Here is a 72,089-nt window from a genome sequence, read left to right on the forward strand (position 1 = left end):
CACATCACTACATTCTAAGTGTGCTCTGTCGGAGTCGGAGAGCGCATTCGAAACCCGGAAACAAAAACACTACTTCCGGCACTTCTTCTTTTTTTGGTGTTTATTGGCGGTTGGCAAACCAACTTAATGGTGAATTACCGCCACCAACTGGACTGGAGTGTGGAGCGAGAAATTAGGCAGAAAAAAAACAAAGCAAAACAAAACACTATGTTCAGATTCTTTTAAAGGTTCAGTAGGTAACATTATGAAAACTAACTTTGTGTCATATTTGCTCAAACTGCCACTTTAAACATGAGAGAGATAATCTGTTCCTCCTACTGCTCCTATTGGCATTTGTAAGAATCCGACGCTCCTGAAACACACAACCAATCAGAGCCGAGCAGTCTCAGGCTGCTATCAATAGGCTAATTCGACATGAGCTAGGCCTGCGCAGAATCGACCGCCACCTAGCCAAGCATATTGCATGACGGTTAGATTGTTGTCCGACTTGCTCTGAAAACCCGACTGCGCGAGGCTTTGAAGTCCTGTGGGAGTGAGGCGACCGCAGTTTTCAGGGCCAGGCGCCGCAGTTGCTCTCAACCGACTGCACAACTCCATGCATGATGTGAAACGACTCGCTCTGGTTTGAGTGAAGCGCCTATTGGCTGAAAAAAGCCTTGACACCCCCCACAAGGAAGTGATGAGACTACAGTCCTATTCATCATTATTCATTAAACTTAATTAAGTGTCAGACAGACACCAAACGGGTTTATCAAAGTACTGTCATTCACATTGTCATGCTTTACTCATTCCTCATGAACACTCTCTTAATAAACATAAATGCAATGACGTTTATATTGAAATAACTAAAAAAAGCCCTGAATAAAATAATGAGAACTTCATATTAAATCCAATTAAAATAATAATGACAGTAATAATAATAATAACAAGAACAACACTTCAATTCCCTTCAACTTTACAGTGAGGTGTTGGTATTATCGATGCTTGACGAGGCGAGCAGCAAACTTGTCAACAAAGAAGTGTCCGACTTTATGACTCCTCCCCCGACTGCAATCGGCTGTCGTCGAGGCGAGCCGGCAGTCATCTCGAACAAGCCTTATCAAATGCTGCGCAGCGCCACTCCTCTGCGCATGCTCACACGATCAAGCTCAATTTCTTCAGTGTGCGCAGCGTCTGCCATCCCTCTATTGCCAACTAGGCTTATACTACAAAGACTGTTAAACCGAATAAGGCAGGACAAACGCTGATCTATCACTGGTGACAGCTCAGCTGATCTGCTGATTCAGGTCCAGTTTGCAATTAGTTAAGGTAGGACTAAAGGCGTGAGAGCTGATCTCTAGTCAGTGGACGTTTGACCATGACCAAGAGGTCCCAAAATCGAAAGTGCTGTGTTAGACAGGACAGGTAAAAATAAATGCAATTATTGTTAATATTACACTACTATAATTGAATATTTTTTAAGTGAGCCTTTATGTAGGATGTAATGGGTTACATGTCTTCGGACTCCTGCATTTCGCCCATGTCCCTTATAGGACTATATAAACAACAAGTTAAAATAATAAAAACAAATGATAAGGAGGAAATCTCCATAAGCTTCACTGGCATGAAAGAGTAGCCAGAAAACTTGTTATGAATAACTTGTGCACGTTTGAGTCTTGAGAATATATCACTTTTATGTTCTCTGTATGATCTTAAATCTACTCCTCTTGTACTCCTCTTGAGGTGTCAGAGTCTAACATGTATGCTTTAAGTTTTACTGCCATGTTGGCCTCTGATGCTCTTGAGTTGAGTGTCTTGAGAATAACTGCAGTTGAGTCTTTAACGATCCTATTCTTGATTTATATCCTGTTTTCCCTCAGTTACACTGACTTTATGTCAGCCTTTAACATTATAGCCAGCAAGCTTTATGTACTATAGCCTTTGCTCTCTTGGTCTTTTTCTTTTGATTCATTATCTGTGTGCGTATAAGTTTGAACATTGTAAACTCACTGTGTAGCTTATGGCTCACAACTTATATTATGAGTTTATTAATTAATGGATTATTATCTGATTTCTTAATTAGAAAAAACAGAATGATGTTTGATTACATATTATTTTGGAGTATTACTCAATTATGTTGACTTTTTATTAACTCAATTTATTGGTGAATTGTGAATTGCAAGGAATTATTGTAGGTCAGAGAGTTGTTGAAACTGGTCTTGTCTGTGAAAAGATTTATGAATGGGTCCTCGGCCGCAGCTGGCCCACGTGGGGTAGGGCTCTGGTTGGCCAATAGTCATGGGTCGGCTGGACATGAGTGCCTTACCTCACGTGGATGGGCCACGTGCACCTCACCTCACGTGGACGGGCCTCGTGAACTTGCAGGTGCAGGAGCTGGCCCGCCAGAGACCCCCAAATTTAGCTGATAGATAGAGAAAATGTAATTTAATCAATCAATCAATCAATCAATCAATCAATCAAATTTTATTTGTATAGCGCCAAATCATAACCAGAGTTATCTCGAGACACTTTACAGAAAGAGCAGGTCTAGACCGACTCTTTATTATGTTATTTAAAGAGAGGCCCAACATGAATCCGCCATGAGTAGCACTTAGCAATATTCGGCACATTGGCAAGGAAACACTTCCTTTCAACAGACAGAAACCTCGAGCAGAACCAGACTCATGTTGAACAGCCATCTGCCTCGACTGGATGGGCCGAAAATGGGATAGAAGGAGATGCAGGATAGAGACAGGCAGAGAGAGCAACAACAACATATGTTCTTGTTACAACCACATATGTCCTTGTTACATGAACAACAACAGACACATACTTATGGTTACAATGCCAATAATAGTGGTAGACTAGGGTGAAGATTAGCTAAATAAATAAATAAATTAGCGCGAGAAGCAGAGTAATGATAAAGGCTGTAGTAATCGTAATTGTAACAGTTGAAGTCCACAGGTCTACTATTAGCATTAGCAGCAACAGTAATGATACTATGGGGAAGGCTGATGTTAGTAGTTGTTGCAGTCGAGCAGGTCCACAGCAGCAGGTGGTCTGCAGCAACGATCCCCAGGAACCTTCAAGACAAGGGAGCACAAGAACTCCCGGGAAGATATATGGTTAGTAATGTTAATGGGACCAGAAGATACAGAGTTAATGAGCTGCATTAATATGACGGAGAGAGAGAGAGAGAGAGAGAGGGAGAGAGAGAGACAGACAGAGAGGGAGAGAGAGAGAGAGACAGAGAAACACAGAGAGAGAGAGAGAGAGAGAGAGAGAGAGAGCGAGAAGCTTGGTGTGTCAGATCCCCCCGGCAGTCTAAACCTATAGCAGCATAACTATGGGCTAGTCCAAGCCTGAGCCAGCTGGGGGCTTTTTTCCTTCGGCCCCCACCCCTTCCCGCATCTCTCCCTTTTGTATTTTAGCCTTAAGTCAGGGACGAGGCCTTAGTGTGGGAGATAGGACGTGTAGGGGTTTCACGGTAGTGACCGGACCAAGGAACAGAGAACCTAGCCGTATTTTTCCCTGAGGGTTCAATCAATCAATCAATCAAATTTTATTTGTATAGCGCCACATCATAACCAGAGTTATCTCGAGACACTTTACAGAAAGAGCAGGTCTAGACCGACTCTTTGTTATGTTATTTAAAGAGAGGCCCAACATGAATCCACCATGAGTAGCACTTAGCAATATTCGGCACATTGGCAGAAAAACTTCCTTTTAACAGGCAGAAACCTCGAGCAGAACCAGACTCATGTTGAACAGCCATCTGCCTCGACTGGATGGGCCGAAAATGGGATAGAAGGAGATGCAGGATAGAGACAGGCAAAGAGAGCAACAACAACATATGTTCTTGTTACAACAACAACATATGTTCTTGTTACAACAACAACAACAGACACATACTTATGGTTACAAGGCCAATAATAGTGGTAGACTAGGGTGAAGATTAACAAAATAAATAAATAAATAAGGGCCCGTTAGCATAGTCCCACTGGAGTAATCCGTGAGCACTACGGCGACATAATGAACTGTTGTCGCCGACGGGACAGCCTCCGTTTTTTGTGACGCTTCTGAGGGCGTCCCGCTTTTAGAAGGAGAAGAAAAAATAGGAACATTTTTTTCTTTAAAAACCCCCCTTCCCCTTCCCCATTTAGATATTAGAGCATGCTTCAGCTCTTGAGCACCCTCCATGGCACCGGCTGCATTCCGCTGTATCCACACTGAGAGCACATTTGGCAGTGAGCAGACTGCAGTGTTTTATAGACATTAGCAAAAGAATTGAAGACAAGAAGAATAATTGCATTTTACTCAGAGCCGGCCCGAGGCATAAGCGAACTAAGCGGCTGCTTGGGGCCCCCAGGCCACCAGGGGGCCCCAAATCGAGAAAAAAAAATTATATATATTTTTTTTTTTTTTTTTACATATTAAATAAATTAAACAAGTGACATAAATGAATGAATGAATTAATAATTAAAGACAAGATGATTCTGTTTTCATGATCAATATACCTGCCTACAACCGCTGTGTCTGCCAGCGTTTGAGTCATGAGCATGAACTAGACACCTTGCGTGCGTAGACAATTTGCGCACATAGACACTGCGTCAACTTCAAGCGTCTTATTAGAGTCAGATGGAAGAGACGGTAAGCCATGTCACAAAAGAGGACGTATCCCTCTGGTGCCGAAAAGAGAAAGAAGAAAAGGACAGATGAGGAGAAAAAACAGCAAGAAAAAGGTATGTTTGCATGATTATTTACAGTATGTTTTTTCAGTATGTTTTGTGCTCACTTGAAGTAGCGGCTGTAGCTATGATAGCAGTTAGTTAGCTAGCTGGCTAATTAACGTCATGATCTTATATAAGCCATCACGAGAGCGACATCCCCGCCATCAACAGTGAAATGTCTCCCATTAATATACATTTATCTAGGTGGATTTAAGATGTCAAGGATATTGGGAGTGTTTAGGATGTTCAACCAAGCATGTACCTCCCTATGTGCTAGCTCTAGCTGGGCTTATGTTGTAAACTAAAGTTAGCTGACTGAGGTGGACATTAGCACTAGCTACATGAAAACGTAGCTGAAGGCAAATTTACCACATCTCCTCAGAGGGATTGTTTCTGATTTCACACCTGAAAGCGTTGATAGTTTATTACTGTTTTATAATGTGACATAGTGGTAAGTCTGATCGCGACTATGTGCAGAGTCTTCATCCATGAGATATCGGTTTCAGTTGGCGGAAACACCCGAAGGTGAACTTAACCTGACTAGGTGGGATGCCAGCTAGCATTGCTGTGCGTGTCGAAGGTTAGTAAACCTCACTCGGACAGAGTCCAGCGCGCTATGCAGCAGGCTAAAAGCCCAGGCTGACAACCCACTGACCAGAGCGACTCTTAAGGCGTCGGTAACGTTCAACACGCACAGCTATGGTAGCTGGCATCTGTTACATAGGCAAAGATGGAGCACTAAGATATTTGGTTGAAAGTACAGTTATAATGTAACATGTTAATGAGAGATGGCGTGTTGGTCTTTACGAGAAAATATCATGTTGGGTGGGGAGACTTCTGTGATGAAAATAGACTTCAATTTTATTAATATGGCGAGTGATGTAGCGGTGCTACCGTCATAATTAGGCTGCAGTAGATCACCATGTTAAGTGTTCACCATACTGCAATTATGCCTCATTTGCCTATAAATATGAATTGTTAGGTGTGGAATTGCTTGTTGATGAGTGTAAGTAATGATGGCAAAATAAACTCATTCTGCTCCATCAACTATGCACTTATGCAATGTTATTTTTCAGGAACACTGTTGAAGTACTTTGGAGCGCAACCAACTCTACCTGCCTCTGATGTTTCATCAAGTGTCAGTGCCTCCACAGCTGATGATACAGCAGGTGAGGTTTTTCTTGATGGCAAATGGTTACGTAGCCTGTTAATATGACATGACACATTTAACATAGCTTTTTATTTTTTTTTGTTTTATCATTGCAGGTTCATCCACTGCAGAGTTGCAGGCACCTGAAAGCGAGGGGCAGTTAACAGCACGTGAAAGTGAGGAGCAGCTACCAGCGCTTACATTCACTGATACATCGGTTTCAACCTCAACTGGCGTGACAGGTCAGTTAATCTAACAGTTTTTTTTTGTGTGTTGGCTTACTTTACTGTAAAATATCCTGTGTTATGTTATAATTCTATTTTTTTTAATCTAATGTCCCTACAGGTCCTTCTACATCTGCACCCACTGCTGTAGATTTCCCATCCACTCCCTCAACAAGCTCCAGCTATCAAGATAGATCAACAGCTCCTCCAGTTGACCCAGTTGAATGGTCAGCGGTCCTGTCTGACTCAGAAAGGACTGATCTGGTAAGAAGAGGGCCAGTGCCAATAAGTGACACCTTCACCTTCCCCAAAAAATCAGATGGACGAAGCTTTCACTACCACTATACATACAGACAATTAGTTAATGGGGAAAAAATCAAGCGAAGCTGGCTAATTTATTCAAAGAAAAATGATGCGGTTTACTGCTTCTGTTGCAAATTATTCTCGAGAAAGTCCACAAAACTGTCAACAGAGGGACAGCGTGATTGGGTAAATGTAGGTGCTTTGCTGAAACAGCATGAGAATAGTCCAGATCATTGCAATCATATGGTGAAGTGGAAAGACTTTGCCCTCCGTCTTTTTAAGGAGAAGACTATTGATGCAACAGAAATGGCCCTTTTGGAGGCAGAAAAAAATCGTTGGAGAGATGTTCTCATCCGTTTGATTAGTATCATTCAGTCTTTGGCAGAGAGGAATCTTGCACTCAGGGGGTCTGTTGATACTTTGCATCAGGACAACAATGGGAACTTCCTTAAAGAGGTGGAACTGATGGCAAAATTTGACCTGGTGTTAAAAGACCACATCAGACGAATTGATAGTGGAATGCAGCACAACACTTACTTGGGTAAGACTATCCAGAATGAGCTGATAGAGTGTATCAGTGACAAAATAATGGAGGCAATGGTGTCAGAAATCAAGGAGTGCAAATATTATTCAATAATATTAGACTGTACACCTGATGTAAGTCACCGTGAACAGATGTCTGTTGTGGTGCGCATAGTCACTCTGGGCAAAACACCGGAAATAAAAGAGCACTTTTTAGGATTTCTGATAGCTCCTGAATCCACTGGCCTGGGTTTTTCCAATCTAATCCTTAACAGGCTTGAAGAATTGAACATCCCTTTTCAGGACTGTCGGGGTCAGTCTTATGATAATGGGGTTAATATGAAGGGCAAAAACAAAGGTGTGCAGGCTAGGCTATTGGTTAAAAATCCACAAGCTTTTTATGTGCCTTGCAGTGCTCATACCCTAAATCTGACAGTCTCAGATGCGGCTAAAGCATCAACGGATGCCTCCTGTTTTTTTGGAAACGTGGAGAAGGTGTACAATTTGTTCGCTGGGTCCACTCAAAGGTGGGCCATCTTACAGAAGTACGTTGACCTCACCCTCAAGTCCTGGAGTGAGACGCGCTGGGAAAGCCGCATTAAAAGCATTGAAGCTTTGCGCTACCAAGCAGAGAAGGTGAGGGAAGCCCTGCTAGAAGTTAGAAATAATGCGACTGACTCTGTAGTGGCAGTTGAAGCCAACTCCCTTGCTGAAGAAATAGGTTTATTTAGATTTCAGATTTGCTGTGTTGTCTGGTTTGACATCCTGTCTAAAATTAACATCACTAGCAAGCTTCTACAGTCAACCAACATTCAGCTTGATGTAGCTGTTAACCTTGTCCATAAGAACAAAAGCGAACTCATCAGTTACAGAAAAACAGGCTTGTGTGATGCACAGACATCTGCAAAAGAAATTTGTGAGCAGATGAACACTGAAGCAGTGCTGAAAGAGAAGCGATTGCGTTCTACAAAAAGGCACTTTGCCCATGAGGCTGCAGATGAGCCTATAGCGGATGCTATGAAGAGGCTAGAAGTGTCCTTTTTTAATGCTGTAGTGGACTGCAGCATTCAGTCTTTGGAGGATAGATTTAAGTCTCTAAGTGAGGTTAAAGAAAACTTTGGAGTGCTGCTCAATTTTAGGGAGCTAGATCAAAAGGTTCGGAGGGACCAGTGTAAGGTTCTTGGGGAAAAACTCTCTTGTGGAGAGGAGGCTGATGTTGATGGTAGCGCACTGGCTGTAGAGATTGAGAGTCTTCCTGAACTTCCCCAAACTAGGATGACCGCCCTTGAGCTTCTCACATACCTCTCACACAATGAGATGTGTGAGCTTTACCCAAATCTTTGGGTAGCTCTCAGGATAGCCTGCACTCTGCCTGTGACAGTTGCCTCAGCAGAGAGGAGCTTTTCCAAGCTCAAATTGATCAAAACATACCTGAGATCCTCAACTGCCCAGGAAAGACTAAGTGGACTTGCTGTTATTAGCATTAATAACAAAGTTGGCCAAGCAATACCATACAATGATGTCATCAGTGACTTTGCCTCCAGAAAAGCTAGGAAGGACTACACTGTATTGAGACTGTGAAAATATTATTATTTCTCAACTGTTTTCAACAATAATTGTCATTGTTGAACCCTTGATGTTATTATGTTTCTGATTTCTCAGTTTTGTCATTATTGTAGCAAATAATTTATTTGATATGTTTTGTGACAGTTTGTTTTTAGTTAATAAAAGAGTAAAGTCAAAGTTAAAAGTTTTAAAAGCAAAAGTGGAATACTGAGGCACTTTTATTATTTAAGTATCTATTCTTTTTGGAACATTTTATTTTTGATTATATTAATGTTTGTCTGTTTTGGTTTTATTTTGTACTTGAAGATTGCTAATTTAATTCATTTTAATTTGAAAAACAAGTCATTAAACTGGTTTACTTGTTTACAACAAATGCAATCTCTGCTGTTGTATTTTGTCATTTTTGAATTCGAGTTCAGTAAACCACACTTAGTACTTCACTTTGAATATGAAAGTTTAAAATAAATTTGTGATTTTAGTACCCTCTAAGGTTAAAAGGTGACTGGTTTGGTGTAAATAACAACTATATTAATACAGGGGTTTACCAAGCCCAGGGGGCCAGAGGTCTAGAGGGGCCAGGAGCCCCAAAACATGGGGGCGGTGGGGGGGTCCTTATGCATCTGTGCCCAGGGGGCATAGTGTGACATTTGTGTCAATAATTGTCAAGCGCAGGTGACTCCGCGGTGGTGGGAGGGGGGCCCCCAAATCAAATTCTGCTTAGGGCCCCCAAAAGGCTTGGGCCGGCCCTGATTTTACTGCACAAAGAGCGGTCGCCGTCATTAAGAACTGTGAAAGCACCGGGAAACACCAGCAATGTGACGACACACAGTAAGCATTAAAAAGCTTTCCCAATACACAGACTTTTATGGGCTCAATGAATGAACCATCAATGAATTACTTTTATAAAGCCTACATTATGCTTTTACAGCCGAGCAATCTCTATAGATGCAACACAAATAGTTTAGTAATTTTTACTATACTAAATACTACATTTTTATTATTGTACACCTCATGCTTTTACGCTAGGAAGTGCTTAATTTGTGATACTTGATTTGAGTAAAATAGTTTCTTCTTCCTTTCATTAATTGTTGTGTTTGATATTGTTTTGTTTAATTTTGTTGAGTATTGGTCTGCTTATTGTTTATGGCAGCATTGTATTTTGCTTGTTACCTTGATTTGTAAATTAGTGGCTGCCAACTTCAAGTTTAGTATATTCTATGTTTCCCTTTGTCCCTTTTCAGTTGCTGAGAGCCAAAGGTGGTGGTCATTGTGTCCCTGGTGGTGGTGATTTTCCTGGGATCCCTCTCATCCCTCGATGACCCACTTTCATCACTGGTTAGCCTCAGCACTGACATGGTCCCTGTGTGATAAAATTGTTTCTCTTTGTTTTTTTTAAATAATTCAATTTTTCTAAATATGTAAAAAATATATAATAAAATATATGTGGCGTGTATCAGTATGGACAGGGATCACATTATCAGGATCTGATAAAAGCCTTCAGTGACTGGAGTCACAGAAACTGCCTCCCACTGAACACCTCAAAGAGAAAGGAGATGATAATCGATTTCCAAGCCCCCTCTTCAGCCAGTGAACACTTGTAGGGTGGACACTGAGGTGGTGCAAACCTATAAATATCTAGGCGTACACCTGGATAACAAGTTGGACTGGTCCCTTAACACAGACACACTCTAAAAAAAGGGGCAGAGCAGCCTCTTTTTCTTAAGGAGGCTCAGATCTCTAGACATCTGCAATAACATGCTGCAGATGTTTTATCAGTCTGTGGTGGCAAGTGTTCTGTTTTATGCTGCAGTCTGCTGGGGAGGCAGTATAAGACACAAGAATGCAAGGCGACTGGACAAACTGGTGAAGAAAGCTGGCTCTGTGATTAGAGTCAGGTTGGACTCACTCAGTCCACTGTAACTGAGTTGCATTGTTAGTTAGACTTGCTGTTTTACTCAGGGATCTGCAGTGTTTTAATCACAAATCCACTGCTTGTCCCACTGTTTGTAGTTTTGGAGCTTTTGACTTCAGCTGCTACTTGTGAGGGGGAACTTAGCCTCTTCCTCATATAACTATCTTAGCTTAAATATTTTACGTTTGATTCGCAAAATTGTAAGTACTTACGTTGGGACCTCCTGCTGTCAGCGCTGTTAAACTGTAGCTGTCATGAACCGGAGACCAAAAGGAAGGACTCAAACAGCAAATTCCAAACTAGTGGACAGAATTCAGAAGGGTTTAATGCCAGGCAAAGTTTGGTACACAAAATCAGCAGTCAGAATCAAGCAGAGGTATCAAAAAACGGCAAAAAGGCAAGGTAATAGGCAAAACAGGGTCAGAAGATGTCAAAAAACGAGAGCTAGGAACAAAATGCTGGAACGCGACACAAGGGTACAAACGAACTGGCAACGAGACAGGGGAAGACAGGGGGTAAAATACATGAGGTAATGAGGGTGATGAGACACAGCTGGGGATAACACAATCAGGAGCAGGTGAGCACACGACGGGGGAGGGGCAGGACACAGACCTGAAACAGAGACAGGGGTGAGTGATTTCGAAATAAAACAGGAAATACCAGACAAGACACAGGAGAAAAAAAGAAAAGAAAACTTAACAGGTAGACATGACAGTAACAGTGTTTTTCAATGCTCTTTGGTGGGACTGCAGATAAGTAAGTCATTAATAACAGTTTGCTGAGGAGAGAGTTTGACAGGGGCTGCAACTTGTGAGTCTGTCTAATAAATACACCTTGCATAAATGCTTTCTAGACCAAACATACTGTCGTACAAACATTTCTCATATCATTCATCTCTTCTGTATGACACATACACGATGTAGTGTAATGAATGTGGTTACATAAAAGTGGATGTTGGCGAGGTGTGGTTTTAGTTTGTTGTAGGTACTGTTTAATAACTGCCATTCATACACATACTCTGCTTCATAGGGGCTGTACTGGACTATCTGAAACTCTGCTGGTAATCTGGAGACTTTCAAACTGTCTGGGAGTGATGTTATGAAAATACCAAGTCTGCACATGAGGTCTCATCCCTATTGGATTAAGTCAGTGATTCTCAAACTGTGCATGACACCTGGTGCGCCACCTCTCCTGTGTGTGTTTTTTTGGTTTGGAAAATGTAGCAGGCAGAACTATGTTTTAAACTTCGGACAACCCGGACTCATTTTCGGGTGGCACAGTACACAAACGCGTTGCCCTCGCATATGTCAATGATTTCTGTGAGAAGCACATTGTTGGTAAAAATTTTGAAGCTTTATAATCAAATGTTTTAGAGTTGAAGTTATATAATCAAAAGTTTTATAATGATATGTTTTAGTTGAAACTTTATAATCAAATGTTTTAGAGTTGAAGTTATATACCCATAAGATTTATAAATGAAATGTTTTAATGCCTTAAAGGTAAAGTTTTTATAGTTATAATGCCTTAAAGTTAACTTTTCTATAGTCTAAAGCCTTAAAGTTAAAGTTTTACAGTCAAATGTCTTAAAGTTAAAGTTTTACAGTCAAATGTTTTATAGTTAAGGTTTTACAGTCAAATGTTTTATAGTTAAGGTTTTATAATCTAATGTTTTATAATAAGTTTTTATAATCTAAAGTGTTAAAAAATATTATTTTTTAATTTTATTTTTTTAAAACCATTTGTCCTGAACTATACAACACGTAAACGACGTCATTATCTGTGTAGACCTGGCGGTTGTTATCAAGCTGCTCTGCTCCTCAAGCTTGCGTGTAGCTAGCTAGTGCGAAATGGACAGGTTTTTGACAACAAATAGACCGAAGTAGCAGACCAACAGCCCTGCCATGGAGGACTCTGCTGCAAAAAAACCTAAGAACTCAGCATAACTCACTCTCATGAGGCAGCATACATTAAGTATGGCTTTACACCAATACAGAAAAATGGCCATGATTGCCCGAAAAGCGTCCTCTGTCTGGAGACCCTCTCAAACGAGTGTTTAAAACCTTTGAAACTTCAGCGTCACTTGGTGCAAAAACATCCGGCAGAGGCCGATAAAACGGCAGACTTCTTCAGACGTAAAGAAGAGCATTTGGTCAGGCAATCTGCTGCATTCACACAGCAAGCTACTGTGCCCGAGCGGGCCCTGAAGGCATCATTTTTAGCCTCATACCACATTGCTCGTGCTAAAAAACCTCACACAATTGGAGAAGATTTGATTCTACCAGCTACCAAAGACATTGTCCGAGAAGTGCTTGGTGAGGATGCTGCCGAAAAAATCGACGCTGTCCCACTCTCTGTTGTCTGTGAGTTTGGGGGTCCCCGGCCAGAAGCTAATGTTGTTTGGGGGGCCTTGGCATGGAAAAGTTTGGGAACCCCTGTTTTAGGCAACCTCATCAAACGGGCGCAGCCCGTAAATTCTACTTGGACACGACACTTAAACGAGTGTTGTCCCATGAGGTGCTTATTGACACAGCTGCTGACATCACCGTCATGTCCCACAAGCTGTTCAACCAAATGACGGCAAAACTAGAACAGTCTGGGCAAACCCTTCACCTCCATAGTCATACACTTGACGTCCGCCTTCTCCACGGCCCCCACTGAGTCGACCTCAATCACCCTCATATACTGGACGATTGGACGAATATAACTAGTCTTTTCAGTCTTTGTGTCTGCGTTTGACGCGATTCCCTTGCTAATTGGTCAAGACTTGCTAAGCCGCTTTGAACCTGTAATGGCCTTCAAGCGACTCAAGATATGGGCGCAGGTGCAACAACCACTACTTGCCAAGGTGCCAGGTCAGAAGGCAGCCCACTGCTATTACTTTAATCTGGGTAACTTATCACCGCAACCATTGTAAATCGAACAGACTCCTCAGCCGGAGTACCTCCTCCAAGACAACGAAACACTGCGCTGCCACCTTGAACCGCCAATTGATAAGGGACAATTTGTTCCCTTTGCAAAGGGGGGGAACCTCTTTAAGGGGCGCGCCAACTCAGATTTCGAATCTTGCCTTGCAAGCTTACAAGCCTGCAAGCAGCTGGAACCAGACTGAAACTATTCAGGGCCACAAGCACAAGGTACAAACTGTTGACAATTCTGTTCCGTTCCCTACGGGCACCAATCCGCCAACAGCCATCACAACGGTGGGCGTTAAAGCACTGCAGCAACAACAAAGCCTGCAGTCGCGTGACCCAACGCTGGTCAGAATCATCCCTCAGCTGACTACCACTCCCGCCCACCCGATCAAAGTAACAAACTTCACTGCCGTGCGTAATAATACGCACCAAAGGGCACTCAAACGGCAAACGAAATATGTCATGGAGCTCCTTAAGCATGACTCAGACGATCGCAATTCACCTCAACTCATTGGTCCTCAGAGCCATGGGGGGGTATCATCGATGTATGCCCATGACACACCTCGTGCGAACCATCTCAGCGTTAAGATAACATCTGGCAGGTTGCAACAGAAGGTTCACCAGAACCAAAGTAACAAGCGCAAAAACCCGACTTGCAGGGCCCTCAGTAGGTCTACATCAGTAAGAAACACTCACACTCAGATCGCCACCAGGCCAGTGAATAACATGCTCTACGAAGTCCATTCCTCTGTAGATAGCCTAGAACCTACTGTAGTGTTGTAGCTTATTAAGGTATATTTACATTTTTTTCCCTTATTTTTATTTTTAATGATCAGCCTCTTCTAGTCCCAAATAGGTCTTTATTTGGAGAAGATAGCATAGCTAATCTCTTTAGATCCCTCAATCCTCAGGTTCAGGTATAGAATAAGGGGGGGAGATACATCAACTCTGTGTACAGGTAAATGCGTTGATATGACCACCTACGTACCTCACCTGGCAACACCACGCCTTCCTTTGCCCAGACGATCCAGAAGGTTGCGTCAGTGCGAAGGGAGGGACTGTAGCGTGGCATCAGGATGGGCCTGATCCAGGCCTGACCTGGTCATTTTACCCCAGCAGGAGGAGAGATAGACCGCTAGAGCTGGATGCCAGGCTGATTCCATCTAGGGCAGCTATATCATTAGAGAAGAATCTGGTGTTTAAATATTTACATAATATTTATAATATAATATTATAATTTATATATTTAAAATATTTTCAATCAAAGAAAAAACTGTTTAAATGCAAAAAAAATCAAAAATCAAAAAAATCATTTGAACTTTTTTTCGATTTGAAGTGATTTTCTTTCTCTTTTTTTTGAATGAAGTGAAAAAAGTTTTGAAATCGTTTTTAAAAAAAAAATCATTTTGACACAAACATACCGCAGTGGGCGGGTGCTTCCCCATTGGTCAGACATGTTTGAGTGACAAGTGTCTACACCAACGACGTCTTTCTGATAAGCAAGTCATGGTCGCCAGCAAGCCAGGAAGCAGTGGTGGAATTGTTGGTAAGTAGATAAAACCGTATTAAAATGATTGGTGTCATGTTATTAGCCTACTCTGTTTGATATTTCGATTAAACATACAGCTTGCTAACTTAGCTCACGTTGACTAATTTGTGTGATGGTGTTAGATATCTAACGCCTTCATATTGTCAGGCAGGCTAGCAGGGTGCGCTAACGGCTAATTGAATTGTTTATTTCACTTAAGTAACGTTACAGAGGCTTGCTATGTGCTAGTGCTATATTATGTTATAATACGTAACGTCATTAGTGGTCAAACAACAGTCCACAGGCCAACTGTTGCCCGCAGCGCTGCCTGTTTAGCAGCAACAGGTCATGCAGAGCCTGAGTCTATCTTCTCACACAGCCCACAGGATTACAGCTATTTGACTGTCCCGCTCTCTCTCTCGCTCACGGGTAGTGGTCTGCCCACCATCACACATACAGGCAGTCAAATGCTCACAGACACAGAGGCAGATGCTGTTATTTTGAGAGCGGGACATACATATGCCATCCCGTACGGAAAATAATGTTGCATACCACCGGTAACATATAATATATTCCGTTGCTCGGTGCGCAAACTAGCTGTGTCAGGCATTATTTATAAGTAGCCTAATGTCCCGCACAACTCCACATGGAAAACTGGCAGTTCAATGAAGTGATGCTTATTGTCTGACATAGTGTACAAGTAGTTACTAGCTTAAAGTATTGTGCCAATAATGATCCTTCTGGTAAATTTGGCATTCAGTTGAGACACAAAAGCTCTTAGTTTAATGAAAATCCTTGGAAAAGAAGACAAGATTGTTTGTTTAATTAGTATTCATTTATTTAGATTTCTAATATCATATAGTATTGTCCTGTCAACCAATTACAAGTCTTGCCTTATTCAGTGTTGATTTATTGACATGTTTACGTAAGAGTTTTTATTAGAAGGTGTGTGAGTGAAAGTTGTCTGAAGTTGTATTTTTCTATTTTATTGCAATGCTGATTGATAATGTAGGACTCTGGTCCTGGCTTGGCCTAAGTTTTGGTGTCTCTAGGTGCTGTGCTCTGTAGGCATGACACATTCATTTCTTTATGTGATACTTTATTTTTTGCATCAAATTATATGAAGTATTGATAAGCAGTATTGATATCGATACAGGTATTGCTGCACTCTCAATTATAACTGCTCAATAGTGTCGTATAGTTACTTTTACTATACAAGCCATCAATTTTGATGGCTTGTTAGTGTAACCGTGAAGCATAATGGCATTAATGCTAGATATATATATATATATATATATAGCGTACACTTAGCCAGATATTTTTTATTTATTTATTTTTTTTTTAAATTAGCTAACTAGCTAAAGCCTTAAGTAGCTGAAATGAAGTTGTCTCGTGTCTCTGTCTGCAGCAACACACACACACACACACACACACACACACACACACAGACAACGATAGCTACCTACATTAACTGCAACATCTTTCCAGGCAGCAGATGGACTAATTGTTTTTCCTGTTGATCAAATTATGTTTTTTTAGGCCAAGAACTCCACTAAAACTTTTTGGAACAGGATTGCTTAATAAAGGTAAGAATGGATGGGTGGATTTTATTTATGGTTGCTGAAGAGGACCTCAGATTCAAACATTATTGCTCTTTTTATGTGTCTGGTGTATTGTAGGTCATAACCATTTTCACCACAGCCATCTTTTCTCCCTCCCATTTAGAAAGACCGATACTACACATCACCTCTTGTGCATGTCTTCATGGCAAGGCGATTATCACATACTCAGGTTACACTCCACTTGCTATTGACTGGATTCACACTTTTTAATCTTTTTTTTTTTTAAAATAAATTATTAGTCTTTTTAGACTCTACCTGCTTCATCTAAAGTGATTGATGGTGTTATTGTTGATAACAGTGGTTAACTTAGGATCTAATCTCTCATCCCAGTATGACCAGCAGGCAGCCACTGCCGCTGCGCAGACTTTTCTGTCAGTGGTCAATCGCACCATAGAAGAACCCAGGCAGAGGAGTCAGGACATGCCTACTCTTCCAACTGTACAAAACGAGATGTCCAGGTAGTGTAGCCAGCCAGCAGTAGTGCATTTATTTTTCATGTCAGCCATGCAGGTTGTAGGGGATTTGTGAGATGTTATTCCACATACACAGCCATCCCATGCAAATTTCATTTTTTACTGACCCCTTTTTGTAAAATATTACAAATCTATTTTACAAACAGGGGTCTCACATTTTTTTTACTTTTTTGCAGATCATTCCCTGGATTTTTCAAAAGAAAATCTGCAGACAAACACAGAGACAAGAAACATAAACCATGGAAAGGATTTGACATGGCTTTTTTCTTATTGAGTGACAAAGCAGAAACAACCCCGACCACACAAGATGAACTGGAGCTACTACAGGCAGGGCTGGGAAAGAGGACTCTCTCGATCACTAAAGACTTAAGCCATGAAGAGGTGAGGAGCAGCATCTTTCTTTATCTCCCCCTACCTCCTCTATCATTGCCTTCTCCACGATCGATTTTTACAGATATACCTTCCTGAAATGTTCTGTCTTTATTACTGTAGTTGTCCACTTTACTGGAGAGCACCTACCCGAAAATGGCAAGTCTTGAAATCTGTCAATGTGCAATAATCTCTCAACCACAGTGCAATAACCTAATTTAGTTTAATCGAACTAAATACCAGGTCAATTACCCACTGTTTACTGGTATATTTTCTAAGAGTGTATATTTTATATATTTTGTTATCTAATTTTGTACTTTTTTATATATATATCTATATAGATAGATATATATATTTTGATCTTTATTTTTTACCCTCTGCGTGCTGATTCTTTCCTATTGTATTGTACTGTATAAGCTGCTGGAGACTGAATTTCCCAGAGGGAGTCATCCCAAAGGGATCAATAAAGTTGAGTCTAAGTCTAAGTCTAAGTCTGGTATGTTAAACAAGACATTAGATTAACATAAGGTTATTTGAATAGAATCTTTAAATAGTGTGGAGCCCTGCACTACACAAGGCTTTTCCGAGTTCAAAAGGAGTTTCCAGAGTTTCCCAAAATAAGCTGTTCGAAAATACTGACTTGACAGTTTTTTGTTTTTTTTTAAGCGGGCACATCCATGTGTACAGTGATCATAATGTGATAACCAAACTTGCCGCAAGGAGATATGGGAAATTTAGTGAATAATGTTAGAGCTTAACTCAAGAAGAGATGTCATAGAGGCTCGTATCTAAAAATAAAAACATCTAATATAGTTTTCTGAAACATGACATTGTAGATTATTATAATGCAGAACACCTGATTGTGCACGTTTTAACTTTTTGTCCTCGATTTCATTATCATTACAGTCGATAATACTTTTCCTCATGTCATTATTTTTCACTTACAAGTATGCCATGAATGGGTCAACTTACACTGGCTGAATGCCATGCTCAGCACACTGATGTTAATATACTTGGTTGGCACTACTTTTAATTCCCATAAAACTTGAATTTGCAGGTGGACATGGAAGGAGGAGAATGACCGCTGTCGCCTTAGAGTCAGAGGGTTACACTGGCTCTGTTCTCAGAAGTGCCTCCACAGGAGGGAAGTTTATGTTATATATTGCTCCTCTCCAAGAGGAGATTGATCTGACACCACTGCCAGTGGATGCTCCAGAGTTCAGTCTCATGCCAAAGGCTACATGCACACAGTGCAAAATGGTCATGCCATTGCAAATGCTAGCCCTTCATGTGCAAGGTGACTGTGAAGGGACGTCTCGGACAACTCTTTGTGATTCAGAGGTGAGACGCCTTTCTTGTCTCATTTTTCCACTTAATGCAAGTGAAAGGTGAATGTTGCCACCAGGCCTCCAGACTAACTTTTTTCAAAACTGTCCCTGAACATTCCTGAAAAACGGTCTCAACCATCCCGAAGTGAATGTAAACTGTCCCAAAATCGAAATGGTGGTTTTTTTTAGTGGTTTTTTTTTTTTCTCTAATTGTTATCATCTATGTCTGTTACTGGCATAAGATAAACAGAAACATCATGATGAGAAAATAAAGTGTAGTCATAATAAATTAAAAAAGCCCCTGGAAACATGAATTTGAATATTAGAAATACATATATTATATCAAAGCTGAGTGTCTGATTAAGCATCCACAAAAGTCTGAGTGAAAATAACCATAACTATAAGAAAACCTGGTTTAAAAAATTTCATTTTGCTGTTTAGATTAAACAACTCTTGGTCTGTTTAAATGTTAAATGACTGACAACTGTCAATCAGAGTGTTATCTAGTTATCTGACACATTGTTTGGCTGCATTTTCAGCAAGAAGATGAGGAGCTTGATTCTTCTGTTCCTGCGACTTCAGATGTAGTGCCACCATCGAACAAGGTATGGTTCTATGTAGGACAGAATAATATTTATTGCAATAATAATATAATGTTTTATATTTTTATGACTCCTGATTTTGAGTGAAACCATAAATGATCAAATGAACATTTACCATTTACCATTTATGCTGAGAGGGTTGCTATAAAAATTTGAACTAATCCTGTCCATACATCTTCCCATTTAGCAAAGTAAGACAAAATGCCCGATATGCAACAAATACTTCCCAATCCAGGACATTGAGTTCCACGCCAGTATCTGTGGAACAAGGTAAGTCAAGTCAAGTCACATTTATTTATATAGCACATTTCGTGCGACAGGTGCAGACTCAATGTGCTTAAGAGTAAAAAAAAAAATAAATAAATAAAACAGACAAGTGGTGTATGTACTTTGCATATAATAACATCACATTTTTTAGTTTGCTGTGATTAGATGGAATTCATTGTAACTTCCATTCTTAGTTGTAGTCCTGTATGGAGCCCAGATGCTGGACCTGAAAGTCCCCATGATCTGCAAGAACCAACACAAGATCCAATAGATGACATCTCATGGTAAAAAAAAGAAAAGGGATCTTGAAACTTGGATTTTGCTGCCAAAATATCTTTAGATTTTTAAGATGTAATAATTTATTTTAACAGTGAAGAAGATGTTCTGCATTGGGTTGACTCAAAAGTTGAGACGGGGAAGACCTTTAACATTTGTGTCTCGAGGGATAACATGCTGGAGAGAGGTCTAAAGCTTTGGCAGCGCCAGAAGACTGGAGGCCCAGCGAACAAACTGAAAATTACCTTCATAGGAGAAGCTGGCATCGACACCGGGGCATTAAGGAAGGAGTTCCTGTCTGGTAAGTAGTAAGCCAGTCACAAGTGTGTAATACTTCCAATCAACAATAAAACCCTGTGACTGAGGCTGTTCTCTGGTTTGTTTATGTCCACAGAGATGGTTGCTGGGACAGAGACGCGCCTCTTTGAAGGGGGGAAGAAGGGGAAGATCCCAAAATACTCCATCACTGACCTGGACAAAAACTATTTTAAGTTTGTTACTCTTATTCATATTCTCATATTAACCAACAGTATTACTTATTTACTTGCATTTACACAATGGTGTATACTATAATGGTGTGTACAACTACTCACTGCTAGAGGAATAGACTACATTAAAAAGATATTGCTCATGGTACACCTCTACATATCTTGTCTTAAGACACTTTGACTCTGTGACTTTGGGTACATAGTAAGTAACCATTCCAAATATTGGCTCCTGGCCATTCCAGCCAGGAACTTATCTCCTGATTCTGTAACGTGAGGCACCTTGGTGTACAAGTGCACCCCCTGGACATGATGCTGGTATGTCACAGGGACTTGGGTACATAGGAATGAATTTATATTTTCACCACGGCATTGTATTTGTCTTATCCGGCTTAGTACAATGTTACGATGTCATTTAGCAGACGCTTTTATCCAAAGCGACGTACATTGAGAGTTCCTACAACACAAGCAAGGACTTGTGTAGTACTTCCTACTCTTGGTAACTGGATATCTCAGGACAAACAGCTTGGCAGAATTTGATTATATGTGGCCAGAAGGTCCAGTTGGACTCTGAACTAATTAGATTTTGGAGTTCAAAGGTTAAGGTCACTGTGATCTCACAAGGTGGTTTTAGTCTGAAGAATGTGATCTTTGGGATGGATGATAAATTAGTCACAATTAACCTAAATATTCACTTTCATATTTAAATTGTATTCCTTCAGCCTTCACCACATGGGGTAAACAGAGGATATTGGCCTAGATGGCAAACTGACTCTTGTTGCGGGAGGAATATACTCACATGGAAGTATTTTCAACAAGCAACTTTCTCTAGCATAGTTTTTAGATAATTGAGGGAAAAAATATATCCATGGTAATGGTGTGAATGAACAGGGAGGTCAATACATAATTTTGTCATAGCATCACATTTTTATTTCCCCCTCTTATATCCAGAGTTGCTGGTGAAATATTTGCAGTGAGCCTTGGCCAAGGTGGACCGCCTCCAAGCTTTCTTCAAGAGTGGTGTTACCAGTATCTGGTGACCGGGACGCTGAAGGACATCACAAAAGAAAATGTGCATGATGCAGAGTTGTCCACATTAATCGAAAAGGTGTGTTGAAATCTCAAGCGCATATCCTTTCCATTATGAAAGTCTTGTGTGAAAAATATTTTTTCTGGAAGTTATGTTTGGAAAATATGCTTTCAGATTGAAAATGCAACTGACGTGACACAGTACACAGAGGAAATTCTCAACTGTGGATATACAGGCCCCATCACCTTGGAGCACAAAGACAGCATAGTAAGGTATGCATTGTTTTTTCTATAGCTCACCAAACGTTTCATGGATTTTTACCAAGGTGCAGTGAGCCAGCCATGGTCTACAGATGACAAGTTAAAGTCATTGGGCCTCATTCACAACCAGTGCGTACGCACAAATCTGTGCTTAAACCTTGCGTACAATCGTTTGACGCACAAATCTGGGATTCAGCAATATTTTCAAAAAGTCTGCAGTAAGATAGGCACTAAAGTTAATGTCCAATGTCTATCTTCTTTTTGTTAGAGCTGTTTTGCTACATGCCACCACGAAGCGTACACCAATGCTTTAACAACTGCGAGAAGGCCTTGAACTCTACCAACTACTGTCAGTCATGCAAAGGAAACCCAAGGAATGTCGGAATCTTTTCGTGATTGGGGATGATGACAAGGTAAAATAAACAAGACGGGTGCTCATAAAACACAGTCTTGCTAACGAGCCTAAGGCAAGGCAACTGTATTGAAATAGCACATTTTAAGCACAAAGTGATTAAAAGTGCTTTACACAGTAAAATAAAAATCTGCATATAGCATCCACATTTATAAAATAGTAACATGAATGCCTAAGTCCAAAACCAGTCCAAATCCTGTCTCACACCCCACACTTGGAGATGGCTTTCTGTGTTACCTTCAGTTGAGAGACAGCCATTTTAGTCCCCCTCTTAGACAATTTATGGGGTGGGATTTTGTTTTGATTGGTGGTTCCGACCTATAATAACTCTACTGTTCAGTTTAAAGTGGTTCATTATTTCCTCGCCCCACTATTTTACTCGTGATCTAACGGCAAGTGACTTTCCGTTTGTCTGAAATGCGTGAAATTTTAGGATTAGACTCCCACTTAAATATCACGTCTCATACTGTTTGGTGTGCTAAATATAATTGGTTTTGGCTATGCTCTTGTCTGTCTTGACTTCTAAGATGCAATCCAAACTAACCAGCCCAATGTACTTTATTGTTTCAAGGTTGATTCACATTACATCATCTCCAGCCTGGCTCCAGTGATGAGCGAGACAGGTTCAGTAAAACAAAGGACAGAGACGCAGATACTGAACTTCTTTCAAGATTTCCTTCTCGAGCTGGAGGGTATGTATTGGCATTACATTTTTACATGTTGGTAGCAGAGCTACTCCATGTCTACAGCAGCTGGTTTAAGGTCATATGCAAGTAAATCACAGACATTGTGGGGAGTCTGGGTACGCTACATGAGCGACCTACAGGGGGTGCCACTGTCATGTCAATCTGTGCAATTTATGCTTGTTCTACTAGTGCAGCTTACTCCCCCCGCTTTTGGTAATTTTCCTAAACTCACGTTTTGCTTTCAAATCAACTGAGCTGCACCAATGTCAATGTCATCCATCAAACTGAATATGAAACTTTTTCACCATTTTCTTGCATTTGACTATGCTTAACTAAAGATGGGGACACCAGTCAGCCTGATGAAGAAGACAATGGAGCACCACTCTCGGTTCCTCGAGTGATGCAGTGGCTCACGGGGCAGGCTCACAGACACCTGCTGGTCTCAGAAAGGGAGAATTTCAAAATCAAAGTCCTGTTCGATCACACTTGTCTTGAACGCATGCCAAAGCACACAGTGTGCTACCCTGTTGTGAGTGCATGCAGCACCACTATAACATTCCCCACAGCACATCTGAAAGATAGTGATGCATTTAAGTCCAACCTTGAAATTGCAATCCGATATGGTTCCAGGTTTGATAGAGTTTAACTTTTTGTTTTACTAAACCTGATGTGTTTAGTCAGTTAATTTTAGTTCGACCCTGATCCTCTCAGACTACTAGTAATCACCACTCCTGCAAAATGTCTCCTGTTGTCTGCTGGGTGTTCTGTTATTTTCTTGCAACCATGTCTTTTTTTCCTTAATTTTTGCTACCATGGTCTTGCATATAGAAAAGTTCTGAGATATACTGTACAATTAATGGTATACCAGCATTGACACCCCCTCCATCTCTGGGAAACAAGCAGAAACTGATAACATGACAGCAGAATTTCAATTGGCAACACACTCAAAAGCTCTGAATGTTTGGACAGTTGCTATTGCTCTCATGTGTCTGATACACTGTGCTCAAAATTATACAAAGCAAAATTTAAAGAGGGATGTATTTCTTTGCATTTCTGCTTGTTTCCCAGAGAAGGGTGGGTATAAGTCTGACATTTGACATTAGGTGTTGACCACTGAAGAGACCAGAAAGTGCCATAGAGGTGTTAAAAATCTTGTTAAAGTTATAGTCTTTTGTTACTATAATAATTGTTGTTGTTAATAATAAGAATAATTATTATTATTATTTGAGCCTATAATGATAATGTAATTCATTGTCATATGATAATGTTCATTTTAAATATTCTTGTTATATTGAATATACTGTATTTTTCACTGATCGTTTTTACACACAACAAGCAGGCAGCAAACTTAATTGATTAGGCTATTCAAATCTTCCTATGTGGTGGCAGGACGATTCAGGATCTACTGTAAGGTCATTAATGTTCTGTATTTTGTTCCAGCAATAAAATAATTTGAATTAAAGTGGTTCTCGTCAGGATGCGAGGGTCTGATGCTCCTTTTGTTTATGCATTTTTCATGTTTAGAGATGTGTGTACATACAGATATGATTACCCAGCAAACATTTTGATGTCTTTCTCACTTCTGATTAACGTTGTACATTACGAACCGAATCGGGTTGAATCGGAAGCTGACGAATCGGAAACTAACTTCAGCGTCGTTTGGTGGTCATTTAGGTTCATCCTGTCGTCTATTTGAGGCAATAGAGGGGCTGAAATGAAAGTTTTTCTTAGGTCATTTTTCAAACAGACGATTAAACGCCGGCAAATCGATGTGGAAGTGACAGAAGGAAAATGCAAAGATTGAGACTTGAACTCACATGTCCCAGTTGTGTGCTACCACTGCACCACTGAATTGAAGAGCCCCTTACGTGTCAGGTTGATCTGTATCATCATGTGTACACAGCTGATCAGAGAGGGATTTTGTTTCGACCTACATATTGTTATGATTCTACTTACCGAAAACAGATAATTAAAAATCTTTATATAAAATAAATGTTCAGTAAAACCAGCTGTTTGTGCTGTCACCTTACGTTTATTCCCCTGCTGTATAATTACATATTTATATGGGAATTTTATATGAAACAATTTTACATTTTATATGAAACATATTCTGTTACATCATTGCAAGTTTTCCTCAAAATCACCATTTCCTGAAGATTATGTTTTAATGCTCTAATTATCATTTAATCATAATTTATGAATGTTTTTCTCATATGGACAGCTAGCAGCAGCAGGATCAGCAGCTTTGAGAGCTCCACAACACACATTCCATACATTATCTTTCTGATTTATGGCAAATAAAATATGGTTTGGTGAAAAACATCACAATGTGGAAATGAAAGACCAACACTAGTTATCATTTTAGGGTTTAAAGATCCTTGGACGTATTCATTGTTGATCAAAAATGACCACTTCCAAATACTGTACTATTATGAACAACAAAAATGAAACTGCTAGCAATAACATAAACAATTTTTAAAAACATGTTTTTCAACTGCTTCACATATCAAAAATTCACTTATAAATCAATATAACAGACATGCAATAACATTTCATATTTAAAATGTATTTTCAAACTTATTATACAGGGTATATGCAGGAATGCAAAAGTTTATTTCAATACCTTTATAAGGCTTTTTATAGACCTCAAAATACTTTAAGACCTCATTTGGTCGGTGGAGGAAGTGGTGTAGGACTTCATTAACAGGAACAGGAAGCCGGGGAGGCAGAAGAGGACATTGATGAACTTGTGGACAGTGAGCGAGCCCCAGGAGGTGATCTGTAAGGTGGTGTAGTGATCCATCATGCAGCCCCAGGCGTGTTAGGGCTGCAGTGGGTTATACTGTTGCTCTTTATGCTGTTGAAAGGGGGAGGGGTCTAGCAGAACAAATAGTTTTTTATGTTATAGTAATCAGGTTTTAGATTATTATATATAGGTTAAATTTTGGACATTGACAGAAAATACTTAAATGCCTGTAGTGTAACGTTTCATGGTGTATGTGAGTAACCATGTGTTAGTTACCTTCATTCAAAGCTGAGTGGTGTCTGTCCATTTACGCATGGGCTGTGGGTTTCAACATACAAAGGTTGGGTTGGTTTTTGGAACGCATTTAGAAAAATATGTTTAAAATTTATTTCTAGGAATTTGTAAAAAGTAAAGACATTTTCTTAGTGCCCCTTTTTTAATCATAACATTGACATGATTAGCTGTGTATTTGTATTGTTTCAAAACATGTTTGCTATAATCATTAAGCACTTAATAGTGTGGAGCGTCACTCACTCATTACAAATTGAAGAGCACGCAGGTATATATCCTGACCAAAGGATAAGGAGTCAGAGTTAGGATTCACTTCATGTTGCAGCAGAGCAAGATTCTCTGCAGACAGGGGGGATGGAATGTCAGGAACAACAACCCCATGGTCAGTGTCTTCAGATACCTCCTCCTGATGGTCTGTGTGCTGCAGCTGCATGGCCCAACAAACAAATTAATGATAATAGACAAAGTGCTTAAGGGAAAAACTGTCATGCCAATCAAGTATTACATGCCCACCTCTGCATAGTTTGGCTCAGGCACAGGTGCTTGGAACATTCCAATGTTCCACATCTGTTGAGGTGTAAGGTTTGCCTCTGTGCTGATCGGGTGGTTGTTCCAACTGTCTGTGAAATGCTGTAGATCTGACCGCAGACGAGGTACGAACACATATTGCACACAGAAGAGGTGGATCGCATTAGACAGATCAATGAAGCCCTCTTCTTCCAAGCTGTGTAGTGCGTTGTAGTACTTTGACGTTACAGAACTCCAAACATCTCTCCATAAGCGTTCCACCCTGAAAAAAGGCAGACAGACAATGGTTAGAAAAAGAAACACTGGTGCTATCTGTTCATAAGTAAATGGCATTTATGGCTTTTAAGTGGTGCAGCCACTTTTATGCCGGTGTGTGTGTGTCCGCCAGTTCACGCCAGGAAATTTCAATCAGGAATGGAGAGTATAGGAGAGAGCGAGCTGAAATCTGTGCCAAGGTTTGTGACCACTGTTCAATGTAAAAGATGACTGCCAACTATAACCAGCATACCATGGAGCTTGTTGAAAGCAGCCATCTTGACAGAAGAGGGTAAACCAACATCCGGTCAGACTGACACATGATTGACCAACAAATGGACACAAATTGATAATGTAATTAATGCTTCCTGTTAGTCACATTGATAAAATACAAGTTTACCTTCAGTTCTCTCAAAGTAGCTGCTATAAAAAATGGTCTATTGTTGCAAAGCAGCAGAGCACTGCTTACTCCTCCACTCTGAGAAGGATTATCAAAAAAGCAGATGTCAAGTGTAGATGCGACAAGTTCATTTAATTACCTCTGGTTATGGACACTTTTGCCTGCAATAAAGCTTCCACGGCCTGTTCCTCGGACAGTAAACATGCACCTGGCTATGTCGACATTTTCCACCCCTTGATCAGCTCTCACTCTGAAAGAAAAGCAAATGCTTTCCCCCCCCATATATGACATAACTTCATAATGTACAGCAGCACGTCGTTCTTTTATTTCTCCTGCAATTTGAATATATACCTTGAGGGCCATCCATTTCTCTGAACACCCTCCATGAAGAAGCCAAAAGCAGTTGCTGCTTTGTTGTTAGCTGCTGCGTCCAGATACAAAATCTATGAAAGAGGTAGACGCATACCATGTATGTTTTGGAGTTGTTCATAAGGGGAAATATGTTGTGAATGAATAGAAAATGAAATATCTACCTTCCTGGAAAATCCATCTATTCCTCCAAAGATGACGATGTTATACCTTTAAAAAATGCATTTGAAAAAATATATAATTCATTGTGTATTACATGTATGTAGAACTCCCACATCATACAACACAGTAAATTGGTCAACAAGCAACGTCATACAAACATAAAATAAGTTCTGCCAGACAAGACATTAATTTACCTTATCAGTTTATGATTTGTATCAACATGGACGAGAGACAGGGGAGCAGGGACAGAGTAGCTTCGTCGAGCAATGCAACGAAGCTGGATCATCCTGGCAATGATACCTGCACCATCTACACGCTGCAAAGACAGCCTCACTCTTTTCCATTGAAGACGAAGGCCCATTGCTTGGAGACTTCCTTTGACCATTCTGTAGCCTGCATGCGGCATCCTTGCCTTAATGGCCCTGACCTTCTGGTCTAATTCTTCATCAGAAATTACAGAATAGCATGCCCTCTCTGACATGTTGTGGTCCTTCATTCTTCTGTAAAGGGTTGACCGTGAAATGCCATGCATTTCTGCTAAATGAACTAGAGGTAAAGAGGTATCCAGCAGCGTCTGTAGTGTGTCACGACTCATTTGTAGTTCTGGCCGTCCTACATTCCCACTCCAACAAGTGGTGGCTACATCATTAAATAGTGGAGGAACAGGATTCTGTGACAGATGTGAACTGAGCACTAAAGTCAACTGTTGCAGACCATCAGCCAGCTCTGCGGGAATATCCATGTATTGTGTGCCAGCTTGAATAAACTGCAACTCTTGAGTGCACACAAACAGGAGGTACTCAAAATCAATGGGTACTCTATTGATGACAGAAACCAACCTATCCCTTAACCTCAGTAAGAGCTGTTGTGCCATCGGATGCCTGCAAATTAAAATTTAGCAGAATAAGAGGAGCAATTTTGAAACTCATGTATAAGTGTACTTGTATGAGATAGTCAGTGCATTACCTGCAATAGATAATGGGGAGCACAACCCCAAAATGGAGAATCAGCAGCAGAGGTGATGTGTAGTATCGGTCTTTCTAAATGGGAGGGAGAAAAGATGGCTGTGGTGAAAATGGTTATGACCTACAATACACCAGACACATAAAAAGAGCAATAATGTTTGAATCTGAGGTCCTCTTCAGCAACCATAAATAAAATCCACCCATCCATTCTTACCTTTATTAAGCAATCCTGTTCCAAAAAGTTTTAGTGGAGTTCTTGGCCTAAAAAAACATAATTTGATCAACAGGAAAAACAATTAGTCCATCTGCTGCCTGGAAAGATGTTGCAGTTAATGTAGGTAGCTATCGTTGTCTGTGTGTGTGTGTGTGTGTGTGTGTGTGTGTGTTGCTGCAGACAGAGACACGAGACAACTTCATTTCAGCTACTTAAGGCTTTAGCTAGTTAGCTAATTTAAAAAAAACAAAACAAAATAAAAAATATCTGGCTAAGTGTACACTATATATATATATATATATCTAGCATTAATGCCATTATGCTTAACGGTTACACTAACAAGCCATCAAAATTGATGGCTTGTATAGTAAAAGTAACTATACGACACTATTGAGCGTAATTGAGAGTGCAGCAATACCTGTATCGATATCAATACTGCTTATCAATACTTCATATAATTTGATGCAAAAAATAAAGTATCACATAAAGAAATGAATGTGTCATGCCTACAGAGCACAGCACCTAGAGACACCAAAACTTAGGCCAAGCCAGGACCAGAGTCCTACATTATCAATCAGCATTGCAATAAAATAGAAAAATACAACTTCAGACAACTTTCACTCACACACCTTCTAATAAAAACTCTTACGTAAACATGTCAATAAATCAACACTGAATAAGGCAAGACTTGTAATTGGTTGACAGGACAATACTATATGATATTAGAAATCTAAATAAATGAATACTAATTAAACAAACCATCTTGTCTTCTTTTCCAAGGATTTTCATTAAACTAAGAGCTTTTGTGTCTCAACTGAATGCCAAATTTACCAGAAGGATCATTATTGGCACAATACTTTAAGCTAGTAACTACTTGTACACTATGTCAGACAATAAGCATCACTTCATTGAACTGCCAGTTTTCCATGTGGAGTTGTGCGGGACATTAGGCTACTTATAAATAATGCCTGACACAGCTAGTTTGCGCACCGAGCAACGGAATATATTATATGTTACCGGTGGTATGCAACATTATTTTCCGTAAGGGACGGCATATGTATGTCCCGCTCTCAAAATAACAGCATCTGCCTCTGTGTCTGTGAGCATTTGACTGCCTGTATGTGTGATGGTGGGCAGACCACTACCCGTGAGCGAGAGAGAGAGCGGGACAGTCAAATAGCTGTAATCCTGTGGGCTGTGTGAGAAGATAGACTCAGGCTCTGCATGACCTGTTGCTGCTAAACAGGCAGCGCTGCGGGCAACAGTTGGCCTGTGGACTGTTGTTTGACCACTAATGACGTTACGTATTATAACATAATATAGCACTAGCACATAGCAAGCCTCTGTAACGTTACTTAAGTGAAATAAACAATTCAATTAGCCGTTAGCGCACCCTGCTAGCCTGCCTGACAATATGAAGGCGTTAGATATCTAACACCATCACACAAATTAGTCAACGTGAGCTAAGTTAGCAAGCTGTATGTTTAATCGAAATATCAAACAGAGTAGGCTAATAACATGACACCAATCATTTTAATACGGTTTTATCTACTTACCAACAATTCCACCACTGCTTCCTGGCTTGCTGGCGACCATGACTTGCTTATCAGAAAGACGTCGTTGGTGTAGACACTTGTCACTCAAACATGTCTGACCAATGGGGAAGCACCCGCCCACTGCGGTATGTTTGTGTCAAAATGATTTAAAAAAAAAAAAAAACGATTTCAAAACTTTTTTCACTTCATTCAAAAAAAAGAGAAAGAAAATCACTTCAAATCGAAAAAAAGTTCAATAAAAAAAACAACACTTCAAATGATTTTTTTGATTTTTGATTTTTTTTGCATTTAAACAGTTTTTTCTTTGATTGAAAATATTTTTTTTTTGATTGAAGCAACTTTTTTGGGATTGAATAATTAAGACACAAATGTCCTACCCATAACATGGTCCAAACACAAAAAAGATTACTTCAATCAAAGAAAACATTTTCAATCCAAAAAAAGTGTTCAAGTGCAATTTTTTGAGTCTCAAATATTTTTTTGCATTCAAAAACATTTTTTCTATGATTGAAAAGGTTTATTTTTTGATTGAAGTGATTTTTTTAATTGAAAATATTTTTTGTTTGTTTGAAGCAACTTCTTTTTTGATTGAATTATAAAGACACAAATGTCCTACCCATTATATGGCCCAAACACAAAACAACAATACTTCAATCAAAAAAGTTGCTTCAAACAAAAAAACCTTCACTTCTATCAAAGAAAACATTTTCAAGCAAAGAAAAACAGTGTTCAAATGCATTTTTTTGAGTCTCAACTATATTTTTGCATTCAAACACTTTTTTTCTTTGATTGAAACGGGTTTTTTTGATTGAAGTGAAGGTTTTTTTCTTTGAAAATATATTTTTTGATTGAAGCAACCTTTTTTTTGATTGAATAATAAAGACACAAATCTACCTTCATATCCTTCGGGCACAATGTCGCCAAAAAATAAAGGAACATTTCTTACCAGACAAAGAGTTTGAATGGAATTGAGCCCTATGTTATTGCCACTGCTGTCCAAGTTAACCCTTGTAGGACGATTTTTTTTCTTCTTTAAACCAAATACTGATGACTTCTGCGGGTCTGATTGCAAGTCATTGCAGTGCATTTCAAAAAGTTCTTTTCCACGCAAGATTTCCTTTGGGTCATCCTCACTGTAAACATTCTGGGCATCATCTTTTTCAATCAAACACAAAAATAACGTGCACTGAAAGACTCAACAAAGCCCATAATTCCATGCATCGCCAAGTTGTCCCCAGTTATCTGACATATAGTGCCGTGGACTTTTTCAGTAGAGAAGGGCAAATCGAGGCCATGATTCTCCAGTGTTTTGATGTCATCAATCAGAGGCTGTAAAATAGGATCAAAGCCGTATTTTTTCACATCTTCTGTATGAAACAGTGCAACCAAATGAATGTTCATCACAGCAGAGTTCAACTTTGGTGGCAGATTTCTGAGGACAAAATAGAGAGCACCGATTTTGTGAACACCATGTTTTGAACCCAGAGGGTTGGCGGTCTCAAAGTCATCATAATAGATCTGAATTTGTAAAGAGGTCTGTTGTTTTGAGAACAATGGATGCATCTTAAAATAACTCCCTTCACAAAAGTCTTCATATCTGTCAGTTTTTGACACACAGGGTTCTCCGAGCAGTTTGCAAATATCAGAATTACAACACATAAATGGCATTGTTTCCAAAATTGGTATGTAAACAAAAGTGTCTTTCACTGGCACTTGATCATAAGTACCCGTTTTTTTATTTTGTCTTGTGTCAAATCGAACTCCTAACATTTTTTCCACTGGGTCCACAACTCCCCATTTGTCATTGAAATATCCGATTCTTTTAGCCTCAGTATTATAACTAGCAAACGGGTTTTCAAAATGCTCGAGATGTTCTTGTAATGCAGATTTCACAGGATCATCTTGAGGCATGACAGATAGGATTTCATGCTTAACCTGGGAATTGTTAGGTTGTAGAAATTATAACTTACATAACATACAAACTGATACACTGTTACTTATAATATGCTCACCTCTTGTATATTTGTACACACACCTATAACTGTAGTGATAGCTTTAGAATGAGGTAACCTGTTGAATAGGTGTGTTGGTTTGAATCATTAGTCCCGTGTTACGATGGATTAATACATATGAGAGTTTAAGCCAGGTTACTTAGAAAGATCTTACTAACACAGCACAAATAGACATGTAGGTTTTTTGGGCCTCCGCTTTGAGTGTGGCTAGAAGAAGCTGGTACGTGCTTGACTGATCACAGGCATCCTGGGAGAGCAGGATGTCCTGATAAGAATGCAGAGAGAACTAACTAACGAGAAGTTCAAGGTTACAGAGGGAAGAGGAATCGCCGAGTAAGGAGTTTCTTATCTCTTAGAAAGAAACATGAATGGTCGCATACCTGCAGCACCCAAGAGTGGGAGGCAGAGTAGGTGAGAGCAGGGAGGATCTTTTTTACAGGGTGTTGACCCCGCTGATTCGGTGGCTGGAGACATGGACTAGCCCTCCACCAACGACGAGGGAGCGGAGTCTAAACCGTCGCTTCCCTCCATCAGTTTTAACCAATGATTGAAGCTTAGTTGCTAAGGCTAATTTGCATCACATGCATCACACATAGAGTATATAATTTGCAACTGTATTAGGAAAGGTTATCCTTTGTTTGGGCGGCTGAGTGCAGATAACTGCGTGCAGACTGCAGTGAGCCAAACAGATAAAGGTCCTTGTACAAGCAACAATTCTCTCAACAATTTCATTAAATGGATGTGTTTATTGCATTAAATCAAATGTTTTTTGAAACCTGAATGTTGTAAACTGACGTCTACAGCGATCCTGTGCACAAACTAACTTGAACCTGGTGCTTGGGTAGAAACTGTGATCAATTCTCAAATGAGTTATCAAGGACTGGCAGGGAGAGCGTACAGCTTGACAAATGAAACACTTTTACATCTTTCAGATCTAGTTGAAGAGTTTTGCTCGCAATTCACGAACTCTTTGAGACTCATCTGTTGTTGTGACATCAATGATGTAGACTGTTGTCTGCACGAAAGTATAGAGTTGGACCAGGGACTCATCGTAAGACAGGTTGAACACGTAGTGGAATTTAAACAGTTCATCAAAAGCACCCAACAAGCTGCTAGCTTAGCAGGGGATGAGCTGTTTGTCTACAGCGATGTAGAATGTATCAACGCTGTTCTTGGTTCGGCCAACTGCGAGGATGTACGGTTGTTTACCCTCTCTTCTCTGCAGGTGTTGATCAATGCTGTGGCATGATTACAGGAAAAATAACATTCAAGTGAGTGAATTTTAGTACTTGCGATGTGATTGCATGTGAGTGTAAAAGATTCTGTTAACTGCCCGTTTTGAGAACATACGTTTAACTGGAAGTTTGGTCTTCCAAAATGAATGGGGAGATACTGACCTTTGATAGCTCATTTATTAGGAAGAAACACTTTAAAAACAGCTCAAGGTGAATTTTTTCACCTTTTAACTGCCCTATGTATACTTGGGTCCATAGGACACTAACTGAGCTTACATAACTTAAAAACTGTCTCTGATTTTTTACAGATGAGACACATTCTGTACCTTGTGAAAGTGCACCATTTTGTCCACTGCATCACTGGGGCTTATTTTGGTCATCTTGCGTCCAGCTGTGGGTGGCAGGAGATGGAGAAGGAGCAGAAGAGAGGCCATGTCACTGTCCCAGTCTAACAGGAGGAACAAATGGCAAAACAAGACATTAGTAACATACAGGAATGCACAAAATAAAAAGCCTCAGCTATTATTCATCCAAACAAGTAAGTCATTTAGCTTACTATTGTCATCTTCCTCTGAGAGTTTCTCAGCAGCTTTTAGAAGACGACACAGCTCAGTAGATTGAGTCAGGTTCTTGGCCTCTTTGATAACCTTGGCCTTGAATGAGGTGTCCCACTTCTCAAGCATCTTGGAGGCTGTTTCAGCTCCAAACAGCAGCAGGAAGTCCTGATTCAGCTGTTAATCATATATACAAATATATCAAGTCAATGGTCAGTGCATCGTTACAGGTGCATCAAGTTATTTTCTGAGCATATCAATGTGGGGTTAATTTACATAAACTCTGAATGGTTCTAATTTAAAGATGGAAAGTATGCCATTTGGAACGTGTGCAAACCATGAGTGCATTGGTTTCAAAACTGGAATTTAAAGAAATAACCACTCACCAGTCCTTTGACTTCTAAAAACCGTGGGAATATTTTGAAGACATCAGTGGATCTCTGCGGGTCATGCACAAGGTCCTGGCGATGTTGCAACGTCATCTTCATCTTCTGAAACACACTTCCTTCATCAGAAGAGTGAACAAGAAATGACATAGCCTCCCTGCAGGCATCACCTTCAAGCTGCTGAGGCACTGTGGCTGCTGATCTTCGGTGCTTTGGTCCTTGGTCGGTCCTTGTAATTACAGCATTCCTGGACATGGTCTTGAAGCGCCAAGCTAAATATCCAGTGCCTTTTTCCCCATCAAAGAAGTGCTCCTGTTAAAGTAATTGAAAACAAAAACAAAACACAACATTCACAACAATAGTCTATAACATAATGACCTTACAGAAAAAAATACAGTTGCAGCATTGTGAAACAAAAGAACATTTGATTAAAAAATAGGTTTCCCTTTCTTAAATTCAAGTGTCATATCCTTTTGACATGATTCATTGCATACAATAATGCATACAATAATAATAGTGAGTGAGAGTGTATATTTTATATATTTTGTTATCTAATTTTGTATTTTTTATATATATATATATATATATATATCGATAGATATATATATATATATATATTTTGATCTTTATTTTTTACCCTCTGTGTGCTGATTCTTTCCTATTGTATTGTACTGTATAAGCTGCTGGAGACTGAATTTCCCAGAGGAAGTCATCCCAAAGGGATCAATAAAGTTGAGTCTAAGTCTAAGTCTACAAGGTGATTTTCATTGATATATAACGGTTGTGTTGATTATTGTTACTTTGCAATCGTTATGACAGTGTTGATCAACAAGTTGAACGTTGTAGCGTACTCAAAAGTATAGATTATGACTCTACTACAGCATTACATTTTTAGGTCGGCCCCAAAGAAATCAAATATGTTTTGTTTTTGTTTTTTTACTTTTCAGAAGTAACTGCAATAAATCCAATCATGTCGAATAAAATCCCCAAGTTCTAGTATGTTCAGAGGGTCGTGTGTTTATGAAAGCAATGCTATTTTAAAACTTACATAGCCCTTTGGAGAAAAAGGATCCTTCAGTGAAGGAAAGAGTGTAATAATTCCCAGGGCATACTTCTCTTTCTGCTTACAGGAAGGAATCCTGCTTTAGAGAAAAGACAATTGTCAATTTCAAATCAATTTGATTTACCTAGGTCCAAAAACAAAATAAGTTTTCTTGTTACAAGAGCCTAGCCCTGTTTGAGAGAGTAGTGTTATCGTAAACAGAGGTAGCTGACTGAGTTGAAAGACTATGGGTTTTTGGTTTCAAAAAGCCAGTTTGCATTATCTCTGAGTCAGTTACTGTAGCACACTCTAAAACTAACATACCAGGTGAAAGGTTAGCTCAGAATCAGAATCGGGGTTCATTGCCAAGTAGGTTTACACATACATTGAATTTGTTGGTGCCCGACAATTAACACAGAACTAGAATAAAAATAAGTAAGAGACTTAAATAGAATAAGATAAAAAATAGGCAATAAGAATAAAAATATAAAAAACAATACGTATATTACAGGTTTGATTAACTATTCAACTATTCCTTCAACTATTCCTGGACTAAACTGGCTTTATGAGACCAGCCTCAGGTCAGGACCATACCCCAAAAGTACAAAACCAAAAAATTTGAGTTCCCCACTGACACTTACCCATGTCTCTCAGTCATGTGACTAGCCAATATGTTCACAAGCTCTCTCCAGGTGCGGTGCTTCAGTGCATTTTCAGACTTGTACTCATCAAGGATATCCTCACTTCCACTGAAATCACTGGAAGAACAGTATACAACAACTTTTCTGTTGACAATAGGGGTGATATTTATACATCCCTATTATATATGAGTGAGAGCCCAAGACAGTATTGGAAGGAAAAAATAAAAATAGGAGTACAGCAAATTATTAACAATTTTTCTTGGTAAAGATTGAAAGTTTGGCACAACTGCTTTAGTTAGAATCTCAATTTAATTTGGCACTTAAGTCATGAGTCAACATTATTATTAACATAATTACTGCTCCAAAATACCTCTTTTGCAGCTTCTGACTCAGAAACCTCTGTTGTAGACCTGTTCACAGCTTGTTTGCTGGATCTCTCTCTTCCTGTGGGAATACCCCATTCTCTCAATAGGTCGCTGTCACTTGAAGAGAGTGACATGGTATCCGTGAGCGAAGATGGTGTTGAACGATCTAAAGGAGAAAAATCTTTAAAAGACAATATTCATTTAACTTACATATTTATATCTGCATCCATTTAGTATAAGATTCTGATGTGATCAAAACTCTTGAGATAGTATTTTAAGTATTTCAAATGATACATTAAAATAATATCAGTTTATTAATAATAATAATACTAATGATAATGATAAAAAGTCAAGGCCAGTTACATCAGAGAAAACTTTAAATAAATAAATAAAAATGTTTACAATGAAATTTACCTTCATCTGAGATGCTGTCACGTACTGCCAGGCACAAGTCTGGTTTGGCTTCTATCAGTTCAAGGAGGATGTCTTCCTCCACTGCTGTGTCAGTTTCATCAAAAATGTGAAGTTCTGACGCATTGGGAAGCCCAAACTTGTTTTTGACTACGGAAAGAAAAACAACTAACTAGATGAAGAGACATCAAGCAACTTTTAAAAAGTACATAATTAACAACTGCTCAACCAGTGTTTTAATCTCTCAATTTAAAAAAAAAATATATATATATCCTGTTGACGTTAATGGCAATGTTATGATTTTGCATTTTATCCATTACCAACATTAGAGTGAAAAAAACCTACCTCAACTTTCATATTTAATTTGAAACATGGCAACTCACCTTCACTGATGAATTCCAAATAGGTGAAACCTGGCAGCAATTTGATGTACTTCTTGTGAACCTCTGAAATTTTACCTTCAGCAACATGATACCATCCTAAAACCACACCTGTTGGACAAAGAACAAAAGCTGTTGAACCTCCTCAGGCACAGGGGGCTTTTAGCTGAATTTCAAGTAGCCAATACATTCTAGTAAAAAGACTATTTAAGACCACCATAGTTTTTATATTTACATTAGTTATTATATTTTCTCAGAGAAAAATGGTTAAATTGGTAAAAATCTCCAGTGAACGCATACTAAAATGCCTGTGACATACAGACTGAATTCAGCCCCAAAACCTCCCTTTTCTCCTAAATTGCCATTTTTATGCTCTCTGAGCACTTTATTTACAAAATATTTACTGAAATGTTGTTCCTGATATTTTAAAATTGATATCATTACACAGTTATAGACAAAAGTAGGATTTTTTTTTTTTTTAAGTGTGCATTTTGGTTACCATTTGTTTATTGCGATGCTTATTTTACTTATTTACTAGTAACTTCTTTAATCAGGCATGATATACATTTCCAGACATAGTAAATGTCGAGTAGAGCATCCCTGCTAATCTATTTTGATGTTATATTTTAGTACATCTCTGGCCTACGTTACTGCTGATCGTCTGCCTGTCTGACACACAGGAAAGCAGTGGGATCAAACACTTATCAGCTCGCCGATTAAACAACTAAACCAACGATTAGAATGAAGATACATTTGAATATTTTTATGAATCTACTAAGTTTATGCATATACTAAGTTCTTACCCTCCTCTTTAACAATATTAAAAGTTCCCTCTTGAACCTGAACGATGTATCTCTGCAACGGGCGGTGCGGAGAGCAAGACAGGGTGTGGTGAATACGAGTGGAGCAGAACACTGAAGTTGTCAACCTGGCATTCAAAATCATAAAGGCTGTATATTCAAAATATTCAAGTCAAGGCAGCACAACGTGATGCCTCTGTCGCCAATGCCTCGAGCTGGCTGTAGTCACAGGCACGAGTTTTGAATTTCCTCTGCGTCAGTGCGCGGGCATGCACACACGCGCTCAACGACCGTTACTGACACGCACGCACATTTTTCACTCACACACATTACTGAACTTTTTATGAATGTACAAGCATACAAGTTAAGTTAACATAGTTCCCCCATTGCCCGAACAGATAACCAACCTTTAGACTACGTAGTATTTGCAAACGAACGACCCCCGCCCACGGTACTATTTTAGTATAAAACAAGTGACCAGCTTTCGACTTAAACGGTTGATAATGCACAGTTTTGCACTGATATTACATTGAAACCGATAAAAACTTACCTTAGCGGTACGGTTAGTGTACTACAGAGGAGAAAATGGTCACCTTTACTTGACAGTTTTTAAGCTAGCATATTTGGCAACACTAACAGCAGAAAAAAATCTGCCAAGTTCAGTTACATATATTAGTTGTTTTACATCCCATTAAATGTTTACACACGGTTTTCAAAACAATTGATAGCTTTTGTAAGTTAATATTCGTCGTACTTACCTTTTTAAATCGAATATTCCAGACACTGCGTTGTCTTCTCTGTCACTGCAAGTCCAAGGAAAAAAGTGTGTGTGTAGAAAAGAGCCCAGATGTAAATAGAAACTCAGCCCAGAGTTACTGTGCGTAACTCGCTGTAATAGCACTGCCCCCTGAGCTTCTTTTGCACTGCAAGTGTTAAAACAACTCCCAAATTAACACAGATTAACTCAAAATATTTTACACTGGAAAATTTACTCAAATTAACACTACAGATTTTGCTGTGTGCGTGCGCCTTGCCGCACTGAAGACCTGGCAAGTAGACATTGCTCCAGTTAAACTTAAAGCTGTCCTAACCCTGTGTTCCAAGAACCGAAGACAACAGCTACTTTTTGCTCCAATCCTTGCGCTCTGACAAGCCTTAAACTTAGAGCCAAGAAGACGCACTCACTATCCAGCTCCGGTCACAACACGGAGTGACCTGCACATCGTCATTAAGAGAGACCGAACCGGCCTTGCGGCACCGCTCCGAGGGATGTTACCCGGGTCAAAGCCCAGGGCACCTGAAGCTCCAGACGCCTCACCTACAGAGCGACTGACCCTGTTCTTCATCAGAGTAGGTCTAACTTTGCTTTACTGTATATTGGAGTTGATGTAGTAGTATTAAGAGTATTAGGGGTTAGAGTAGAGCTTTAGCAGGAAACCTGCCGCTATCTCAGCTGCTGCACCGTGCTCCCTTTACAGGTTTCATTTTCAGTCCATTTTTCAATCATATTCACCCTGTTATTAATCGTTTTCATGCTCATCACCATGTTCATTTATCTCATGTATATTTAGTAGTTAAGTTAATAAATTCTTCATTTATGAAGATCTGCATTACATGTTTTGTATGTGTGAAGTACTAAGCCTCTGTACCGCCAAACTCAATTCTAGACTGTAGCTACCTTCAGATTATGAGATTGAATTAAAATAATTAGGTAACTTATTATACGTTTTCCCTGTTTTATCAAAATAGGGTGGTGCCCCGATAAATACCTACAATAGGTTAAATCTTTTAATTAAAGTTAAACTTTAATTTCCAATAGTCAAAATAGAGTGCAGGCATTCTACGACAAATTAATTATTAAATAATTAATCAATCAATTTATGCTACATTTGTACTGTTGCTCCTGTTTAACGCCTGGACAACCTGCTGCTGGAACACAATACACTTTAGATCAAAGTGTTTAAAATGAACAAAGATTTAAATAAAGTTTTCCTCCAGATCTCCTCAGGTTCAGAATCTGGTTTTATCTGGAACATGGCTGGTTAATGATGCTTCAGACTTTAATCTGAGCTCTGTAAAGCCAACAGGTTGCAGAGCTGCAGGTATGTCAGGAGGTCCGATCAACTGCTTGTTTCAGACACATGTTCTACCCTCCATGTTCAGCCACAGGCCTGTTTCTCAGCTGGTCAGAATGAACTGAAGGTTGTCAACTCAGATAGCAGGTTAGCTCAGGTGAAACATCTTAAGACACCTGACGAGCTGTGTCTCGGCTTTAAACTTTATTATCATGTTTTCTCTGTGTCAGCAGGAAAGTGATGCTCAGTAAAACAAGCCTTGGACCTCTGTGACAATCAAACACGACAGCAGACACATGAACTCTGACCTGTGACCATCAAACACTATAACAGACATATGAACTCTGACCTGTGACTATCAAACACGACAGCAGACACATGAAGTCGGACCTGTGACCATCAAACACTATAACAGACAGATGAACTCTGACCTGTGACCATCAAACACTACAACAGACAGATGAACTCTGACCTGTGACCATCAAACACTACAGCAGGCAGATGAACTCTGACCTCTGTGACCATCAAACACTACAACAGACAGATCGAGGTTTCTGCCTGTTAAAAGGAAGTTTTTCCTTGCCAATGTGCCGAATTGCTAAGTGCTACTCATGGTGGATTGATGTTGGGCCTCTCTTTAAATAACTTAACAAAGAGTCGGTCTAGACCTGCTCTTTCTGTAAAGTGTCTCGAGATAACCCTGGTTATGATTTGGCGCTATACAAATAAAATTTGATTGATTGATTTGATTGATTGACAGATGAACTCTGACCTGTGGCCATCAAACACTACGACAGACCTGTGATCAGTGAGTCACAGCACGCTGCGACACACACCTCCTCTCTGAGCCTCCTTCAGACCATCTGATACCAACCATCAGCTCACATACATACACCTCCCTGTTAGCCAATCAGAGCATAGCTGCATACAATGAAGTGGGCGTGGCCTCAGTCAAGAAGCTCCCAACAGGGCAAAAACATGAGATATTCACACTCGACCATGTAAACGGACGTTAAACAGCCACATTACAATAATGAACAAATAAAAATACAGTTTGATATCAATGATTCTTCAATGAAGTTAATTACATGCAGTTTGTTAGCTTTCATTGAAATATCATTAAAACTAAACAAGAGTCAGCAACCAAACTGATCACATCCACACAACAAATAAACACGTGATGTCAGCCTGTTTCTACCTCCCAGCTTCCATCACATTCTGAGACGGTGCGCGGAGAAACAGCGCACAGAGAGAAGCAGGAAGTAAAATATGTGTACAGCAGTTGAACTGAGTGTGTCTGACCTGTTTGTGATAACGTGCTGGTATTAAAGGAGGCTCTGTGTTTAACTGAAATATGACACAAATATTGCTTCTCATCACAGGTTCAAACTTCAGTCAGTGAAATAAGAGTATCTGCTGTTTGAAGCCATGCCCGCTTTATTGTCTGCAGCTTTGGTAATTATCCAGAGCTGCTCTGATTAGGCTTGTTGGAGATGAGCGAGGCCTGTGCAGAATCGATCGCCGCCTCGCCAAGCATATTGCATGACGGTTAGATTGTTGCTCTGAAAACCCGACTGCGCGAGGCTTTGAAGTCTTGTGGGAGCAAGGTGGTTGCAGTTTTCAGGGCCAGGTGCGGCAGTTGCTCTCTACCGATTGCACAACTCCATGCATGATGGGAAACAACTTGCTCTGGTTTAAACGAAGCACTTACTGGCTGAAAAAAGCTTTGACAACCCCCACAAGGAAGTGATGAGACTTCTGTCTTATTCATCTTTATTCATTAAACTTCATTAAGTGTCAGACAGACACCAAACGGGTTTATCCAAGTACTCACAATTAAATGCTTTACACATATTTCCTCATGAACGCTGTCTTAATAAATGTATCTGCAATAGTGTTTTTATATTGAAATAACTATCAAAACGCCTGAATGAAATATAATGAGAACTTAATATTTAATCTAATTAAAATAATAATAAGAACTTATAAGACTGTATTCACAATTTACAGTGAGGTGTTGGTATTAACGATGCTTGACGAGGCGAGCAGCAAACTTGTCAACAAAGAAGTGTCCGACTTTATGACTCCTCCCCCAACTGCAATTGGCTACTCTCGCCTGTTGTCGAAGTGAGCCGGCAGTCATCTCAAATGAGCCTATAACGAGTCTAACAGCTGCAGCAGGGAGGTGTATCTGTGCTCTGACTGGCTGACGGTGAGGTGTATCTGTGCTCTGAGGCACAGGCTGGTCGTTTCTGCTCAGAAGCTCTGAAGGAGACTCAGAGTTGTGACATGTGTTTTGAGTTTGTGGTTCTGAATTATTGATGAGAAAGTGAAAATGTGACTTCTGATGGTTTAATGATGTGCTTTCATCTAGAGCAGCTGTTGGTGAAGTCTGTCAGCTGGTCACACGTTCAGCTGCTCTCTGCTCAGCTGATCACACTGTATTCAAAATGTTTAAATCGTTTACAGACGTTATCAAATGTGTCAGGATCACTTTGTAATGAATAAACTACCAACAAGTCAAATCACCTGCTGCTGCTGATGAACTTAGAGCAGCAGACAGGAAGTGAAGAGCTCTGACAGACAAACAAAGAGCAGCAGACAGGAAGTGAAGAGCTCTGACAGACGAACACAGAGCAGCAGACAGGAAGTGAAGAGCTCTGACAGACGAACACAGAGCAGCAGACAGGAAGTGAAGAGCTCTGACAGAGGAACACAGAGCAGTAGACAGGAAGTGAAGAGCTCTGACAGACAAACAAAGAGCAGCAGACAGGAAGTGAAGAGCTCTGACAGACGAACACAGAGCAGCAGACAGGAAGTGAAGAGCTCTGACAGAGGAACACAGAGCAGCATACAGGAAGTGAAGAGCTCTGACAGACGAACAGAGCAGCAGACAGGAAGTGAAGAGCTCTGACAGACGAACACAGAGCAGCAGACAGGAAGTGAAGAGCTCTGACAGACGAACACAGAGCAGCAGACAGGAAGTAAAGAGCTCTGACAGACGAACACAGAGCAGCAGACAGGAAGTAAAGAGCTCTGACAGATGAACACAGAGCATCAGACAGGAAGTAAAGAGCTCTGACAGACGAACACAGAGCAGCAGACGGGAAGTAAAGAGCTCTGACAGAGGAACACAGAGCAGCAGACAGGAAGTAAAGAGCTCTTCATCCTCTTTCTGTCTTTTAGTCACACATGAAACCACAACATGTTCACATGCCTACTTTTTATTACACATTATTGATGATCAGTGTCACACAGTTTATCTGCATTATTTCAGATTAAGATGAAACTTTAGCACCAGCAGCAGTAAAGTACCTCCTGTTCAGAGGAAATAGTTTATATGAATGTTTCACATGATGAAATTATGATCAATATTCTGGATTAACTATTGATGGGTGTCTTTTTATCTAGCTCCTCACGTGATGGAGGATATCATAATGCAGTGTTTCTATCACTGTACACAGCTTATACTATAGATTTATATTTGTACATGTTTGGCACTTGTTGACATGAGAACACCACAGAAGAAGAAATGTGCGCTCTGTGTAACAGAGAAATAAACAGCTGAGAAAGAGTGAAGGTCAGTGCAGGTAAGGTTTAAGGTCACGGTGCAGCTCTAGATGTCTGTATGTGTGTTATGGGTCTTTGTTTTACTGGGTAGTAGTGATCGAACCACAGCGGCAACTTGTGTTTGAACCGTGCAACTGCCCAGAGACGCAGCCACACCAGCACACAGGTATAAATAAAAGTGAAGACCACATGTAGGCTGTGTAGATGCAACACTCAAACAGTAGGCTCAGTACTCGTGGTTATTTTACTGTGGCATTTGGCTGAATTAAATATAAAAGTTAGAAATGTGAGGGTTCATTTTCAGGCAGGGGTCAAACGTACAGTCATGACTAATTTAGAAGTTAATGGGTCGACAGAATAATGTAGAACTGTTAAAGATGATATGTTAGTTTAAGGCATTTATCAGGAGCCTGAAAAGGCAACACACAAACATTGAAGCTCCAAAACAGCAAACATCGTTTAAAGTCAAAGACACATTTTAGACACATGAAGTCAACGCACAGTCTTTCAACCCTCTAACCACCGCTGCTTTAACATCCATCTCATTGGATGTGAACATGACACTGTTTCATTATGGGAAAAGTATATCCAGCATGTTTGTAGCTTGATTCATATGAGGGACTAACAGTATGGATGCCTCTGATGCAGTTGTCTGTGGAGGTTCTCAGTCATTCAGGTCAGGGTCTTCAAAGTTCACTCCAAAGGCCACAGGACGTTCTTCAGATCTGAAGCCTGTCAGGTGATTGGTGAAACGTCCAGTTGGCTGTTTAAACCTTTGAACTGCGATGTAGATTTTAACTCTGTTTGGTCAATCCAGGAGAGCCTCATATAAAATGCACACCACATCACTGCAGGGACTCTCTCTTTTAAAGGAAATCTTGATTCTTCAGCAGACAATGAGACAACAAAATGTCTCCATTTTGTCAACACATGGCGTTTTTTGTTAAAATTACAGTTCACCATATTCTTACAGAGCCCCTCTGAAAACACTGGGAAGCTTAAATGCTTTGATGTCGCACTGCATCTTCCAGGTCTGTAAATTACATACATTTCAAATGCTAATTTCACTGCTTCTCCGTTGATCAGCAACTGAAAGACTAAAGACTCGTTGTTTGGAGGGACATCAGACCTGATTTCAAAGAAACCCCATATTAACTCATTAGTGGAGGAAAGCCAAGTCACAGCTAGTGAAAGCATTCAACCTAGCCAACTTTACCGTTAGCTAGCCAACATTACCATTAGCTAGCCAACTTATCGGTTAGCTAACCAACATTACCATTAGCCAGCCAACATTACCTTTAGCTAGCCAACTTCACTGTAAGCTGTTGAAATGAGCTAGCAACAGGTAGCTCGCAGGCTAACTAGCTAGCATAAGTAACATCGAGTAAGTTAACCAAATTATTCCAAAGATCATTTGTTTCAAGGGCCCTTTCGTTTTCTTAAACATGTGTCTCTAGCTATTCGATTGAGTTGAAACCAAAACGTTTTACATTTAAAGTGTATTCCTTAGCCGCGTATAAGTCCCCCGCTTTGCATGAATTGCCGCACACTGCATCTCGGGATAGGGTGGATACATTTGTCGGCCTCGTCTGAAGGAGCCTTCGAATTGGGACAGCCTTTGACGCGCTGCTGTGGCGCAATCGGCCTTCAAATACGGTCTTCGAAGGCTGCAGCCCCTGGATTCGGACACAGCTAATATAACAGCATTCAAGCTTCCCGACCTGAGAGTGACATCAGAGGAAAATGACCGCTGTGTGAACATGGTAAATGCCCACCTGCTCAGTGATGAACTGATCTCTGGTCTGCACTGAGCTGAGACTCGACCTGTTCTACACTCTGTGATGAGACCAGACCAGAGACTGGTTCCAAACCAGAGAAACCAGTGCTAACAGCATACAGTGTTACAGTCACATGTAGCTGGGGTGTCCACATACTTTATATTGAGGGCTATATCAGGCTCTGCTTTATAAGAAGCACTTTAACTTTAAAAACAGTAAATCAGTGTTTTCTGCACATAACGCAGTCCATGTGGTCTATGTGTCTCTCTCCGAAACAGACAATAAAATACAAAACAGGTTCAACATGTCAGCCAGAAAAAAAGTTCCATCCGCTGAAACGTCCAATCCTCAGGAATCAGACACACTTTGATCCGTCACCGTTCATACCTGTAAACAGGTTCTGCATCAATACAGAGTCTGTAGGCAAGGGACTCTGTTTGTGCTGTTCTGATTTCTGTTTGGAGTCTGTAGTATTTTCCAATCATATCGAAGCAGGCTTTGACTGCTGGAACACAGCAGCTGGAATGTCGTCCTGGAACCCTTCGAGGTTTGTCTGAAGATGATTTCTCTTTGAAATCTCTATAAACAGACATCTGCATACGAATGTAGATAACAACACAACAGTCTGGTTGTGTTTAATCTTAAAGGGATAGTTCGGATTTTTGGACACCAAGTTGTATGAAATACTTGCTAGTAGTGTAGTGGATGCGAAGCTATTAGCTCACTCACTGAGTCCTGTAGTCGGAGTTCTGGCCGGTTCCGAACATAGAAAAAGTAGTTCCGGTGAGATGCCAGGGTCATGAAACCAAAAAGTTTTACCCTACACAAACAACAAGCAGGGAATGGTGATCCATTTCCAACACAAAATCAGTGTCCTAGGATTTCATATACTGCACCGTTTTTTGTAACTATTTTCTCTCTTCAACAATCCAGTATCAATACACCTGCAGCAGGCAGGTGTCTCAGGTAGGCCGACCGAGTGGTCGTTTCAAATTGATTCTGACTGATTCGAGTCATCGTTGAAGTAAACATGTCGGATTATGAAAACAAAACAAAAAAACGCCCTATACACTGCCTGTCAGCACCAGAGTCCGATCGCACTTGAAGCTGTTTTTTGGCACTTACTGACTTCGTTCCCTCCTGTCTTGATCGTTGCTTGTGTTGAATTAACTCTCAGATGCATGTTGCTTTGGACAAAAGCGTCTGCTAAATGAAATTGTAACATTGTAATATTTTATTTAACGGGACATTTAAGGAAACGATCCGTGTCTAGAAATCGATGACATACGTGTGGTGGAATTTTTTTTCATACAGCCAGAAAATTACAAATTCACACCATTTAGATGTATTTTCCTCTGTGACAACAAACGATTTCTCACAAGTTACCAATTCTAGCGTGTTCTCTTAGAAACAGCTGATGGATCACATCACCTGAGAAACCAGCCTGCCACCGGCGTAGTGATACTGGATTGTTCAAGAGAGAAAATACTGCCAAAAAAAGGGCGCAGCATATGAAATCCTAGGAGGGTAATTTTGTGTTGGAAATGGATCACCATCGCCTGCGTGTTGTATTTGTAGAGTAAATAATAATCAAAGTGTTTTTATTGATTTTCATATTCAAACATCCCATTCAAAACAAGATAACAGGACTCAAAATATACATCACAAATACAGGACTAAACTACAGACAAACAGTAACAAGACAGATCATACTAGTACCAGACATCAAACATACCCACCACCTACGTGGTCCAGACACTCTCGGGTTAAAATAAATAGGTAAATAGAAATGACAAGAATGACAACAATAATAATAATAGTGATAGTTAAAAATAAAATAAATAATAATAATGATGATAATAATAAAAATTAAATTAAATTACATTAAATAAATAAAAATAAGAAAAAGGAGAAAGAGAAGGGGGGGGGGGTGGGGGGGGGGGGTAGAAGCTGCCAGTTATGTTGGTGCAGACGAGAGCTCCTGTTCAAAATGAGAAATAAAAGGCTGCCAGACCTTAGAGAATCTCTTAGAGTTTCCCTGCAACGTACATCTAAGGTGCTCTAATTTAAGGTGTGCCATCACCTCCTCCATCCATCGTTTGTGAGATGGCGGTGTTGCCTTTATCCAGTTAAATAAAATCAATCTCCTGGCCAACAATGAAGAGAATGCTATTACTTTCCTTTGAGCAGTCGTTAGTTGTGCTTCCCCTGGTGCCACACCAAAGATGGCTGCCAGAGGGCCGGGCTCTATATTTTTGTTATAAATGGATGAGAAGGTTTTAAAAATGTTGGTCCAAAAGTCTTTCAGCCTGGGACAAGACCAGAACATGTGGCATATATTGGCTGGCACCTGTTTACATCTAGGGCAAGTCGGATCAGCCCCCTGATATATTCTTGCCAGTTTGTCCCTTGAAAAATGAAGTCTGTGTAACACTTTAAACTGTACCAATCCGTGTCTAACACATACAGAAGAAGAGTGTATTAGTTCTACTGCCCATCTCCAGTCAACCTCCGATATGTCCAACTCTAACTCTTCTTCCCATTTCCTTTTTATGTAATCAAGGGATGGGGAAGCCACCTTCTGGATATTCACATAGATCCTGGAAACCATCCCTTTAAGAGTCGGGTTCGTATCCAATAGCTCATCTATCCATCCACTCCGTGGTAGTGCGAGGGATGGAGAGAATGTTTTTTTCACAAATTCTCGAACTTGAAAATATCTGAGGTAGTTAGTCTTTGAGGGGATTCCATACTCCTTCTCCAGTTGAGCAGCAGACATGAATACCCCATCTTTAAAAAGATTTTTAACACATTCCACCCCAGCTCTATACCATTCCCTAAACGCTGTTCCCCCAAGGGCCGGGGAAAACAAATGATTGCCACAGACGGGAGCATATAGGAGGGCGTTTCTGTTTTTAAAATGCGTTCTGAACTGGACCCAGATTTTGATAGAGTCCTGTACAACAGGGTTGTTTGTGTAAAGGTGTTTGCTTAAGGGCAGAGGAGCGCAGACCAGGGAGCGTAGGGACACCGGGCTAGATGCATATCTTTCCATATGTACCCACACTGGGGTTTCATCGTCATCTAACTGCGAGACCCAAAACAACAGCTTATGTACATTAGCAGCCCAATAATAGTGCATATAATTTGGTAAAGCCAGGCCTCCCTCCTCTCTCCGTCTCTCAAGGAACTCTCTTCTTATCCGGGGGACTGTTTTTTTCCAGATAAAGGTGGATGTACATTTATTCAGTTCTTTAAAAAATGATTTAGGAATGAAAACTGGAATTGTCTGGAACAAATAGAGGAACCGTGGCATTACATTCATTTTAACAGAATTTATCTTCCCTGCTAATGATAGGGGGAGAGATGACCACCTTTCCATATCTAATTTTGCCTTATCCAGTGTTACTTTAAAGTTATGATTAAATAAATCTTTGTATTTACTTGTCACATTAACACCCAAGTAGGTGAATTTATCTTTATGTGTTGTGAAAGGATAGGCCTGGAATGATAGTCTCCTCGCCTGCTTATTAATTGGGAAAAGAACACTTTTCTCTAGATTAATTTTATAACCCGAAACCTTCCCAAAGTCTTCAATAATATCCAGAGCCACTAAGATGCTTGTGACAGGGTTCGACAGGAAAAGGAGGAGGTCATCGGCGTATAGAGAAAGTTTATGGTTTTGCATCCCCCTGTGTATTCCCCCAAGTCCAGCAGCATTCCTCAGCATTATTGCAAGGGGCTCAATTGCCATATCAAAGAGCAGGGGTGACAAGGGGCACCCCTGCCTTGTTCCCCGAAACAGAGGAAAAGGTTCAGATATTATATTGTTTGTTCTTACCATAGCCTGGGGGTTTGCATATATTATCTCAATCCATGAACGGAATTTAGGACCAAATCCGAATTTCTCAAGAGCCGTGAACAGATAGAAATACTCTATTCTATCAAAGGCTTTGTGGGCATCTAGGGATATCACAATCTCAGGCTCAATATTATCTTCAGCAGTGTACATCACATTGAAAAGGCGACAGAGGTTACTGGAGAGTTGTCTACCAGCAACAAACCCTGTCTGGTCAGGATGTATTATCTTACTTATAACAGGCTCAATCCTAGCTGCCAATACTTTGGTCAATATCTTATAATCACAGCCAAGTAAACTCACTGGGCGGTACGATTCACATTTAAGCGGATCCTTATTTTTCTTAAGGAGCACAGAGATCATAGCCTGTGACATTGTTTGAGGCAAAGTTTCTTTATCAAGGACCTCCTCATATACTCTACAGAGTAGGGGTATCAGTTTAGGCGCAAATGTTTTATAAAATTCACTCGGGAACCCATCTGGGCCCGGTGCTTTACCTGTCTTCATATTGCGAATTGCATTCTCTATCTCCCTTGCAGTCAGAGGTCCCTCTAATCTATCCCTATCTGCCCTCTCTAGGGACGGCATTTCCAGATTTTCAAGAAAATTCTTCACTCGCTCCCTGTCATTTATTTCTGAGGTATACAAATCCTTATAAAAAAACTTAAATTGGTTGTTAATACCTTTCTGATCTATAATTTTGTTTCCCAGATTATCTCCTATCTCCACTATCATACCAGCAGCTGCTGATTGCTTCAGCTGGTGGCTCAGGAGCTTACCTGCGCGCTCACCATGTTCATAGAGATCCTGTCTCGACCTAAGATATAGATCCTCCTCACATTGATTCATTAAGACATCATATTCAGTTTGGAGCAAAATCCGCTTTTTATGTAGCTCCTCAGAGGGAGCTGTAGAGTTTGCCAGGTCAACTTCTTTTATTGCCTTCGTCAATTCTGTGATACGGTTCATCTTTCTTTTCCTTTCACCAGCGTTATATGAAATTATTTGTCCTCGTATATAAGCTTTTAAGGATTCCCACAAAATGCCACCACTTATGTCAGGAGTATCATTAAGCTCTAAGAAAAAGTCTATTTGCGAGTCTATGAATTTTGTAAAATCGTCGTCTGCCAATAGCCTGTTATTAAAGCGCCACATTCTCTGAGGTGGCGTGTTCTCAGGAAAGTGAAGTTTCAATATGACTGGGCTGTGATCGGATATTACTATACCAGAGTATTCTATATGTGTTACTATAGAGGTCAGTTTATTATCTAATAAGAAGTAGTCAATTCTAGTATACGTCCGATGTGGTGGGGAGTAAAAGGAGTACTGCCTGGAGGTTGGGTTTACGAATCTCCATGGATCAAATATACCATATACCTTGCAAAAAGAGTTAATGCATTGTGCTGATTTACTTAATATATTGGATGTTGGGCTAGAGCGGTCCAGCGTTGAGTCTAGGACACAATTTAAGTCTCCTCCTAGAATCAGATTATGAGTATCCAAATTAGGTAATAATGAGAATAAGTCCTTAAAAAATTGAACATTATCCCAATTGGGTGCATATAAGTTTGCCAGCACCACTGGCATATTGAACAGTTTTCCAACCACAATAATATACCGACCATGTTTATCTTTTATAGTAGTTGTTTCTATAAATTGTACATTCCTGTGTATAAGGATGGCCACTCCCCGACTCTTACTATTGAAATTTGAGTGATAGACCTGATTAAATCCCCCCCTACAGAGTTTGAGGTGGTCCTTGTTCAACAAATGTGTCTCCTGTAAATAAAGTATCTCTGCTCCCTGGTCTCTCAAATGTGAAAATACCTTACTCCGTTTCGCTGGCTTATTGATCGCCCTTACGTTCCAGCTCATCAATTTTGTGTCCATTCTGCTTGGAACCATGGTTGTTGCCATGTCAGGAGACTGTAGCCTGATGTCACCATTGCGCCCCTATGGTACCCACTATCCGGTTCGCACCTTGAAGATTTGGCAGCAAAAGCAAAAAAGTTAAAAGGAGGGGGTCTGGGAAGGAAGGGGGGGGCATCACACACACAGATACAGTCAATACATAACACATAACATAAACTCTAACACAATGCTCTTTAGCGAGCTCTCTCGTGGCCAACCGGTCCACCATCTCCTGCACACCAAGCCTACCGTGTGCAGCTCCGTGCATATCACACCCTTAGTCTTAGAAGTATAACATCACCCTTTTGACTTAATCCCCTAATGGGAAAAACAAACGGGGGGGGGGGGGCTCTCCACAATGAGACCCTGAATAAGGTACAGTAATGAAATAAAAGTAAAAAACAATACCATAGAAGGTAAGCAACAGTAGCCACTTAAACCACCCAATCAACCCTTAAACCTTGAATAGCATAAAACAGTAATATGAGGGAGGACAACAGTAGCTCCTAGAAAGAGATATAAAACAAATTAAATTAAAAAAAAATATATGTATATATATATATATGTATACCTTCCCTTTAAAATATACACTGAAATCAAATATTACTTTGTCAATATTATCAGGTTAGTCGACAATAGCCTGCCTATATTAGTCATCCCATTTTGTCCGTGAAAGCGTGTGTAAATTTTTACTTAGCCAGAATCAAACCAGTCCACAGGCTTCACCCGGGGCTCAGTTTCTTTTTGATGTAATCCACGGCGTTCTTTGGGCTCTCGAAGGTTTTTGTTTGTCCTCCTTCTGGCGTGATCACCAGGGTTGCCAGGTAACGCAGCCCGTATCTGATCCCCGTGCAGGTCCGCACGAGGCTTCTTGCTTCTCTGAAGGCTGCTCTCTTACTGTTTACTTCCTGGGTGTAGTCCGGAAAGATGTGGACCTGTCCGCTCTGACCCTCGGGTGTTCTCTCCATTTCCTTCGCCTTCTTCAGTATCTCCTCTTTCTCTGTGTAGTAATGGCATCTCACTACGAATGCTCTTGGTGGTACTCCGTTCCCGTCTCGTCTCGCGCCGAGTGTCCGGTGTGCTTGGTCCAGCGTCGGTGTTGCTGCTAGTCCCAACTTTTCTTTCAGTAAACCAGCCATAAATTCTGACGGTTTTTTGCCTACCTCGGCCCCTTCTCTTACCCCCACGACACGGATGTTGTTGCGTCGTGATCGTGCCTCGAGATCTTCACTTCGTCCCCTCAGCTTCAGTATCTCCTTCTCCATTTCTGTCAGTCTTGTCCCCATGTCTGTTACGGTGTCAGACTGCTCATTTAACACTTCATCTACCTCTTTTTTCCGTTCGTCCATCCTGTTAACCAGACTGCTAGTTTTATCGCCAATCAGCTTCACCTCCCCACGTAGCAACTCAAACTGGGCTTTAGTGCTCTCTTCCAAACTCTTAGTCCATTTTTACATCTCACCCTTCGTCTCTTTTCTTCCCTTTTCTATTTCTTCCTTACACCTCGCAATCTCGGTCTTTATCTCCTCTCTGTATTTCGTAATTCCATCGTTGGCTTTTTTAATCTCGGACATCATATCCTTAGCCTATTGAGGTATGCCGGCGTCAACAAGTTTTGGGCTAACAGTGTCCTTGCTAGCCGAGGAGGCCGTGTTGCTAACCGCCTGCTGCTTCTCTCCCCCCGCTCGAGTCGGCCGAGAAGTCATTTTCGGTTTTAAACTGCACTAAAAGTGCACTTGTTAACTCCCAAAACAAAACGTTATTCGTCCAACCCCCCAAAATGGTAGAAATATGGCGATATCAATATTTTTGGCTACTTTTACACGGAGCCTCCGCACGCACGTCTTCACACGGCAAAGCACATCCGGAAGTCCCGTATTTGTAGAGTAAAACTTGGTTTCATGACCCGGGCATCTCACCGGAACTTCTTATTCTACAATCAGAACCAGCCAGAACTCCGACCACAGGATTCAGTGAGTGAGCTAATAGCTTTGCATCCGCTTCGCTACTAGCAAGTATTTCATACAACTTGGTGTCCAAAAATCCGAACTATCCCTTTAGGTTCTCTCGTCTCAGGCTACAGTCTGACTGGAGATAACCACCAGAACACAGAAAAGGACATCTTAACCCAGATATCCTATAACCGCTGGAGCTGAAGCTGGAGAAACTGGCCGTTGCTTAAAGACCGTTCAGAGATTTCTCCACCATCAGTAAACTCTTTAAACTTTTCTTTCGAGAAAAACGAGCCTCAATGTTTCTAATGTTTCAGGCGGCTGTGCCTCTGAGACATGCCCTCAGTCTCCCGTGGTTTAATTTAGTCTCACAGGTTTAACAGCTTGGATTTGAAAACTAAACACTGATGCTTTAACAGCTGCACTGCAGCCTCCTGCTGTCTGAATCAGGTGGTCAAACATAGGCACTGGAGTCACTGGACTGCGTGCGTGCAAAGCTGGGCATGCTCATCCGGGGCAGGTCTTTGTTCCGGATCTCGTAGATGGACTTCCTGCGGGCCTGCACGCCTCTCACAGCAGTCTTTATCTTCCTCCAGCCCAGGTGGTTCAGCTCAGCCAGGTTCAGGACCACGCAGATCCCACTGACCGCGAACATGAAGACCAGGAACACAGTCTTTTCAGTGGGCCTGGAAACATAACACTCCACGTCATTAATGCACGGGTATCGGTCACACTCATACACCGCCGGCACCCTGAAACCGTACAGGAAGTATTGACCCACCAGGAAGCCAATTTCCAGAGCGTTCCTGAACACCACTTGGATGATGTAGAACCTGGAGATGCCCTCCTGCCGCCTCATCTTAGACTTGACAGTCCTCAGGGTGGGGTGGGGGATGTCCTTGACTTCCAGGCAGTCGGGCTCGGCCTCCTTGTTGGAGTTCTCGGTGTTCTGCAGGACTCCATTCACGATGGTGTTCTTCATTTTCTTGCTGTCGTCCCTCTTCGGGGGGTCCTGGTCTTTGTCCAGGGACAGGTAGAAGGTGGAATAGCCTCGCTCCTTCTGCTTGGCGGACTGGTGCACGGAGTAGGTGATGAAGCAGAGGGAGGGGCAGCACACCATGATGATCTGGAACACCCAGTAGCGGATGTGAGAGATGGGAAAGGCCTTATCGTAGCAAGCCTGGTTGCAGCCCGGCTGTAAGGTGTTACACACAAACATGGACTGCTCGTCGTTGTACACTGTCTCCCCCACGATGGCCACAATCAGGATCCTGAAGATCAGCACCACAGTAAGCAGGATCCTGAGGAACAAACATATTTACATGTTGACATTCAGCAAACGTTAGCGTAGCATCGGCCCTCTCTGCACACGCCTCAGAATCAGAAGCTTACTGCTCATTTCACACACACCTGATCAACAGAGTCAGAAGTATTGTGGTGATGTACTGTATGTGATACATGTTGTGATATACATTTGATATATGTGGTGATATATAAGTGAAGACATACAGTATTTTGAAAAGTATCAATATAATACTATATTTACTTTATATAAAATATAAATGCAACACTTTTGTTTTTGCTCCCATTTTTCATGGGAACCGAGTATACATACATACATGCATACATACTGTACATACATACATACGTACATATTGTACATACATACATACATAAATACATATATACATACATACATACATACATACATACATACTTTACCTACATACATACATACTGTACATACGTATATACATACATATATCATTGGAACAACCTAACAACCGAGTTGTGCAAGTGTACTTAGAAGAATTTATGCTGTTTTGAAGGCAAAGGGTGGTCACACCAAATATTGATTTGATTTAGATTTCTCTTCTGTTCATTCACTGCATTTTGTTAATTGATGAAAATAAACTATTAACACTTTGATTTCTGAAAGCATTCTTAGTTTAGTTATTCTTAGTTACATACATACATACATACATACCGTAATTTCCGGACTATAAGCCACTACTTTTTTTAACATGCTTTGAACACTGCGGCATAAACAATGATGCGGCTAATTTATGGATTTTTACGGGCTCACGAGCCGCATGCCGCCAAAACATTTAGCCACGTCACATCAGACCAATGAAATTACCGAACGGGTCACAGTGGACCAATGAAACTGTTCGAATTAAATTAAACACACTCACAGTAAATTCTTCAGATCAGTCATTTTGAGCTTCATGCACACACCCCCATCATGGAAAACACACGAAGAAATGCACATGATGCAGCTTTCAAGTTAAAGGCGATCAATCTAGCTGTCAAATAAGGAAATAGAGCTGCTGCACGTAAGCTTGGCATCAATGAATCGATGGTGAGACGTTGGAGACGGCAGCGTGAAGAACTGTCTCAAGCAAAAAGACGACAAAAGCTTTCAGAGGTAAGAAAAGTAGATGGCCCGAACTTGAAAACGTTCTTGAAGACTGGGTGAACACACAGAGAGCAGATGGCCGAGGTGTTTCCACCGTGCAGATCTGACTGAAAGCCAAAACAATCACCACCGAAAAGAAGATTGAAGATTTTCGAGGTGGACCATCGTGGTGTCTCAGATATATGAGAGGAAAAGGCCTGTCCATCAGGGCACAGACGACTCTGTGTCAGCAACTCCCTCCTGACTACGAGGAAAGTTACAAACTTCCGCAAATTCACTCAAACAAGGATAGCCGAGAATTCCATTGGACCAGACGACATCATAAATATGGATGAAGTGCCTTTGACGTTTGACCTGCCTCTCACTAGGACTGTTAACAAAAAAGGTGAATCGTCCGTCACGCTGAAAACAACTGGCCATGAGAGAACGCATTTCACTTGTGTTCTGAGCTGCACAGCATCCGGACTAAAGCTTCCACGAATGGTGATTTTTAAGGGGATGACGATGCCAAAAGAAAAACTCCCCAAAGAAATCATCGTGAAAGTCAACAAGAAAGGGTGGATGAAAGAAAGCCTAATGAAGGACTGGCTGACAGAGTGCTACGGCAAGCGACTGGGGGGATTTTTTCACAGAAAAAAAGCATTGCTCGTTTTGGACAGCATGAGGGCCTATATAACAGATTCTGTGAAAGCAGCCATCAAGAGGACAAACTCAATTCCAGCTGTGATTCCTGGGGGCACACTCGACATCAGTGTGAATCGTGCATTTAAAGTTGCGCTACAAGTTGAGTGGGAGGCTTGGATGACTATCGGCGAGAAATCATTTACAAAAACTGGCCGCATGCAAAGAGCAACTTTTGCCAGTGGATCCTGACAGCGTGGAGCAGCGTCAAAAAATCCACTGTCACCAACTGGTTTCGAAAGGCTGGACTGCTGTGTGATGAAGAGGACAGCACAAGCGACATTGAGAGCGACAACGAAAGAGAGACTGAGTAAGTGTGTGACGAAGAAATTCTGAGGCTGTTCAATTCCCGACTTTAGTGGTTTTAGTGCGCAGGAGGAAGATGAAGATAGCGATGAATGACTTTTCCTGGTAGGCTACTGTATTTTTTAACCAGCCGTGTTACAGGCACTGTTCAGAAAAAAATACATACATACATACATATATACATACATACACTGAACAAAAATATAAACGCAACATTTTTGTTTTTGCTCCCATTTTTCATGAGCTGAACTCAAAGATCTAAGACTTTTTCTATCTATACAAAAGGCCTATTTCTCTCAAATATTGTTCACAAATTTGTCTAAATCTGTGTTAGTGAGCACTTCTCCTTTGCCGAGATTATCCATCCACCTCACAGGTGTGGCATATCAAGATGCTGATTAGACAGCATGATTATTGCACAGGTGTGCCTTAGGCTGGCCACAATAAAAGGCCACATTAAACTGTGCAGTTTTACTGTATTGGGGGGGTCCGGGGGGGTCAGAAAACCAGTCAGTATCTGGTGTGACCACCATTTGCCTCACGCAGTGCAACACATCTCCTTCGCATAGATTTGATCAGGTTGTTGATTATGGCCTGTGGAATGTTGGTCCACTCCTCTTCAATGGCAGGAACTGGTAGGAGTGTTGGCAGGAACTGGAACACGCTGTCGTATACGCCGATCCAGAGCATCCCAAACATGCTCAATGGGAGACAGTTCCGGGAAGCTGAAAACATCCCAGTTCTTGCATGGCCAGCATACTCACCGGACATGTGTACAGATCCTTGCAACATGGGGCCGTGCATTATCATGCTGCAACATGAGGTGATGGTCGTGGATGAATGGCACAACAATGGGCCTCAGGATCTCGTCACAGTATCTCTGTGCATTCAAAGTGCCATCAATAAAATGCACCTGTGTTCGTTGTCCATAACATACGCCCATACCATAACCCCACCGCCACCATGGGCCACTCGATTCACAACGCTGACATCAGCAAAACGCTCACCCACACGACGCCATACACGCTGTCTGCCATCTGCCCTGTACAGTGAAAACTGGGATTCATCCGTGAAGAGAACACCTCTCCAAAGTGCCAGACGCCATCAAATGTGAGCATTTGCCCACTCAAGTCGGTTACGACGACGAACTGCAGTCAGGTCGAGACCCCGATGAGGACGACGAGCATTCAGATGAGCTTCCCGTAGACGGTTTCTGACAGTTTGTGCAGAAATTCTTTGGTTATGCAAATCGATTGTTGCAGCAGCTGTCTGGGTGGCTGGTCTCAGACGATCTTGGAGGTGAAGATGCTGAATGTGGAGGTCCTGGGCTGGTGTGGTTACATGTGGTCTGCGGTTGTGAGGCCGGTGGGATGTACTGCCAAATTCTCTGAAACGCCTTTGGAGACGGCTTATGGTAGAGAAATGAGCATTCAATTCACGGGCAACAGCTCTGGTGGACATTCCTGCAGTCAGCATGCCAATTGCACGCTCCCTCAAAACTTGCGACATCTGTGGCATTGTGCTGTGTGATAAAACTGCACGTTTTAGAGTGGCCTTTTACACCCGTGCAATAATCATGCTGTCTGATCAGCATCTTGATATGCCACACCTGTGAGGTGGATGGATTATCTCGGCAAAGGAGAAGTGCTCACAAACGCAGATTTAGACAAATTTGTGAACAATATTTGAGAGAAATAGGCCTTTTGTGTAGATAGAAAAAGTCTTAGATCTTAGAGTTCAGCTCATGAAAAATGGGAGCAAAAGCCAAAGTGTTGCGTTTCTGTTTTTGTTCAGTGTACATACATATATCAATCCATACATACATACATTCATACATACATACATACATACATACATACATACATACCGTACACACATATATACATACATACATACAAACAAACTGTACATACATACATACATACATACATACATACATACTGTACACACATATATACATACAAACAGCACATACATACATACTGTACACACATACATACATACATACAGTACATACATACAAACAAACTGTACATACATACATACTGTACACACATATATACATACATACATACATACTGTACATACATACATACATACATACATACATACTGTACACACATATATACATACATACAGTACATACATACATACAAACTGTACATACATATATACAGACATACCATATACACATACATACATACATACATACATACATACATACATACATACATACAAACAAACTGTACATACATATCCACATACATACAGTACATACATATATACTGTACAAACATACATACATACATACACATATACTGTACATACATAAAAAATGTGAGAACAGATTTATTGGCAGGTGAGAACAAACAAACCTGTCCTTACAAGTAACTCGTTCGTGCTTAATATTTCTGTTAAAAAACATAAATAAGAAATAGTGAAAGGTTTAAAGAATATTTAGTTTTGTTCAAACAGTCTGAGCAGAAGATTTAAATTAACAAGTTAAACATGTCTCTAATGGTTTCTAACTGATCCATTACACGTTAACGTATGATATGATAATAAAACAGGAGCAGTTTATATCGGACAGCTAGAGCAGTTTTTTCAGTCAGAGAAGCAGGGGGTTAATGGAGGCTTTCTTCATACAGCTGTACTGCCATGTTATTTTTATCATCATGCTCCTTAATAAACCTTCACCCTCTCACTGGTAAAAGAAGCTCCACTTTACTCATCCTGCTCCTAAATACAACACCTTCACCCTCTCACAGGTTAAAGAAGCTCCACTTTACTCATCCTGCTCCTAAATACAACACCTTCACCCTCTCACAGGTTAAAGAAGCTCCACTTTACTCATTCTGCTCCTAAATACAACACCTTCACCCTCTGACAGGTTAAAGAAGCTCCACTTTACTCATCCTGCTCCTACAACTTCAGTTTGTGTCCAGGCATAAAACTCAACCTTACTCTCTTACCTGCCGATCATGGTGGAGTGCTGCTGGACAGCCGCCTCCAGGAGCCGCTCCAGGATGGTCCACTCCCCCATGGCTGATCATCCGGAGCGGGTTAACTCTGCCGCTGAAACAGGAAACAGCTCCTAATGTTCCCAGTGAGTCAGAGAGCTCTGACAGCTCCGACAGCCTCCACTCTTCAGCTGAGTGTGTAAGCTCCTCTATAGCCTCTGCACGGTACACTGTGTGTGTGTGTGTGTGTGTGTGTGTGTGTGTGTGTGTGCCGTTTAGAGATAATCCCGCTTTAAGTAGACTCCTCTGCGTCACACACACACCGAGAGAGCAACATACACTGTTAGACATTTACTGTATTTCTACAGTAACTTACTGGTAACACTGTTGCCAGTAAGTTACTGTACCTTTCCATTTACAGTAACGTTACTGTAATGATATTTTACAGTTAAACAGCTATACTGTAATTATGTTTTACAGTAGCACAGTCTTACCGTGAATATATAATACAGTATAACTGCTCTACTGTAATTGTGTTTTATTGTATTGTACTGTAAAGTTGTTTTATAGTATCCTACTGCATGGAAGATGTGCTGGCTATGCTAAAGGGCTTTTTTGAAGGGAACACAAGCAATAATTCAATGAACATTGTATTGAAAATGAGCTAGGAGGCATTGAAAAGAAACACTTACCTAGTTTGAAGTCCTTTTAAATTCAATGAGTTTTTGGAAGAAGGTGGAGATCTGAGAGCAGATTCCTGCTACTTTTCCCTTAAACTTTTCTCTTGCTGCTTGTAGTGAGTTTGGCTGAGCATTTGTTACCCAAATCCTGGTTGATCCTCCTAAAAAATGCACATGAATTTAAAATTCAAGTACAGTACAGCTATTAGATATATGGTTAATTTATTAGTTTGAATTCATAAATGTTTTTTTGCATAAGAACTTGCCTCCATGTCATCTCCATGTGGTGGATGCTGACTCCTGTAAGTCCAGACTGAAGACTTCAGATGAATCAAAAAAGCAAACAGGGCCGCTGGCACAGTCATTCAGTTGCTCAGGCTGGAGTATAGAATACAACAACAATTAGATACTTTTTCTTTCAATTCTTTTACAAGATGATCGAAAATATTTTAGCAAGCATGATTATCCTTGATGTTGTGGATAACATCATCTGCATCTCAACATCTGGAAGATACAGTCAGAAAACAAGAAAATCTCTGTTAAATATTCCTAGAAATTAGTTTAAGGGCCAGCTAGTTCAGATTACAATTAGGATTTCCAGGTAAAAAAAACTGACTCTTGATCACCACATTCCTCCTCTTACATGATAAGTTAGAGTTAAGTCATATTATTTTCAGTGGCAAATTTAGAGCTTTTGGCTATCTGTTAGTGTTTCTCTGACATATGTGTGGCAAAGGAAGATCGTACACTCAAGTATTTGTGGCAGTCATCATAGACACATACAACTTTATTGCCATCTCTTCAATGTGAATTCTCAAATAAGTGCATACAATTGAATGTGTTTTGTTATACATCAATCAGAAATCAAAAAAATATGTTAGCCCCTAATCCCTACAGACCTTAAAGTACAGAAAACATGGTAACATAAATGCCTGCACTAAGCTACCAGAGGGAAATTCGAATCCATAAATCATGTTGAAAAAAAGATAACACCTTAGCTAAAGTTCATATTAACCCAACTCAAACTATAACACCAGTAAAGCCTTTTATGTTTTTCAATGTTTGCCAAAGTCCTACAACTTAACCAAAGTCAGAGACTTCGTAATTTTTTTCAGACCTGACAGTTCTTCAGGATATTAAAAATATACTGCAGTTTGTAATAAATACTGTAAAGGTACTATAGCAGGCTAAAAAAAAATACATGACGTTTGCCGTTAAAAAAATCTCTTCTAAAGAGAACCAATAGACGTGACCTAGCTTTGCTGACGTAGCTTATGCTCTTTTGAAAAACTTCCACAAAGCTTGACAAACCCTAGGAACATATAGATGCCAAAGTCAATTTCAGATCACGTTAAGTGTTAGCTGCCAGGTTAGCTTGTGTAACAAGGTTGTAAGATAACTTTAACGTCATTTAACGAGGCCTCTGCTTTCGGGGCATGTAATGTTGACGTTATAAGACAGTGCAGGCTGACAAGTTTGTGAACAAGTCTTTTTTTTTTTTTTTTTTTACCGTAGCTAACTTTGGGCAAGAGGGGGGTATAATGGCTGTCGGATTTTACACAAAGGGAACGCGAATGGTGTTTAACTTCACACAGATGGCAACAGATGTGAGCAGTCCTCCGTCTAAACTGGTCGTTAAATTAGTCAAATGATTAAATATGTAGAAAAAGTGCATAACTAATCTACAAGCCGATTTCTAACTTTAAGGTTCAACGTTATCTGAAGATTAAATATTAAACAGTTTAGTTACTGCTGGTGATTAGGTCCTGTATGTCACTTCCTGTTGTTTCTTCAGAGTAAAAGCCAAGCAGTCATGACAGTGGAAGACATTTATTATGAAAATCAGGAATAGTGTATCTAAATTTCCTTGTTCCTCAGCAGCTAACTAGCGTCTTTTCAGTTACTTAATCGAAAAAAGCCACGGAAAACGGGAAAACACAATAATCAGTAACAATAAACACGCATGTTATGATTTATGTAAAGGCAAAAATACTCACTTACCTCGAACAACTGGAATAAATTGCTGGTTTGGCTGTGGTTTTTGGTTCATTATCTCGGACAGCACTGATTACGTCAAATCAAATCAAATCAAATCAAAATCAAAATCAAATTTTATTTGTATAGCGCCAAATCATAACCAGAGTTATCTCGAGACACTTTACAAAAAGAGCAGGTCTAGACCGACTCTTTGTTATGTTATTTAAAGAGAGGCCCAACATGAATCACCATGAGTAGCACTTAGCAACATTCTGCACATTGGCAAGGAAAAACTTCCTTTTAACAGGCAGAAACCTCGAGCAGAACCAGACTCACGTTGAACAGACATCTGCCTCGACTGCAGCAGCAGCATGTGTAGTACAGAGCAGCAGCATCATGTGTAGTACAGAACAGCATCATGGGTCGTACAGAGCAGCAGCATCATGTGTAGTACAGAGCATCATCATTTGTAGTACAGAGCAGCATCATGTGTAGTATAGAGCAGCATCATGTGTCGTACAGAGCAGCATCATGTGTAGTGCAGGGCAGTGTAGTACAGAGCATCATCATGTGTAGTATAGAGCACTAGCATCATGTGTAGTACAGAGCAGCAGCAGCATGTGTAGTACAGAGTATCAGCATGTGTAGTACAGAGCAGCATCATGTGTAGTACAGAGAGCATCAGCATGTGTAGTACAGAGCAGCATCATGTGTAGTACAAAGAGCATCAGCATGTGTAGTACAGAGCAGCATCATGGGTCGTACAGAGCAGCAGCATCATGTGTAGTACAGAGCAACATCATGTGTAGTACAGAGCAGCTTCGTGTGTAGTACAGAGCAGCAGCATCATGTGTAGTACAGAGCAGCATAATAGGGCATCATCATGTGTAGTACAGAGCATCATCATGTGTAGTACAGAGCAGCATCATAGAGCATCATCATGTGTAGTACAGAGCATCAGCATGTGTACCACAGAGCAGCAGCATGTGTAGTACAGAGCAGCATCATGTGTACCACAGAGCAGCATGTGTAGAACAGAGCAGCAGCATCATGTGTAGTACAGAGCAGCAGTATCATGTGTAGTACAAAGCAGCGGCATCATGTGTAGTACAGAGCACTATCATGTAGTACAGAGCAGCAGCATCATGTGTAGCACAGAGCAGCATCATGTGTAGTACAGAGCAGCATCATGTGTAGTACAGAGCAGCAGTATCATGTGTAGTACAAAGCAGCAGCATCATGTGTAGTACAGAGCACTATCATGTAGTACAGAGCAGCAGCATCATGTGTAGCACAGAGCAGCATCATGTGTAGTACAGAGCAGCATCATGTGTCGTACAGAGCAGCAGTATCATGTGAAGTACAGAGCACTATCATGTAGTACAGAGCAGCATCATGTGTCGTACAGAGCAGCAGTATCATGTGTAGTACAGAGCAGCATCATAGGGCGTCATCATGTGTAGTACAGAGCATCAGCATGTGTCATACAGAGCAGCAGCATGTGTACCACAGAGCAGCATCATGTTACGTACAGAGCAGCAGTATCGTGTAGTACAAAGCAGCAGCATCATCTGTAGTACAGAGCACTATCATGTAGTACAGAGCAGCAGCATCATGTGTAGTAGGGGAGAGCAGGCGTGTGTGTACATAGCAGGTGGACGTGTGTGCTGGATAATCTGGTTAACTACGTCTCTTCCTGTCTACATATAGAACAGCTTAAGAACAACCTGCAAGCTGCAAACACAAACATTCATGCTGAACACAGAGCTGGATATCTGGAGGACTTTCTACTGTTCCAGAAACATTAAACTCCCAAGATGTCAAATGTTCATGAGATGTCGTGTAGAAATTAAACTAAAGTAAAAATAATCTGTACAGTTAATCAGGTTTATTTATAAGTGTTGTATCTGCCCAGTACATGTAAGAGAAGCTGAGTGTGGAAGCTAGCATCAGTATCAGGATGTCTTTGATGGACACCAACTACCGGCGTTCTGTGTCAGCTGTGGAGCGCCCCTCCATCTGTCTATGCTGAGTGAAAATTAACATGTTACTGATATTTAATGACAATAAACAGTTTGAAAGGATGCTGAAATAACTACACCATGATGCAGGTTTGTAAACATGTTCAAGCTTTGTCAGGTCTGTCTGCAAGACGACAAGAAAACTACTTTTAAGTGGAGTTTGGTTTGACCATTTGTGATATAATCATATAAATGACGAAGACAAATGTATATTTATGAAAGTCGGGCTATCCTAGAGTTAAAGAATCTTTTTATTTTTCACAGCTGACTAAAGGATGTGCAGATGTCGACTGCTCATCAGTCGCCTGAGCTGGCTATTGTGTCTATCACCGGGCCACTTACGTTCAGAATAACATGATAGTATCCTCCTCACCATGTGTTGTTCACATCCTGCACATCCAGTAGTTACATATGTCCTGAGCTCTCTGGTGTGCCCTCTGGAGGTATCCTCCATCAACATGTGTGGTGCATGGACAGGTATGTGAAGAATACATTTTTGTGCCCGAACACATCGTTAAAAAGCCACTGTATCTCCAGACTGAAGGTGTTCACATACATCCTATGATGTATCTTATTACTGTAGAGTTTGTTTAAAGTAACAGTACTTTTAATTGTTTTTTAAATATTCTTGAATTGTTTCAGTCCCTATTGAACAGTTAGAAAATGAATCATCTGAGACATGAAGGTGTGATAACATGAAACTGTGTCAGAGGGGAACCTTTGTCCCTGCTTTTTATTCAAGTTTTTTTTTAAGATACTTTAAATCATTGTAGCCTCACAGTCTTCTTCCTTTTACTCTCTGCGTTCCTCCTTAAGCTAGAGTTTACTGCAGTACACAGCAGTTTGTTGAAAGAGTCTCAGACGCATGAATTTAGCACAAAGATTTAAATATTTAATGTTTCAGTGAACACAGCTCTAAAATTCAAGAGCTGTTTTAGAACGTCTTCTGCTTCAAGGTTCTTTTGTCTTAACAACAAAAGCATGTTTAGAGCTTCATATTCAAGGTGTTTTACAACATAGATTCCATATTTGACTTCAGAACAATCAGAATCTAATTCATGTAAGATTCTGTGAACGAGGAGTCTGACTCGCTCTACATGTCAGACAGAAACTGACCAGCTGAGAACACAGACAGAAACAAAGCTGAACACTAGACAGGACGTTTATTACTCAAGTGTACATTCACACACATTTACGAGCGAATTTCATCAATGACTGTTCTTGGTCTTCCTCAGCCTCTTCCTTGTCCCCTTCCTCCTCGTCCACCACCTCTCATACGAACTCCTCTGCCTCTCTATATGTCTCTGTCCATTGTTGGATGCACATGGGCCACCTGTGCACTCTGAACTGACTTTTATCCTGCCTAATTGGTCTGATCACATCATTAGAATGATGATTTGAAAAATTAGTTTAGGCCACTGAGAATTTGGTTCAGGCAATAGGGTTTAGTGTTTTAGCAATTGAGAAATACTGTAATGTCCCCAGGGGGAGAGTGCATAAAGACAATTAAATTGATTGATTGACCCCTGAGGTACACCATACTTCACAGGAGGGAAAGCAGAGACTTAACTGTTCACAGAAACACAGAGCCTTCTGTTCGATAGGTGTGAGCTAAACTAACTAAAGCTGAACCAGGTTTAAAATGTTAAAAATTATTTTTCCAGCACAAATTACTCTGACACATACATTTTTATAACATTTTGAATATGAAAAGTGACTTGGAGATAAGATTGTAGTTCTGAGGGAGGGAGCGATCCAGTCCAGGTTATTTGAGCAGTGTATGCAAACAAGCACTTCAGTTAATATAATTGACATCGAACAGACCTGACGGTAACAGACCTGACTGTAACAGATCTGACAGTAACAGACCTGACAGTAACAGACCTGACAGTAACAGAACTGACTGTAACAGACCTGACCGTGACAGATCTGACCGAAAAAGACCTGACAGACCTGAATGTAACAGACCTGACAGTAAAGGGCCTGACAGTGACAGACCTGAATGGAACAGACCTGACAGTAACAAACAGGACAGTAACAGACATGACTGTAACAGACCTGACAGGAACAGACCTGACTGTAACAGACCTGAATGTAATAGGCCTGACAGTGACAGACCTGAATGGACCATACCTGACAGTAACAAACAGGACAGTAACAGACGTGACTGTAACATACCTGACAGGAACAGACCTGACTTTAACAGACCTGAAAGTAACGGAACTGAATGTAACAGACCTCACTGTAACAGACCTGAGAGAAACAGACCCGAGAGTAACATACCTGACTGTAACAGACCTGAGAGTAATGGACCTGAATGTAACAGACCTAACTGTAACAGACCTGACAGTGAAAGACCTGAATGTAACAGACCTGTCTGTAACAGACCTGAGAGTAACATACTTGACAGTTACAGGCATGAATGTAACAGACCTGATAGTAAAGGGCCTGACAGTGACAGGCCTGACAGTGACAGACCTGACAGTAACAGACCTGAATGGAACAGACCTGACAGTAACAAACGGGACAGTAACAGACGTGAATGTAACAGACCTGATTGTAACAAACCTGACTGTAACAGATCTGACAGTAACAAACCTGAATGTAACAGACCTGTCTGTAACAGACCTGAGAGTAACATACTTGACAGTTACAGGCATGACAGTAACAGACCTGAATGTAACAGACCTGATAGTAAAGGGCCTGACAGTGACAGACCTGACAGTAACAGACCTGAATGGAACAGACCTGACAGTAACAAACGGGACAGTAACAGACGTGAATGTAACAGACCTGAGAGGAACAGAACTGACTGTAACAGACCTGAAAGTAACGGAACTGAATGTAACAGACCTGAGAGTAACAGACCTGACTGTAACAGACCTGAGAGTAATGGACCTTAATGTAACAGACCTAACTGTAACAGACCTGACAGTGAAAGACCTGAATGTAACAGACCTGTCTGTAACAGACCTGAGAGTAACATACTTGACAGTTACAGGCATGAATGTAACAGACCTGATAGTAAAGGCCCTGACAGTGACAGGCCTGACAGTGACAGACCTGACAGTAACAGACCTGAATGGAACAGACCTGACAGTAACAAACGGGACAGTAACAGACGTGAATGTAACAGACCTGATTGTAACAAACCTGACTGTAACAGATCTGACAGTAACAAACCTGAATAGAACAGAACTGACAGTAAGAGACCGGACAGTAACAGACCTGAGAGTAACAGACCTGACTGTAACAAACCTGACTGTAACAGATCTGACAGTAACAAACCTGAATGTAACAGACCTGTCTGTAACAGACCTGAGAGTAACATACTTGACAGTTACAGGCATGACAGTAACAGACCTGAATGTAACAGACCTGATAGTAAAGGGCCTGACAGTGACAGACCTGACAGTAACAGACCTGAATGGAACAGACCTGACAGTAACAAACGGGACAGTAACAGACGTGAATGTAACAGACCTGAGAGGAACAGAACTGACTGTAACAGACCTGAAAGTAACGGAACTGAATGTAACAGACCTGAGAGTAACAGACCTGACTGTAACAGACCTGAGAGTAATGGACCTTAATGTAACAGACCTAACTGTAACAGACCTGACAGTGAAAGACCTGAATGTAACAGACCTGTCTGTAACAGACCTGAGAGTAACATACTTGACAGTTACAGGCATGAATGTAACAGACCTGATAGTAAAGGCCCTGACAGTGACAGGCCTGACAGTGACAGACCTGACAGTAACATACCTGAATGGAACAGACCTGACAGTAACAAACGGGACAGTAACAGACGTGAATGTAACAGACCTGATTGTAACAAACCTGACTGTAACAGATCTGACAGTAACAAACCTGAATAGAACAGAACTGACAGTAAGAGACCGGACAGTAACAGACCTGAGAGTAACAGACCTGACTGTAACAGACCTGACAATAACAGACCTGACAGTAACAGACCTGAGAGTAACAGACCTGAATGTAACATACCTGACAGTTATAGACATGACAGTGACAGGCCTGACAGTAACAGACCTGACAGTAACAGACCTGAATGTAACAGACCTGATAGTGACAGACCTGAATGGACCATACCTGACAGTAACAAACAGGACAGTAACAGACGTGACTGTAACATACCTGACAGGAACAGACCTGACTTTAACAGACCTGAAAGTAACGGAACTGAATGTAACAGACCTCACTGTAACAGACCTGAGAGTAACAGACCTGACTGTAACAGACCTGAGAGTAATTGGACCTGAATGTAACAGACCTAACTGTAACAGACCTGACAGTGAAAGACCTGCATGTAACAGACCTGAATGTAACAGACCTGAGAGTAACATACTTGACAGTTACAGGCATGACAGTAACAGACCTGAATGTAACAGACCTGATAGTAAAGGGCCTGACAGTGACAGACCTGACAGTAACAGACCTGAATGGAACAGACCTGACAGTAACAAATGGGACAGTAACAGACGTGAATGTAACAGACCTGACAGGAACAGAACTGACTGTAACAGACCTAACTGTAACAGACCTGATTGTAACAAACCTGACTGTAACAGATCTGACAGTAACAGACCTGACTGTAACAGACCTGATTGTAAAAGACCTGACCGTGACAGATCTGACCGTAAAAGGCCTGACAGACCTGAATGTAACAGACCTGACAGTAACAGACCTGAATGGAAAAGACTTGACAGTAACAAACAGGACAGTAACAGACGTGACTGTCACAGACCTGACAGGAACAGACCTGACTGTAACAGACCTAACTGTAACAAACCTGACAGTAACAGACATGACAGTAACAGACCTGACTGTAACAGACCTGAGAGTAACGGACCTGAATGTAACAGACCTAACTGTAACAGACCTGACAGTAACAGACCTGACTGTAACAGACCTAAATGTAACAGACCTGTCTGTAACAGACCTGAGAGTAACAAACCTGACAGTTACAGACATGACAGTAACAGGCCTGACAGTAACAGATCTGAGAGTAACGGACCTGAATGTAACAGACCTAACTGTAACAGACTTGACAGTAACATACCTGAGAGTAACGGACCTGAATATAACAGACCTAACTGTAACAGACCTGAAAGTAACAGACGTGACTGTAACAGACCTGAATGTAACAGACCTGACAGTAACAGACCTGAATGGAACAGACCTGACAGTAACAAACGGGACAGTAACAGACGTGAATGTAACAGACCTGACAGGAACAGAACTGACTGTAACAGACCTAACTGTAACGGACCTGATTGTAACAAACCTGACTGTAACAGATCTGACAGTAACAAACCTGAATAGAACAGAACTGACAGTAAGAGACCGGACAGTAACAGACCTGAGAGTAACAGACCTGACTGTAACAGACCTGACAATAACAGACCTGACAGTAACAGACCTGAGAGTAACAGACCTGAATGTAACATACCTGTCAGTTATAGACATGACAGTGACAGGCCTGACAGTAACAGACCTGACAGTAACAGACCTGAATGTAATAGGCCTGACAGTGACAGACCTGAATGTAATAGGCCTGACAGTGACAGACCTGAATGGACCACACCTGACAGTAACAAACAGGACAGTAACAGACGTGACTGTAACATACCTGACAGGAACAGACCTGACTTTAACAGACCTGAAAGTAACGGAACTGAATGTAACAGACCTCACTGTAACAGACCTGAGAGTAACAGACCTGACTGTAACAGACCTGAGAGTAATGGACCTGAATGTAACAGACCTAACTGTAACAGACCTGACAGTGAAAGACCTGAATGTAACAGACCTGAATGTAACAGACCTGAGAGTAACATACTTGACAGTTACAGGCATGACAGTAACAGACCTGAATGTAACAGACCTGATAGTAAAGGGCCTGACAGTGACAGACCTGACAGTAACAGACCTGAATGGAACAGACCTGACAGTAACAAACGGGACAGTAACAGACGTGAATGTAACAGACCTGAGAGGAACAGAACTGACTGTAACAGACCTGACAGTAACAAACGGGACAGTAACAGACGTGAATGTAACAGACCTGAGAGGAACAGAACTGACTGTAACAGACCTAACTGTAACAGACCTGATTGTAACAAACCTGACTGTAACAGATCTGACTGTAACAAACCTGACTGTAACAGACCTGACTGTAACAGACCTGACAGTAACAGACCTGTGTTACGCCCCTGTCTAGGGGTAACCTGAACGCAACATAAAAATGCTCTCCTTTTTTCCCAACTCCCAGAAACGACTAAGACCAGAATATGCAGTCCAACACCAATTTAATGTTAACACAAACAGGTAGTTCTTTTCAGGGTGAGCACGGCCAAAACAACAAACAAAATGTCTCTTTTTGCAACTAACTTACCTCAACATCAATAAGTATAAAAGCAAATACAGGGATCTTACCTGCCTCCCTAACACAAAACAGGAGAAAAAGGTTTCCCAAAGAAAAAGGCTACTCACCCCTACCTACCAGGTCTGCACTATAACAAAATGTATCTGGTTCTGAACAATCAGACAAAGAATTAACACTCCACCATCAATTTACAAACACAATACATGTGGTCTGGCTGGAAGTCAGGAAAAAGGGCCAAGAGAGGGAGAACTCTTCAGCAACCATCCTTTTAAAAGCTGTCCTGATCAGCTCCTGTCCAATCAGCGCTCCAACCACCACCTGGTAAACAAAAGGGAGACACACACAAAAAAAGAACAGCACCTCCCACTGGGAGGGAGGATTATCTACATTTATGTTACTGAAAAATACAGAGCAAAACCATATGACCCATGGTCATAACACCTGACTGTAACAATTAATGAATGGAACAGACCTGAATGTAACAGACCTGACAGTAACAGACCTGACTGTAACAGACCTGAGAGTAACAGACCTGACAGTAACATACCTGACAGTTACAGTTACAAGGGCCTGACAGTGAAGGACCTGACAGTGACAGACCTGACTGTAACAGACCTGACAGTAACAGACCGGACGATCACAGACCTGAGAGTAACAGACCTGACTGTAACATACCTGAGAGTAACTGACCTGAATGTAACAGACCAGACTGTAACAGACCTGACAGTAGGAGACCTGAATGTAACAGACCTGACAGTAACAGACATGACAGTAACAGGCCTGACGGTGACAGACCTGACAGTAACAGACCTGACTGTAACAGACCTGACAGTAACAGACCGGACAGTAACAGACCTGAGAGTAACAGACCTAACTGTAACATACCTGAGAGTAACGGACCTGAATGTAACAGACCCAACTGTAACAGACCTGAATGTAACAGACCTGACTGTAACAAACCTGACAGTAGGAGACCTGAATGTAACAGACCTGACAGTAACAGACATGACAGTACAGGCCTGACAGTGACAGACCTGACAGTAACAGACCTGACAGTAACAAACGGGACAGTAACAGACGTGACTAACAGACCTGACAGGAAAAGACCTGACTGTAACAGACCTGACAGGAACGGACCTGAATGGAACAGACCTGACAGTAACAACCCTGACTGTAACAGACCTGGCTGTAACAGCAGACTGAAACAAACCTGACTGTGACAGACCTGACTCTAACAAACCTGACAGGAATGGACCTGACTATAACAGACCTGGCAGTAACAAACCTGACTGTAACAGACCTGTCTGTAACAGACCTGACAGTTACAGACATTACAGTAACAGGCCTGACAGTAACAGACCTCACAGTAACAGACCTGAATGTAACAGACCTCACAGTAACAGACCTGAATGTAACAGACCTGAAAGTAAAGGGCCTGACAGTGACAGACCTGCCAGTGACAGACCTGATAGTAACAGAGCTGACTGTAACAGACCTGACTTTAACAGACCTGACAGTAACAGACCTGACAGTAAAGGGCCTG

At 40.9% G+C, this 72,089-nt stretch overlaps 3 protein-coding genes and 2 pseudogenes across 4 annotated transcripts in view; 2 read left to right on the forward strand and 3 right to left on the reverse strand.

The window, feature by feature from the left end:
• The window catches only part of LOC138585417 (zinc finger protein 665-like), a 12,117-nt gene extending 12,097 nt beyond the window's left edge, over positions 1-20 (reverse strand). For both annotated transcript variants that reach the window (XM_069657730.1, XM_069657731.1), the window contains exon 1: positions 1-20. This exon is cut by the window's left edge and continues 256 nt beyond it. The gene's annotated coding sequence lies outside the window, so the exon portion shown is untranslated.
• A 6,831-nt stretch (positions 21-6,851) lies between these two features.
• On the forward strand, positions 6,852-22,389 carry LOC138585232 (G2/M phase-specific E3 ubiquitin-protein ligase-like; annotated as a pseudogene).
• A 10,679-nt stretch (positions 22,390-33,068) lies between these two features.
• LOC138585234 (uncharacterized) lies at positions 33,069-52,427 on the reverse strand (annotated as a pseudogene).
• Positions 52,428-53,547: 1,120 nt separating this feature from the next.
• LOC138585107 (gap junction delta-2 protein-like) lies at positions 53,548-59,542 on the reverse strand. Its single transcript, XM_069657357.1, has 2 exons — positions 59,472-59,542; positions 53,548-54,394 (listed from the first exon to the last, which is right to left on the reverse strand). Exons 1-2 carry the CDS (start codon positions 59,540-59,542, stop codon positions 53,548-53,550), a joined length of 918 nt encoding a protein of 305 aa, XP_069513458.1.
• Positions 59,543-66,180: 6,638 nt separating this feature from the next.
• Positions 66,181-72,089, forward strand: part of LOC138585235 (mucin-22-like) — a 6,329-nt gene continuing 420 nt past the window's right edge. The window contains exons 1-2 of the mRNA XM_069657525.1: positions 66,181-68,256; positions 71,745-72,089. The exon at positions 71,745-72,089 is cut by the window's right edge and continues 420 nt beyond it. Coding sequence (XP_069513626.1) covers positions 66,181-68,256; positions 71,745-72,089 — 2,421 coding nt within the window. The remainder of the gene's footprint in view (positions 68,257-71,744) is intronic.

This window comes from Semicossyphus pulcher, unplaced genomic scaffold (genome assembly GCF_022749685.1).
Source record: "Semicossyphus pulcher isolate SPU_LCO1_2020_fin unplaced genomic scaffold, fSemPul1.0.p SCAF_11, whole genome shotgun sequence".
Taxonomy (NCBI): Eukaryota; Metazoa; Chordata; class Actinopteri; order Labriformes; family Labridae; genus Semicossyphus; species Semicossyphus pulcher.

Coding starts and splice junctions, on each gene's coding strand:
- LOC138585107 (XM_069657357.1), bottom strand. CDS start 59,542: ATGGGGGAGTGGACCATCCTGGAGCGGCTCCTGGAGGCGGCTGTCCAG. Junction 54,395..59,471: donor CACTCCACCATGATCGGCAG/GTAAGAGAGTAA, acceptor TTTGTTCCTCAG/GATCCTGCTTACTGTGGTGC.